This window comes from Arachis hypogaea, chromosome 11, assembly GCF_003086295.3.
Source record: "Arachis hypogaea cultivar Tifrunner chromosome 11, arahy.Tifrunner.gnm2.J5K5, whole genome shotgun sequence".
NCBI lineage: Eukaryota > Viridiplantae > Streptophyta > Magnoliopsida > Fabales > Fabaceae > Arachis > Arachis hypogaea.
The window spans coordinates 76,804,184-76,876,272 of NC_092046.1; the positions used below are offsets into that span (position 1 = coordinate 76,804,184).

At 36.1% G+C, this 72,089-nt stretch overlaps 2 long non-coding RNA genes across 2 annotated transcripts; both read left to right on the forward strand.

Moving 5' to 3' along the window:
• Nucleotides 1-34,974: 34,974 nt before the first annotated feature.
• LOC140176541 (uncharacterized) lies at nucleotides 34,975-36,458 on the forward strand. The gene is made up of 2 exons (XR_011868156.1): nucleotides 34,975-35,080; nucleotides 36,262-36,458. It is a non-coding gene; the product is annotated as an uncharacterized lncRNA (long non-coding RNA).
• A 1,295-nt stretch (nucleotides 36,459-37,753) lies between these two features.
• Nucleotides 37,754-39,285, forward strand: LOC140176542 (uncharacterized). The gene is made up of 2 exons (XR_011868157.1): nucleotides 37,754-37,906; nucleotides 39,089-39,285. It is a non-coding gene; the product is annotated as an uncharacterized lncRNA (long non-coding RNA).
• The last annotated feature ends 32,804 nt before the right edge of the window (nucleotides 39,286-72,089 follow it).

Below are 72,089 nucleotides of genomic sequence, written 5' to 3' on the forward strand. Positions count from 1 at the left end.
TCTTGGGCTTTCCAGAAATGTATAATAGTTCATACTTTTCTCGAGATTTGATGGTCCAAACTGGCATTCAGACACCCACCAGAGACCCTTTTATGGAGTAAAACGCCAGAACTGGCACCAGAACTGGAGTTAAATGCCCAAACTGGCACCCAAGCTAGCGTTTAACTCCAAGAATGGCCTATGCACGTGAAAGCTTCAATGCTCAGCTCAAGCACACACCAAGTGGGTCCCGGAAGTGGATTTCTGCACTATCTGCACTTAGTTACTTATTTTCTGTAAACCCTAGTAATTAGTTTTGTATAAATAGCACTTTTTACTATCGTATTCATATACTTTTGAGACTTTTGATCCTTTAAGACTTTATCATCTTATTTTACATTTGGAGGCTGGCACACGGCCATGCCTAGACCTCTTTCTCTTATGTATTTTCTACGGTGGAGTTTCTACACCTCATAGATTAAGGTGTGGAGCTCTGCTGTTCTTCATGAATTAATGCAAGTACTATTGTTTCTCTTTCAATTCATGCCTACTTCTTCTCCAAAATATACTCTCATACTTAATTGAGTTAAGTCAGAATGAAGGGGTGACCCGTGACAATCACCCACTATCTTTGTTACTCGCTTAGCCAAGATCCGCGTGCCTGACAACCACAAGCGGTCTACATGATGTTCAACATAGTCATTGGACGATAGCTGGAGTATATTCTCTTGGGTCTCTGATCTACGGACCGAGTCCGGAAGATTAGAACCATCGTGGTATAGGCTAGAACCAATTGGCAGCATTCCTGAGATCCGAAAAGTCTAAACCTTGTCTGTGGTATTCCGAGTAGGATCTGGGAAGGGATGACTGTGACGAGCTTCAAACTCGCGAATATTGGGCGCAGTGACAGTGTGCAAAAGGATAGAAAGATCCTATTCCGACGTTAGTGAGAACCGACAGATGATTAGCTGTGCGGTAGCTGTACCTAGTATTTTTTATCCGAGACGAGAAATCCGACAGTTGATTAGCCGTGCAGAAACCGTACCTAGTATTTTTCATCCGAGAGGATCATACAGCTTGCCATGGAAGGGAGCACGCATGATTGGAAGAAGACAATAGGAAAGCAGAGGTTTAGAAGCAACAAAGCATCTCCAAACGCTTATCTAAAATTTTCACCAATAAATTACATAAGTATCTTATTTTATTTTATGTTTTATTTATCTTTTAATTATCAAAACCTCATAACCATTTGAATCCACCTGACTAAGATTTACAAGATGACCATAGCTTGCTTTAAGCCGACAATCTCCGTGGGATCGACCCTTACTCACGTAAGGTATTACTTGGACGACCCAGTGCACTTGCTGGTTAGTTGTGCGGAGTTGTGAAAAGTGTGATCACAATTTCGTGCACCAGTAATGTGGAATAGTGAGTGAGCACTGATACATGAACTTTTATTGATATAGAATTCCCTCAATTGAATGAATTCTCGTTGCAAGTATAGTTCTACACCAACAAACAATTCTCGCAATAAAAAATTTGTGGTTTTGTCACGAATAACAAACCCCTAATAAGAATTAACCGAAGCATTTGGACTCCGGGTCGTCTCCCTAGGACACAATGAAGTCCTCAATTATTGACTATGAAGGGTAAGGGGAGTTTGGGTTCATAAGAGGGCAAGAAAAGTAAATTAAACAAGTAAGTAAAGAAAGCAAGATAAAGAACTCTTGGCTAAGATTGGGTAACTAAGATCATCATCCTTGTCAACAAACCAAATATTGATAATCATGAGAGGCCAACCTATTAAGTCTACTTCCCAAAAGCTTTAAGTACGTAACATCTACTCCTAAGCTTGAAGTACGTCAAATAGTTTGATCACATCAACCCTTAAGTCCTAACCTACCTACTAATTAACTTAGTAGTGGGTTAGCATCAATGGGTATCAAATTGATCACCAAGGGTTCTCAAATCACCAAATCTATTATACCCAATGACTCAAGTTTACCCAATTCCCTTAGCTTGGACCAAGAGTTGACAAAACTACTCAAAAACTAAGGAGACCATTTCATCAAACACATAGAGTACAATAAAAGTAAACATCATAAATTGCAAGAAATAATAAAATCTACCAACTACTAATTGCAAGAAAAGTAATTTCACAACTCAATTCATCAATAAAAATAACATCAACATCAAATTGCATTAAACGTAAACCAAATCCAACTTGAGTTCATCATCACAAAAGATAGCAAAATGAGAAATTAACATCACAAATAAGAGAATCAAGATGTAGAAATAAGAAATTGTAAAAGAAACAAGATGAGATCAAGTAATTAATCATGGATCTAAGACAATCTAACCTAATCCTAACCTAATTCTAGAGAGAAGAGAGAGCTTCTCTCTCTAGAAAACTAACTAAAGGCTCATGTTGGCTAAACTAATTGCTCCCCCTTTGCTTGGACTTCAATTCTGCATGAAATACACTCAGAAACAAGTTGGATTTGGGCCTGGGCAGCTCAAAAATTGCCCCCAGCATTTTGCCTTTAAGTGGGCCATGTGAGAGTATCGGCGCGTGCGCGTCATGTGTGCGTGCGCGTCGATTGGTAAATTCTTCATCCGCGCGGACGCGTCATGTAAGCGTGCGCGTCTCTATGTAAAACCACTTTTGCTCATGCGCACCTTGTACGCGTGCGCGTCCATTGGTGCATTCCCAATCTTTGTTTCTTCATGCATTCTCCACTTTGCATGCTTTCCTCCTCATTTCTTCCATCCAATACTTGCCTTATGAACCTGAAATCACTCAACAAACACATCAAGGCATCGAATGGAATTAAAGTGAATCAAAATCACCAATTTAAAGGCCTAAAAATCATGTTTTTACACTTAAGAACAATTCAAGGGAGAATTATAAAACTATGCTATTTCATTGAATAAATGTGGGAAAAGGTGGTAAAATCCCCTAAAATAAGAACAAGATAAATCACAAAATCGGGGTTTATCAAATCACTTTCAATCCTGGTAAGAAATCTTCAGTGGGGATATTTTTTTTTCCTCCAACCCCTGGGTATCCTCTTCTTAGGTGTCTCCTCCTGAGTTGATGTTGCACACCCGACACCAAACTTATATTTGATGTCAGGGGAAATTTTCTTACTTTCCACTATAGAAGCTTTGAAGTGTAAATCAACTTTTGTGTCATCAGGTGGTTCTGAAAGGAACTGCATAGTGGAATTAGTCTTCATGCGCTTTTCCTCTTTGTTGGGGTAATGTCAGGCTTTAAAGACATGAAAGACTAAGTGTTCATTATGCACCCTCAGTACTAATTCACCTCTTTCTAAATCAATGAGAGCACGCCCAGTGGATAAGAATGGTCTTCCAAGGATGATGGAGATATTTTCATCTTCCTCCATGTCAAAAATCATAAAATCTGTTGTTAGGAAGAACTTTCCTACCTTGACCAGAACATTCTCTACCACTCAATGTGCCACCTTTACAGATTTATCTGCCAATTGAAGAGCTATTCTTGTGGGCTTCACCTCTTGAATCTGCAGCTTTTTCATCACAGAAAGTGGCATCAGGTTGATGCTCGCTCCTAAATCATACAATGCTCCCTCAAAAGTGTTGTTTCCAATGGCACAAGGGATTTGGAAACTTTTCGGGTTAGGCATCTTAGTCGGCAAATTCCTCTGAATGATGGCACTATACTCTCTGGTTAGTACTACCATTTGGTCTCCCTTGAGAGATCCTTTCTCGGACAACAATTCCCCCATGAAGTTAATATGCATTGGCATTTTTTCAAGAACTTCTATAAAATGAGAGTTAATGTGCAGTATTTTAAATACCTCCAAAAGCTTGAAGCAATGTTCATTCTTGTGTTTTTTTTATGCTTTTGAGGAGGTGGAATCCTTAGGGTAGACTCATGTACGGAAGTCTCCACCTCGATCTGCTCAGTCTTTGTATGCGCTGAGAGAGAGAGAGAGAGAGAGAGAGAGTATGCCCTTCAAGGTCTTCGTCATCCTTTTTATCTTCCTTAGCTGGCTCCTCATCACTGGAGGATGAAACATCCACTTCTTTTCCACTTATCACAGAGATGGCCTTACATTCCTCTCTTGGATTAGGAATTGTATCACTGGGGAGTATATTAGGTGGCCTCTCAACAAGTTGCTTGCTCAACTGTCTCACTTTTACTTTCAAGTTTTGAATTGAAGCTCTAGTTTCCTATATGAAACTATTAGTGTTCTTAGAGAGCTCTGCCAATTGAGCTCCCAAAGCTAAGGTATCCTAGGCCACTAGGGTAGATTCTTTGATTGAAAGGATTAAGTGTTGCTGGTTGAAGGGATTTTTCCGGTTGAACTGGTTGTTGTTGTTGAAGTTGGAATGCCCTTAACCTTGATTTTAGTTCCCCCAGCCAAATTTGGGTGATTTCTCTATCCCAGATTATATGTTTTGGGAAAAAGGTCATTATTAGCTGGTCTTGAAGAATTACCCATGTAATTGACTTGCTCATAAAGGGTTTGCTCATAACCAAAGCTTCCGAATTGAGACGCTCCACCACTCATATCTAAAGAAGGATCTGGGGTAGCAATGGAAGAGACTTGCATACCTCCCAAGTGTTGAGTGATAGCGGCTATTTGTTGAGACATCGCTTTGTTCCAAGCCAAAATAGCATCCAAGGCATCCAATTCCATGACATCTTTCTTTACGGTTCTCTCTAAGAAATATAGGTACTGATTATTGGCAACCATCTCTATCAAATCTAGTGCCTCATCAATGATCTCCATATGCAAAGAACCTCTTGCAGAATTATCCAGACAATACCTCGAAGTCAAAGTGATACCATCATAGAAAATATGTAATTGTACCCAGTCTGCAAACATTTCCTGAGAGCACTTTCTTATTATAGCCTTGTATCTCTCCCGAGCTTCATAGAGAGACTCTCCTTCAAGATGTCTAAATGTCAGTCCTCAACTTAGTCAACCTCTAGGGGGAAAGAATTTAGTTAAAAACTTACTAACTAAATCGGTCTCTAACAACAAAAGGGAAAAACCTGTAAACTTCTGCAAGAACCCCATTGGTCTTGACTATATCACATATCCTCAGGAAATTAGATATGAAAAGATTAGGGTCCTTCTGCAGGCTTCCACTGAACTGACAATTTCGCTAAACCAGAGATATAAGTTGAGGCTTCAACTCAAAGTTGTTTGCATGCACATTCGGGAGTACAATACTTCTCACACAACTCTCGGGATTGGGGTCAGTATAGGACCCCATAGTTTTTCTAACAGGCGGGGCATTATTCGGGTTATTAACCACAAGATTTTTAGTATTCTCAGCCATACTGATTCAGCTTCCTCTTCAGACTCGTCCCCAAAGATCTCATGAACTTCTTGAGCTCTAGCTTGTTTCCTTTCCTTACGAAGAGCCCTTTCAATCTCAGGGTCGTACACAAGAGGCTCTTTATCTCAGTTCCTCTACATAAACAAATAGAACAAGGAAAGTGGGATTCTCCACGTCACAGTGAAGAGAACCCAGTGAGGTACACGAATGTAGAAGAAAAAGAACTAAAATAAATTAACCAAAAGGGTCGAAAAATTAAAAGAAAATAAGGCTAAAAGAAATGAAAATTAAAAGGTAATAAAAATAAACTCAAGCTAAAATAATGTAAAATAAAATAGAATAAAATAACAATGAAACAAAAACTCAAACAAAAACAAAAGGTATAATCTAGGTAACTAATCAACTGGTAGTTATTAGTCATAATTAATCCCCAGCAATGGTGCCAAAAACTTGAGGCGAAATTCAATATCAAAAACTTACCGGCAAGTGCACCAGGTCATACCAAGTAATAGCTCACGGTGAGTGAGTGTCGATCCCACAAGGATTAACGGACTAAGCAAGCAATGGTTGATTAGCTATTCTAGTTAGACAAGTTGATAAGAGTTTTGGTTGTCAAATGGCATAAAAAGCAATAAAGTGAGAAAGCAAATAATGAACGGTTGCGAAAACAATGTGAGAATGGAGTTAAGGCATCAGAGATGCTTAAATGTCTGGATTAATATTCAATGTCAACTACCTTTATCATGCAATGATTATGTTTATAGCAAACCTCAGGTGATTAAATTCCTATTCCTAGGCAATCCAATCTCCTCTAACTTAACCGATTGTTAATTCCTTGATCACTCAATTATATCAAAAGGTTAAGTTCAAATTCTGATTTATAAGCCACACAACCCTAAGAATCCAAAAGCAGAATGCAGTTATATGTCATGTATCACATTAAGTCCAGCTAATTAGAAGTTATGAGAAATTAGTTTCAAGCTGTAATTCTAATGATATAACTTTTTTAAGACTCAAATAGAATTCAAGAAGAATTAAAGTTATTTTCCAATAATCACTAATCTCTATGATGAAGAACGAAACCAATCTATAATAATCAAAGCAATAATCAAGAGTAGAAGAATAAATATTTATTAATCCATTCAAGTAAACAGAGCTCATAACTTTAACAATGGAGGCTTAGTTGCTCACGGTGTAGAAAATCCTAGCACAGAAAAAGTGCAAAGAAGTGTGGAATGAAAATTAGGAGAAGAGAAGTTCCCGTGTGGGTGGATCTCAATCCTATTTATAGTCCTAATCAAAATAGATTTAAAACCTAAATAAAACTCTAAGAGATCTCCTCTAATAATCATGTGATTTTACAAAATAAAATCTCCAAAATCCTTGTTGATTTGTTGCAATGTGTGGTCCCCATTCTCCTTTGTACGCATTCGGCGCCAAACGCTAGGTTCTGGGCCTTTGGCGCCACCCAGGCAGTGAAGTTTGTGTGCAAAATTTGGCCTTGGGCGCTAAACCCCCAACTACTCGTGTTTAGCGCCAGGTCTCTTGAATTGAATAGTGAGTTACGAAGCTTTAGGCGCTAAACGCCGGGTCGTGGCGTTTACCGGGTCGTGGCGTTTAGCACCAGTCATCCAAAGGAGAATTGGCCCAATTAAGCTCTTGTGGTTGTGCATACGCGCAACACATGCATACGCACAATCTCCTTTTTGCTCCAATGATGCGTACGCATGGATGATGTGTACGCACGGTTCTCTTTTTCTTCTTTATGCCCTCTTCCATCAATTCTTTACCAAAATGCTACCTGAACTCAATCAAAAGCCACAAAACTCAAAGTAGCATCCAATGGGGAAAAATCCTCTAACAAATCAACAAAAAACCATGTAAAATCACATAGAAAAGATACAAATGATGCTCATGCATCAATACTTGGTCTACCAAAGTGTAAATGACACAAAATGACACTAACAAGCATCCTCTCAGGACCAATTCAAAATTTCATCACCAATAACACGAAACCAATAGCATAACTCATGAACTCAATAGCAAATCAACCAAAACAGCCTTAACAGTAAATCAACACAATCAAAACTAGCAATAAAACAGAGAATCTTCATACAATCAAACAATTGTCAAATAATCTCAGCAATAATTTCTCAGCAAAATAGTCATCAACGCAGCAATCAACATAATTTGACAATTTCAAACACTACAACATTTCAAAACCTAATGTATTGAATCTAACCTAGCTTAATTAACCTATATCCAGTAAGATTAATCCGCTAAACTGAACTAATTTTAAAATTGATCAAAATTAAAATTAAAATTCTAATCAAACCTAAACTAAATTAAACTAAACTTAAAGGAATTAGAAAAGAGTTGTTCAAGAACCTATAATGAAGAACAGAGCAAGAAATAAAGGAAGAGGTGGATGTTACAGTAGTGGTCGCCAAAGTTGCATCGAAGCTTGCTGGCATGAAGGGAACTACTGCAGCTTTAGTTTTGTGTCAATGAGACAGAGAGAGCAAGAGGCAACGATTAAGCCTGAGAGGGAAAAGAAAAGAAGAAAAAAAAGGGGCTTGTGGTGGCGGCAAATGGTGGTGACGGCGACACTGAAAAGAGAGAGAGAGAGAGAGAGAGAGAGAGAGAGAGAGAGAGAGGGAGGGGAATAAAGAGAAAAAGGAAGGGTTGGTGGTGCGTTACCAGTGACTGAAAGGGGTTGCTGACGGTGGTAGTCTTGCGGTGGCAGCAGATAGTGGTGACGGAGAGAGAGAGAGAGAGAGAGAGAGAGAGAGAGAGAAAAGAGAGAGAGAGAGAGAGAGAGAGAGAGAAAGAAAGAAAGAGAGAGAAAGAGAGAGGGATGGTGGTGATGATTTCGAATGAGGGGGAAGAGAGTTCGTGATTTGAATTTATGCCCCTTTACCATCGGAAAATTTCGATGGCAATCCATTGCGGGACACCAAAATGGAGCGTTTCACTAATTGGAGTTACTGTCAAAAAAATCCGACGGTAAACCCGCCAATAAAGGACATGCCAAATTAATCTATTTTCACTCCAGATATTTCCGTCGGAACTATCATTAGAAAACAGAATCTGACGATAATTACTTAACCTTACAAATTCAACGTCGTTACCGCCAGTAAATCCACCGCTACTCTATGACGCTAAATCCAACGATAAATCCGACAGTATTCAGCATTTTTCTTGTAGTGAGTGATCTGCCGAAGGGTTCATTCCCTCTCTTGTGAACAAGGTTCACTTATTTATATCCTAAATTCTAGAATTCAAATTTAAAACTAACCCTAATCTTATCCTTTGGAAAGATAAGATAGCTAACTATTTACTCTCAAATTCAAATTAAAATAATAATTCAAATCTAATTCTAGAAATAAATCCTAACAACCAAATCTCTATATTTCTAGAAGGAATTAATGATAATTAATCTCTTGAATCTTCAATCTTTAGATGTAATTAAGGATTCTAATGATTTGATAATTGAATTTAGGTCTTGTCAAGTGTTGAAAAATTGAGTTTGGGAGTTGAGTAATGTTGATACACTGGGCTTGTGATCTTCAATTTTGGGCATAAGCCCAATTGCCCATTCCATGGGGTTTGGACGCCGGGATTGTGGGCTTCAATTGGAGAGATGCCGAACTTACAACGTGACAGCCGAGCTTGTGTTGCATGGAGGTAGGCTATTTGGGTAAGTGAGCTAAATAAAATGAAAGGTAGGCTATTTAGGTAAGTGAGCTAAATAAAATGATAGCCTCAATCATACAAGTGCATTCATACACAAAATAATGAACATAAAGAATCAAACAAATCAAAGATTACAATCATAGAAAGAGAATAATGCACACAAGAATGGAAATACGTGGTTATATGATGTATGATAAACTCATATTTTATGATATATTTTGTGCTTAGTTTGAGTGATTTATTCAATCCTTCACCCACTTATTCATATTAATTGCATGGTTTTACTTTCCCTTCCTTAATATGTGATGTATGTGAAAAACATGTTTCCTATGCTTTAAAATTAATTATTTTAATTACCTTTATTTCCATTCGATGTCGTGATTAGTGTGTTGAGTAGTTTCAGAGCTTCCAACCATAATGAGTCTAGATTTAGAACGCCAACCACTAAACATCCTCCTCTTTCGCTTAATTCCACAAAGCGCCCTAAGTTGGCCATCCGTTTCAAGCAAACCATACTCAAGTGGGATAAAGCTGAGAGTTAGAAGTTTTACCCACTCAAGCGAAGGATCAGATGGCAACCTAGGTGGAGGGGTTCCCAAAGATCTTGATAAAGCATGCTCTACTCCCGTCCATCCTCTTCTAGAGGCTTCCACCACTTGGCAAGGTTTTTCAAGTTTCTCCTCTTGCCAAGCTTCCTCAAGTTCACATTCTTCTTCACCAATTTCTTCTATCTCTTCCCCATCACTCTCATCATGGATAGGAGGTCTACTGAAGTCTAACTCATCATCAAGTCTAAGCATTTTGGGGAAGGACTCTTCAAACTCGGAAGGGTCATATGTTGATGCGGAATCATCATAGATAGGAGGGCTTGTTGCTTGGAAAACTTCTTCCAGTTCTTCACTCACAATAGGTCTTGGAGGTTGCACATCCTCCTCAACCTTGCTTTCTAGTCCACTGGGAGAAGGTTCAACAATATCGTCAAAGGGATTGATCAATGTGGGCAAAAAATCATTAGTGATGGAATCCACTTCTTGATCAACTTCCTTCAATTCTCCGTTCACTTTTGCAACTTTACTCTCTTTTTTAACATCTCTTCCATACTTTGTAGAGGAGGGCTTTTCAGCTTGAGATTCCTTTATGTGCTCAACATATCCTAAACATCCACCCACTACTTCCTCTTGTTTGCTAATCTCTACCTTCTCCTCTTGTCGCACTTCTTACTTCAACTCTTCTTCCTCACCATGGATCTCCGAGTTTACTCACTCACTAGGCTCCTTGATCGTTTCTCCACATTCAACAATGGGGGTACTTAAGGTACATGAGCTTAGGTGGGATGTTAGGTGAATCACGGCTTCTACTATGCCAGCTATCTTTGCTTTTAGCTCCTTAAATTTAGTTTCATCCTCCTCTTGTCGCCTTAAGATACGAGATTCAAGGTCTCTCAGTTCTAACATGAAGGCTTCATCAAGAGGTGGTGATAGAAGAGAGGGTTCATTGTTTGAGGGAGATTTGATGTTGGAAGGTGGTTCATATTGGTGGAATTCTTGAGGTGGTGTATGTGGAATTTGTGGTTCTTGGAAGTATTGGTATTGGGATGGTGGTTGTTCTAGATGTGGTTCATACGGTGGTTGATATGGTAGGTATGGGTTGTAGTCATATGGAGGTGAATGATGGTGTGAGGCATGTGAGTATGGTGTATGGCTATATTGAGGAGTGGGATCATATGCATATGATGATTGTGGTTGACAACCACAATGAAGATCATCGCACACATTGGAATGATACACATTAGGATCAGGATTATATCCATAAGAGTTCGTAGGAGGTTGTTGCCATGAAGGTTGTTCATAAGCTTGGGGTTCCTCCCATCCTTGATTTCCAAATCCTTGATGTATATCCTCATTGGAGCTTCCATTTCCTACAACATAGTTTGAACTACACTCATAGCCAAAAGGATGAGAATTCATAGTGAAAGAGAAAATAAAAACAAATATTAATAAGAAACAAAGAAAATAAAATCCTAAACTAGCAAAAACTAGCAAACAAACCAAAATTCAAGCTATTCACAATATATACAATAGCCAATAACATAGCACCATTGCTTCCCCGCCAACGGCGCCATTTTGATGCATGAACTTTTGTTGATATAGAATTCCCTCAATTGAATGAATTCTCGTTGCAAGTATAGTTCTACACCAACAAACAATTCTTGCAATCAAAAATTTGTGGTTTTTTCACGAATAACAAACCCTCTAATAAGAATTAACCGAAGTATTTAGACTCTGGGTCGTCTCCCTAGGACGCAATGAATTGCTCAATTATTGGCTATGAAGGGGTAAGGGGAGTTTTGGTTCAGAAGAGGGTAAGAAAAGTAAATTAAACAAGTAAGTAAAGAAAGCAAGATAAAGAACTCTTGGCTAAGACTTAGGTAACTGAGATCACCATCCTTGTCAACAAACCAAATATTAATAATCATGAGAGGCCAACCTATTAAGTCTACTTCCCAAAAGCTTTAAGACGTAACATCTACTCCTAAGCTTGAAGTACGTCAAATAGGTTTGATCACATCAACCCTTAAGTCCTAACCTACCTACTAATTAACTTAGTAGTGGGTTAGCGTCAATGGGTATCAAATTGATCACCAAGGGTTCTCAAATCACCAAATCCATTATACCCAATGACTCAAGTTTACCCAATTCCCTTAGCATAGATCAAGAGTTGACAAAACTACTCAAAAACTAAGGAGAACATTTCATCAAACACATAGAGTGCAATAAAAGTAAACATCATAAATTGCAAGAAATAATAAAATCTACCAACTACTAATTGCAAGAAAAGTAATTTCACAACTCAATTCATCAATAAAAAGAACATCAACATCAAATTGCATTAAATGTAAACTAAATCCAACATGAGTTCATCATCCCAAAAGAGAGCAAAATGAGAAATTAACATCACAAATAAGAGAATCAAGATGTAGAAATGAGAAATTATAAAAGAAACAAGATGAGATCAAGTAATTAATCATGGATCTAAGACAATCTAACCTAATCCTAACCAAATTCTAGAGAGAAGAGGGAGCTTCTCTCTCTAGAAAACTAACTAAAGGCTCATGTTGGCTAAGCTAATTGCTCCCCCTTTGCTTGGACTTCAATTCTGCATGAAATACACTTAGAAACAAGTTGGATTTGGGCCTGGGCAGCTCAAAAATTACCCCCAGCATTTTGCCTTTAAGTGGGTCATGTGAGAGTATCGGCGCGTGTGCGTCATGTGCGTGTGCGCGTCGATTGGTAAATTCTTCATCCGCGCGGACGCGTCATGTATGCGTGCGCGTCTCTATGTAAAATCACTTTTGCACGTGCGCGCCTTGTACCCGTGCGCGCCCATTGGTGCATTCTCAATCTTTGTTTCTTCATGCATTCTCCACTTTGCATGCTTTCCTCCTTATTTCTTCCATCCAATACTTGCCTTATGAACCTGAAATCACTGAACAAACACATCAAGGCATCGAATGGAATTAAAGTGAATCAAAATCACCAATTTAAGGGCCTAAAAAGCATGTTTTTACACTTAAGCACAATTCAAGGGAGAATTATAAAACCATGCTATTTCATTGAATAAATGTGGGAAAAGGTGGTAAAATCCCCTAAAATAAGAACAAGATAAATCACAAAATCGGGGTTTATCAAATCACTTTCAATCCTGGTAAGAAATCTTCAGTGGGGATATTTTTTTTCCTCCAACCCCTGGGTATCCTCTTCTTAGGTGTCTCCTCCTGAGTTGATGTTGCACACCCGACACCAAACTTATATTTAATGTCAGGGGAAATTTTCTTACTTTCCACTATAGAAGCTTTGAAGTGTAAATCAACTTTTGTGTCATCAGGTGGTTCTGAAAGGAACTGCATAGTGGAATTAGTCTTCATGCGCTTTTCCTCTTTGTTGGGGTAATGTCAGGCTTTAAAGACATGAAAGACTAAGTGCTCATTATGCACCCTCAGTACTAATTCACGTCTTTCTAAATCAATGAGAGCACGCCCAGTGGATAAGAATGGTCTTCCAAGGATGATGGAGATATTTTCATCTTCCTCCATGTCAAAAATCATAAAATCTGTTGTTAGGAAGAACTTTCCTACCTTGACCAGAACATTCTCTACCACTCAATGTGCCACCTTTACAGATTTATCTGCCAATTGAAGAGCTATTCTTGTGGGCTTCACCTCTTGAATCTGCAGCTTTTTCATCACAGAAAGTGGCATCAGGTTGATGCTCGCTCCTAAATCATACAATGCTCCCTCAAAAGTGTTGTTTCCAATGGCACAAAGGATTTGGAAACTTTTCGGGTTAGGCATCTTAGTCGGCAAATTCCTCTGAATGATGGCACTATACTCTCTGGTTAGTACTACCATTTGGTCTCCCTTGAGAGATCCTTTCTCGGACAACAATTCCCCCATGAAGTTAATATGCATTGGCGTTTTTTCAAGAACTTCTATAAAATGAGAGTTAATGTGCAGTGTTTTAAATACCTCCAAAAGCTTGAAGCAATGTTCATTCTTGTGTTTTTTTTATGCTTTTGAGGAGGTGGAATCCTTAGGGTAGACTCATGTACGGAAGTCTCCACCTCGGTCTGCTCAGTCTTTGTATGCGCTGAGAGAGAGAGAGAGAGAGTATGCCCTTCAAGGTCTTCGTCATCCTTTTTATCTTCCTTAGCTGGCTCCTCATCACTGGAGGATGAAACATCCACTTCTTTTCCACTTATCACAGAGATGGGCTTACATTCCTCTCTTGGATTAGGAATTGTATCACTGGGGAGTATATTAGGTGACCTCTCAACAAGTTGCTTGTTCAACTGTCTCACTTTTACTTTCAAGTTTTGAATTGAAGCTCTAGTTTCCTATATGAAACTATTAGTGTTCTTAGAGAGCTCTGCCAATTGAGCTCCCAAAGCTAAGGTATCCTAGGCCACTAGGGTAGATTCTTTGATTGAAAGGATTAAGTGTTGCTGGTTGAAGGGATTTTTCCGGTTGAACTGGTTGTTGTTGTTGAAGTTGGAATGCCCTTAACCTTGATTTTAGTTCCCCCAGCCAAATTTGGGTGATTTCTCTATCCCAGATTATATGTTTTGGGAAAAAGGTCATTATTAGCTGGTCTTGAAGAATTACCCATGTAATTGACTTGCTCATAAAGGGTTTGCTCATAACCAAAGCTTCCGAATTGAGACGCTCCACCACTCATATCTAAAGAAGGATCTGGGGTAGCAATGGAAGAGACTTGCATACCTCCTAAGTGTTGAGTGATAGCGGCTATTTGTTGAGACATCGCTTTGTTCCAAGCCAAAATAGCATCCAAGGCATCCAATTCCATGACATCTTTCTTTACGGTTCTCTCTAAGAAATATAGGTACTGATTATTGGCAACCATCTCTATCAAATCTAGTGCCTCATCAATGATCTCCATATGCAAAGAACCTCTTGCAGAATTATCCAGAGAATGCCTCGAAGTCAAAGTGATACCATCATAGAAAATCTGTAATTGTACCCAGTCTGCAAACATTTCCTGAGAGCACTTTCTTATTATAGCCTTGTATCTCTCCCGAGCTTCATAGAGAGACTCTCCTTCAAGCTGTCTAAATGTCAGTCCTCAGCTTAGTCAACCTCTAGGGGAAAAGAATTTAGTTAAAAACTTACTAACTAAATCGGTCTCTAACAACAAAAGGGAAAAACCTGTAAACTTCTGCAAGAACCCCATTGGTCTTGACTATATCACATATCCTCAGGAAATTAGATATGAAAAGATTAGGATCCTCCTGCAGGCTTCCACTGAACTGACAATTTTGCTAAACCAGAGATATAAGTTGAGGCTTCAACTCAAAGTTGTTTGCATGCACATTCGGGAGTACAATACTTCTCACACAACTCTCGGGATTGGGGTCAGTATAGGACCCCATAGTTTTTCTAACAGGCGGGGCATTGTTCGGGTTATTAACCACAAGATTTTTAGTATTCTCAGCCATACTGATTCAGCTTCCTCTTCAGACTCGTCCCCAAAGATCTCATGAACTTCTTGAGCTCTAGCTTGTTTTCTTTCCTTACGAAGAGCCCTTTCAATCTCAGGGTCGTACACAAGAGGCTCTTTATTCCAGTTCCTCTACATAAACAAATAGAACAAGGAAAGTGGGATTCTCCACGTCACAGTGAAGAGAACCCAGTGAGGTACACGAAAGTAGAAGAAAAAGAACTAAAATAAATTAACCAAAAGGGTCGAAAAATTAAAAGAAAATAAGGCTAAAAGAAATGAAAATTAAAAGGTAATAAAAATAAACTCAAGCTAAAATAATGTAAAATAAAATAGAATAAAATAACAATGAAACAAAAACTCAAACAAAAACAAAAGGTATAATCTAGGTAACTAATCAACTGGTAGTTATTAGTCACAATTAATCCCCAGCAATGGTGCCAAAAACTTGAGGCGAAATTCAATATCAAAAACTTACCGGCAAGTGCACCAGGTCGTACCAAGTAATAGCTCACGGTGAGTGAGTGTCGATCCCACGAGGATTAACGGACTAAGCAAGCAATGGTTGATTAGCTATTCTAGTTAGACAAGTTGATAAGAGTTTTGGTTGTCAAATGGCATAAAAAGCAATAAAATGAGAAAGCAAATAATGAACGGTTGCGAAAACAATGTGAGAATGGAGTTAAGGCATCAGAGATGCTTAAATGTCTGGATTAATATTCAATGTCAACTACCTTTATCATGCAATGATTATGTTTATAGCAAACCTCAGGTGATTAAATTCCTATTCCTAGGCAATCCAATCTCCTCTAACTTAACCGATTGTTAATTCCTTGATCACTCAATTATATCAAAAGGTTAAGTTCAAATTCTGATTTATAAGCCACACAACCCTAAGAATCCAAAAGCAGAATGCAGTTATATGTCATGTATCACATTAAGTCCAGCTAATTAGAAGTTATGAGAAATTAGTTTCAAGCTGTAATTCTAATGATATAACTTTTTTAAGACTCAAATAGAATTCAAGTAGAATTAAAGTTATTTTCCAATAATCACTAATCTCTATGATGAAGAACGAAACCAATCTATAATAATCAAAGCAATAATCAAGAGTAGAAGAATAAATATTTATTAATCCATTCAAGTAAACAGAGCTCATAACTTTAATAATGGAGGCTTAGTTGCTCACGGTGTAGAAAATCCTAGCACAGAAAAAGTGCAAAGAAGTGTGGAATGAAAATTAGGAGAAGAGAAGTTCCCGTGTGGGTAGATCTCAATCCTATTTATAGTCCTAATCAAAATAGATTTAAAACCTAAATAAAACTCTAAGAGATCTCCTCTAATAATCATGTGATTTTACAAAATAAAATATCCAAAATCCTTGTTGATTTGTTGCAATGTGTGGTCCCCATTCTCCTTTGTACGCATTCGGCGCCAAACGCTAGGTTCTGGGCCTTTGGCGCCACCCAGGCAGTGAAGTTTGTGTGCAAAATTTGACCTTGGGCGCTAAACTCCCAACTACTGGTGTTTAGCACCAGGTCTCTTGAATTGAATAGTGAGTTACGAAGCTTTAGGCGCTAAACGCCGGGTCGTGGCGTTTAGCACCAGTCATCCAAAGGAGAATTGGCCCAATTAAGCTCTTGTGGTTGTGCATACGTGCAACACATGCATACGCACAATCTCCCTTTTTGCTCCAATGATGCGTACGCATGGATGATGTGTATGCATGGTTCTCTTTTTATTCTTTATGCCCTCTTCCATCAATTCTTTACCAAAATGCTACCTGAACTCAATCAAAAGCCACAAAACTTAAAGTAGCATCCAATGGGGAATAATCCTCTAACAAATCAACAAAAAACCATGTAAAATCACATAGAAAAGATACAAATGATGCTCATGCATCAATACTTGGTCTACCAAAGTGTAAATGACACAAAATGACACTAACAAGCATCCTCTCAGGACCAATTCAAAATTTCATCACCAATAACACCAAACCAACAGCATAACTCATGAACTCAATAGCAAATCAACCAAAACAGCCTTAACAGTAAATCAACACAATCAAAACTAGCAATAAAACAGAGAATCTTCATACAATCAAACAATTGTCAAATAATCTCAGCAATAATTTCTCAGCAAAATAGCCATCAACGCAGCAATCAACATAATTTGACAATTTCAAACACTACAGCATTTCAAAACCTAATGTATTGAATCTAACCTAGCTTAATTAACCTATATCCAGTAAGATTAATCCGCTAAACTGAACTAATTTTAAAATTGATCAAAATTAAAATTAAAATTCTAATCAAACCTAAACTAAATTAAACTAAACTTAAAGGAGTTAGAAAAGAGTTGTTCAAGAACCTATAATGAAGAACAGAGCAAGAAATAAAGGAAGAGGTGGATGTTACAGTAGTGGTCGCCAAAGTTGCATCGAAGCTTGCTGGCATGAAGGGAACTACTGCAGCTTTAGTTTTGTGTCAATCAGACAGAGAGAGCAAGAAGCAACGATTAAGCCTGAGAGGGAAAAGAAAAGAAGAAAAAGAAGGGGCTTGTGGTGGCGGCAAATGGTGGTGACGGTGACACTGAAAAGAGAGAGAGAGAGAAAGAGAGAGAGAGAGAGAGAGGGAGGGGAATAAAGAGAAAAAGGAAGGGTTGGTGGTGGGTTACCAGTGACTGAAAGGGGTTGCTGACAGTGGTAGTCTCGCGGTGGCAGCAGATAGTGGTGACGGAGAGAGAGAGAGAGAGAGAGAGAGAGAGAGAGAGAGAGAGAGAGAGAGAGAGAGAGAGAGAGAGAGAGAGAAAGAAAGAAAGAGAGAGAAAGAGAGAGGGATGGTGATGATGATTTCGAATGAGGGGGAAGAGGGTTCGTGATTTGAATTTATGCCCCTTTACCATCGAAAAATTTCGATGGCAATCCATTGCGGGACACCAAAATGGAGCGTTTCACTAATTGGAGTTACTGTCAAAAAAATCCGACGGTAAACCCGCCAATAAAGGACATGCCAAATTAATCTATTTTCACTCCAGATATTACCGTCAGAACTATCATTAGAAAACAGAATCTGACGATAATTACTTAACCTTACAAATTCAACGTCGTTACCGCCAGTAAATCCACCGCTACTCTATGACGCTAAATCCAACGATAAATCCGACAGTACTCAGCATTTTTCTTGTAGTGAGTGATCTGCCGAAGGGTTCATTCCCTCTCTTGTGAACAAGGTTCACTTATTTATATCCTAAATTCTAGAATTCAAATTTAAAACTAACCCTAATCTTATCCTTTGGAAAGATAAGATAGCTAACTATTTACTCTCAAATTCAAATTAAAATAATAATTCAAATCTAATTCTAGAAATAAATCCTAACAACTAAATCTCTATATTTCTAGAAGGAATTAATGATAATTAATCTCTTGAATCTTCAATCTTTAGATGTAATTAAGGATTCTAATGATTTGATAATTGAATTTAGGTCTTGTCAAGTGTTGAAAAATTGAGTTTGGGAGTTGAGTAATGTTGATACACTGGGCTTGTGATCTTCAATTTTGGGCATAAGCCCAATTGCCCATTCCATGGGGTTTGGACGCCGGGATTGTGGGCTTCAATTGGAGAGATGCCGAACTTACAACGTGACACGCCGAGCTTGTGTTGCATGGAGGTATGGATGTCGGGATTGCTCACATGGCCGCCGGGTGTGTCTGCATCATTGAGGGGGGATGCTGGGCATCCATGCTTGAAGGCTTGGGTGTCCATTACTCTTCCTTATGGGCCCGGTTGAACAGGTTTTGTGTTTTCTTGCTAAAATGCCATAATTCTTGTTTATTTTGAGTCAAAAACACTTGAAAACTTAATAATACTAACACAACTTCAAATATTTGATTAATTATGAAAGTTTACTAGAAAACATAAGAAATTTGGTTAAAAATCTAAGAAAACCTAAGAAATCCTAGGAAAACAGATGAAAAAGGGCCCTAAAATGCTTAAGATGATGTGTCATCACCACTAAATTAGCCACTTGTTAGAATACATGTTAAAGTAGAAAATAAACATTGAAAATAAGTTAAACAATACATATTTTATACACAAATACACGCTACAATAAAAACACTGAATACTGTCAGATTTACCAGTGGAATAACAAAAATAATCCGCTGGTAAATATATTACCGTTGGATTTACCGTCAAAAACAATCCAACGGTGTAACCCTCGCTAGTAACCAATTACCGTTGGATTTCTTAATCCGATGGTTCTGCGACAAATTCTTTGCCCAAAATCTATTTGGTTATCGGCAAAAAATTTCTGCCAATAATTTTGGTGCCACACTATATTGTTTCACGCCTACTTATAGCCGGATGTTTTCCCCGGTAAATTCGATGATAAATTTAATTTTTTTTAAATACAATTAGTAGTCAAATTCAATTATTTAATTTTTTTTAACACAATTAGTAGTCAAATTCAAAATAATAGAAACCAAATAAGATTTTATTAAATATGAAGTATACGTATAGAATAAAAGGTAAAATAAATAAAATATAATCAAATAGTCTAAAACAAAACCCTACTCACTATGGATCTTGATAGTTGTCGTCATCGTCATCCCCCTGGTCCTGCTGAGGCAACGGACGAGGCGGTGATGTCGGTGCCCTTCTAGTAACACAGCTGCCACTAGCGCGTATTTGCTCTTGGTACACCGCTATCTGTTGCTGCATCCGCTGAATCCACTCCAGCTCCTGCCTAACCTCTAGCCTGAGGAAATTTGTGTCTGACATGCATGCGAAGATCTCATTATACCACTCTTCAGACTGCTACAACTACTGAGCCTATTGGCGAGATTTTGCACTGCTCCCTCAAATTGACACTATCCTTGGCATCGATAGGGCTGGTGGCAGAGGCGGATGAAGCCCTCGATGTGGAGGTATAGAGATTGTTGGCAAAGAACAATCCCAACTCATAGACGTGATTCTTATACGGCTTAGATACAGTTTCACATCAAACCGTATCAGGATCGACAACTGAATCAGTAGAGTTGTTGTCGTCCTCTCTAGTATGCTAAGATTTCTGGGTTGTAGCCTCCAATCTCTGCATGTAGAACTCCTGTGTAACACATGTTATGATTAGGATGATAGTTAATTGAAAATTTTATATCACATGGTGTTTACTCACATAATGATTCGCATATGGCTGATCGGCAAATCTCTCCTTGTTGTTCTCCTTCAAAGTGTGAGTTTACTTAAAGGTCTCCGCCATCATTGCATCACGATCCAACGACTTAGACTACACATATTGAAATAATATGTTAAATCAATTAATAATGACATTGAATGTCAAAGACAAAACAAACTTAAAAACAAAATGAAATAAGTTACATATTAGCCTAGCCTTTCTCTTCATGAAAGTTACTAACCCACCGGTATACTTCGACAACCTGACTAATATCTTGTTAGTTCTGCTTGGGAAACGATGATTCCTGAACTCCTCATCAGTCTCCCAATAGACATATAGTGCCTTCTTACTATCTGAGCGGAGCCAAATAATGAGGTGGTTATGCCTCTCACATACATCCTGCATCATCTGCTGAAGCTGCTAGCCATCTGATGGTCAAAGATCTTCCTTATCATGGCATCGTGAGTCTTCTCTCATATAAATATTGATGAATAGATTTTTGTGTGGTTTAGAATTTCACAAATGAATTCTCGTTGCAAGTATAGTTTCTAAACCAACAAATAATCCTTTCATGCAAAAAATTGTTTGTCACAAGTAACAAACCCCAATAAAAATAATAACCGAAGTATTCAAACCTCGGGTCGTCTCTCAAGGAATTACAGGGAAGTATACTTATAATTGGTTATGGGATTTTATCTTTTTGGGTTTTGAAATAAGGAACAAGTAATGTAAATAACAAGAAAATAAAATAATAATTAAGAAAAGTCTTAGCAAGGATTGATAATTGGAATTCCTATCTGCATTATCAATGTCAACTGTGATGGTAATTGCCTTTTGCTATCACTTAGTTAACCTCTAATAATTGAAGGTAAGTCAAGTGAGAAAATTAACATGAACCCTCAAGTCCTAGTCAACTTCTAAGGAAAGACTAGAGTTAGTGGAATTTAAGTCAACTAGAAACTTTTAATTGTCAATCAACAAGAGACTTTGACAATTCAAGAGTCTCTAATTACTCAATCTTAGCTAAGACCATAAAAAGCTAGTTTAAAATCCAACCAAGCATTTCATCAAACACTTGATGGGCGCAAAGTAAAAGCATAGAAAAACAATAGAGAATGTAAAATCTAAAACCAACAATTGCAAGCATCAATGGTAACAAATAAAGGAAGAAGCAATAAACATGAAATACCTCAAATTACATTAAAAGGGAAATCAAATCTAACATGAGAATCCATAAACTAAAATAGCAACATAAAGAGATCAACAAGAGAAATAGATAAACTAAAGTACTAGAACAAATAAAAGTAGAAGAGAAACTAAATTGTAATAAGATAAAATTCAGAATTTGAGAAGAACTAAACCTAAAAATCCTAAAACCTAGAGAGAGGAGAGAGTCTCGCTCTTTAGAAAACTACATCTAAAACCTAAAATTATGTAAATGAAAGTTGTATCAATGATTCCTCCACTCTGCAGCCTCTAATCTATGTTTTCGAACTTGGAACTGGGCCAAAAACAGTCCAAAAATCACCCCAGCATTTTCTGATACGTGCAGCACGTGGCTCTGTCACGCGTACGCGTCGCTGAACTTTCGCAAGGTCACGCGTATGCGTGACCCACCTGTGCACGTCACCTAACTGCATGGAAACTATGTCAAATTGCATATTATTTTGAAGTTCCAGATGTCAGCTTTCCAACACAACTGGAACTACCTCATTCGGACCTCTGTAGCTCAAGTTATGGTCGATTTAGTACGAAGAGGTCAAGGTTGACAGCTTAGCGATTTCTTCAATTTCTTGTATTCCTTCCACTTTTGCATGCTTCCTTTCCATCCTCTAAGTCATTCCTGCCCTATAAACCCTAAAATCACTTAACACACATATCAAGGCATCGAATGGTAATAAGAGAGGATTAAAATTAGCAAATTTAAGGCCAAAGAAGCATGTTTTCAATCATAGCACAAAATTAAGAAGGAAAATGTAAAACATGTGAATTCAATGAATAATTGTGAGAATAATGGATAAAATCCACTAAATTAAGCACAAGATAAACCGTAAAATAGCGGTTTATCAAATATCTTCTGCACAAAGAAACATTTGGCACTAGTTAATCAAAATTAAATACATAATTAAACAAAATATAAGATATAAACTAGCTAAGGTTTGAATATGTTAAGTTTTTACCGCCCACTTCTGAAATCATCGCACTCTAGTGTCAGCAGGGATCTTCTTGTAGCTCAGCCATAGGTGATCATCCATCAGTTTAATGATACTGGTATAATCCTATGTACATGCATTGTTATTTAGCGCAAACCTAACAATGAAAAATTTAAGATTAGCAAACACATATGTTGAATAAGAATATATAAATAGATTGCATTTAAAAGACATTAAAATAGTACTCACGCTATCAAACTATCAGGCCAAATCATCATCCGTACGACGGGCAGTGGTGGAGGGACATCTGGCTGGGATCCTGATATAAGAATTATTGTCGGTCAAGAAATTTCTCTCAATAGAAAAGGAATTTCTTCGTTGTAAGCATAGTTCCAAACCAACTAATAATTCTCAATCAAATTTTAAATATTTTGGTTGTCACAAGTACAAACCCCAATAAGAATTAACAAAAGTATTCAAACCTCGGGTCGTCTCACAAGGAATTGCAATGAAGTGATCAATTATTGGCTATGAAAGGGAAAGGGGGTTTGATTTGCAATTTGACAAGAAAATATAAAAACAAGAAAGTAAATAACAAGAACTAATAAAGAAAGGGAAAGAACTCTTGGCTAGGCATAGGAATTGAGATCACCCATCCTTGTCTACAAACCATGTATTGACAATTATGAGGGGACCAACCCATTTAGTCTACTTCTATGCTTGAAGTACGTACAATATCTACCTCAAGGCTTGAAGTACGTCAAATAGGCTTGATCAACATCACTCCATAAGTCAAACCTAGCTACTAATTGACTTAGTAGTAGGCTAGTGTCAGTGGTTATCAAATTGACCACTAAGGGTTCTTAAATCACCAAATCAATGAGACCCAATGACTCAAGGCCACCCAATTCCCTTAGCCTAGGCCAAGAGTAAAGAAAACTACTCTAAAACTAGAGAAAGCATTTTAACAAAAACCTAGTGTGCAATAAAGGTAGACATCACAAAATACAAGAATTAATGAAATCCAAAACTAACATAAACAAGAAATCAACAATAGCAATTAAGATGAACATAAAGAGACATGGAAATATAAAATTGCATTAAAAGAAAATTGAAATCAACAAGAGTTCATCAAACATACAAGAGAGCAAAATAAAGGAAATGACAGGTAAAACTAAGAAGAATAAAGATGTAACAACAAGAAATTAAAAGGGAAAACTAAATCAAAACAAGAATTAAAAGTTGGATCTAAGAGAATTTGACCTAAAATACCCTAAATTCTAGAGAGAAGGGAGAGCTTCTCTCTCTAGAATTGTAACTACAACATGATGAAAACTACACTATGATTGCTCCCCCCCCCCCAACAATCCCTTGCCATCCTTGGGTTCAAAAACATCAGAAATGAGTTGTATTTGGGCCTCATTGAGCTCAGAAATCGCCCCCAGCGTTTTGCCTTTAAGTGAGTCACGTGACCAACATCACGCGTGCACGTGGATGACGCGTGCGCGTTGCTTGATGATTCTCTGGTCACGCGTGCGCGTGGGTGACGCGTGCGCATCGCTAGCGAATCTTCTTCTCACGCGTACGCGTGGGTAACGCGTGCGCATGGCTTTCAGTTCAGCAAATCCTCATTTCTTCATGAATTCTCCATTTTTGCATGCTTTTTCTTCATTCCTTCAACCCAATATTTGCCTTCTAATCCTGAAATCACTTAACAAATATATCAAGGCATCGAATGGAATTAAAGTGAATTAAAATTAGCAATTTAAAGGCTTAAAAAGCATGTTTTTACTCTTAAGCTCAAATTAGGAGAAATTCACACACCATGCTATTTCATTGAATAAATATGAGAAAAGATGATAAAATCTCCTAAATTCAACACAAGATAAACCACAAAATTGGGGTTTATCAAACCTCCCCACACTTAAAACAAGCATGTCCTCATGCTAAACCAAGAAAGACAAGAAAAGGGGTATGAACATTTATTCAATGCAAATAAACTATATGCATGCAACTAAATGCAAAATGATTCTATCTACTTGGTTAAAAGTAAATCAATCTCCAAGAGCATATGAACAAGTAGGGCTAAGATCATATGACGATTCATGAATCTCACCAATTCAAATATCAAAATGAAGTTCAAACAGACTTGCAAGAAGAAAGCTCATGAAAGATGGGAGTAAGGAATTGAGCATCGAACCCTCATCGGAAGTGTATCCGCTCTAGTCGCTCAAGTGTATAGGGTTGATTCACTCAATTCTCTTCTAATCATACTTTCCAAGATTTGTTTTTCATCTAACAATCAACAATTATTCAATGCATGTATATATTTATCATGAGGACTTATTCATAGGTTGTAGTGGGGCTAGGATAAAGGTAAGGATGCATATGGTCAAGTGAGCTTGAAATTTGAGTCTTTGATTAACCTAAGCTCTCACCAAATATATATAACAACCTATACAATTCTAATACAATACCTAGCTACCCATAATTCCCACTTTTTTTCTCACATACTCATGCATTCTCTTTAATTCACATTCCATATGCATTGTTATTATTACTTTGCTTTGGGGCATTTTTTCCCCTTTTTATTGCTTTTGTTTGTCTTTTTTTTCTTTTATATATTATTGTCTTTTTATTTTCCTTTTTTTTTTATCATTTTTTTCACTAAAGTATATACAAACGTATCAATGCATATGGTTTTACATATTTAATGCATAAGTATGTACCCAATCCCATGATTTTCAACCAAAATATAAAAACACACTTTTACCTCAACCAATGTTCCCAAGTTTCCCATACCCAAATGATACATATCCTCACTAGCTAGATCCAAATTAAGGGACATTTATTATTTTTCACTTAGGGGTAGTGATGTGCTAAAATTAAGAACAAAAGGGATTAAATAGGCTCTAAAATTGGCTAATAATGGTTTATGAAAGGTAGGCTATTTGGGTAAGTAAGCTAAATAAAATGATAGCCTCAATCATACAAGTGCATTCATACACAAAATAATGAACATAAAGAATCAAACAAATCAAAGATTACAATCATAGAAAGAGAATAATGCACACAAGAATGGAAATAAGTGGTTATATGATGTATGATAAACCCATATTTTATGATATATTTTGTGCTTAGTTTGAGTGATTTATTCAATCCTTCACCCACTTATTCATATTAATTGCATGGTTTTACTTTCCCTTCCTTAATATGTGATGTATGTGAAAAACATTTTTCCTATGCTTTAAAATTAATTATTTTAATTACCTTTATTTCCATTCGATGTCGTAATTAGTGTGTTGAGTAGTTTCAGATCTTCTAAGGCAGGAATGACTTAAAGGATGGAAAGGAAACATACAAAAATGGAAGGAAAGCACAAAACGGAGTTTTTAGAGAAACTGGCATCCACGCGATCGCATGGGCGACGCGGACGCATGCCAAGCGCGAAGAAGCAGCGACGCGGCCGCATGACTGACGCGACCGCGCGCCTTAAGCAGAACACATATGACGCAGTCGCATGACTGACGCGACCGCGTGACAGAGGCCACGCACCAGAAATTGCAGAAAACGCTCCCAGCGAATTTTGAAGCCCTTTTTAGCCCAAATCCAATTCCAGAAGGCATAGACCAGAGGTTATGAAGTGAGGAAATACATCTGTTCAAGGAGAGTCTCCACTTTAGTTAGTTTTCATGATTTAGATTTAGTTGAGAGAGAGGTTCTCTCCTCTCTCTTCTCACTTTAGGATTAGGATTTAGAATTAGGATTTTATTCGCTTTCAGGATTATCTCTTTATCAGGTTCAATACTCCTTTTTATTTACTTTTGCAATTTAATCTATGAATTCTTCCATGTTACAGATTACTCTTTTGAATTAATGTTATTTGAGGTATTTCAGTTTATTATTGCTTTTCTTTTATTTACATTATTGTTATTCCCATCTGAAGGCATTTTTATTCCAGTAGATTTACTTTTCTCCCTTTTGGTCTTGGTTAAGAAATCAGTAACTCAGGAGTTATCAAACTCAAACATGATTGATAATTGTTATCTTTGTTAATTAAATTGAACTTCAATAATCCCAATCTTTTCTTAGGAAATAATTAGGATTCGAAGATCAAACCAATTAATCCCTTGACCTTCCTTTATCTTAGTAAAGGTTAACAAAGTGGAATTAAGATTCAATTCCCATCATCATTGATAAGGATAGCTAGGATAGGACCTCTAATTTATCATACCTTGCCAAAAGTTTATTTACAGTCATTTATTTATTTTACTTGCCATTTAAATTACTTGTTCTTCATTTACTTTAATTGCTAGTTAAACTATTCACTCCTCATTCTCAAAACCCCAATTTACAATCTCCATAACCAATAATAAGAACATACTTCCCTGCAGTTCCTTGAGAAGACGACCCGAGGTTTAAATACTCGGTTATCAATTTTAAAGGGGTTTGTTACTTGTGACAACCAAAACGTTTGCACGAAGGGATTTCTGTTGGTTTAGAATCTATATCTACAACGCGACTATTTTTATAAAATTCTTTACCACCATAAAATCCCAACGTCAAAATGGCGTCGTTGCTGGGGAACTGCAATCGTGTGCCTTATTATTGGTTATTGTAAATATTTTTTTTTACTTGTTTATTTGTCTTTATTTTCCCCCTCTTTATTTCTTTTTAGATACTATGAATTCTCACCCCTTCCGCTTTGAGTTTGGTTCTAATGTTATTGAAAGGAATGGAAGTTATAACAGGAACATGCATCAAGGTTAGAGTAACCAAAGATGGATGGAGCCAAGAGGATCTGATCAACCCTTTAGGCAACAACACCCTCCAAGATATCATGGACAAAGACCATTCTACATTGCATACCAAGCAAATAGACATGGTGGACAACCTTGTAATTACCAAAAAGCCCCACCCTGTGCTTATAGGCCATCCTCTCAACGTAACTTTGAACCACCACACTCACAAGCTTTTTTTCACCATTCACCACCGTATGATCCTCATTTACCCCAGTTCCAATCCAATCACCCCCAAACACCACCACTTCCCCCTATGCCATATCCAAATCTATCACCCCGAGAATCAGAGGTTCGCCTCAAGGAAACAGTAAATCGACTTCAAACAACCCTTCATCAACTGGAGCAAGCAGTAAGTCAATTATCTTCTAGACATTCGAACATTCAAGGACCTCCCACAGCCCCATGTAGACAATCTAACGAAGAGCGTAGTATGAAGGAGATACTAGGAACTCCAGTAGACAAGACAGAGCATGGTTTCGTACTGGAACAAGTAGAGGAAGCTGTTATTATTGAAGAAGAAGAGTTGGTTGAAGACTTAGGAGACGATGAACCTCCATGGGAATCCAAAGTTGTGGAGCATTCTGTCCAGGATGTTATAATTGATGCTAAGGAGGATTGTGCGCAATCCCCAGAGCAAGTCTTTCATGAAGAACTAGACAGAATAGCCCAAGAAGCAAATTTCCTTGACGATGATAGTCACAAGTCAAGTTCTCCTAGTAATGAACTTGCATCCGCAAGTGAATTCTCTGAGATCGAAGAATCTTTCCCAAGTGAATACGAAGATGATACGGAGGTAGATTTCTCTCAACCTCCAGTCTATGACTTAAGTGATGAGGAAGACATAGATGGCTTTGATCAGGACATGGATATATTTGAAGAATCTTGCAAGGAAGTGGAGAATTTCACAGAAGAGCACAAGGGAGTAGAACTCACAGAACCACTAGAACCACCTATCCCAAGGCCATTACCACCCAATACAAGTTTTAAGTGGGTACAATCCTTAACCTTTAACTGTATCTTTCCACTTGAATATGGTTTGCTTGAAACAGATGGCCAGCTTAGAGCTCTCTGCAGCTTTAAGAGTAAAAGGGAAATGGCTCGTACTCAGAGCTGGTGCACAAGGTTTAATAAGGTTCCACGCTTCAACTCGAAGTGCACAGATTGGCACCATGATCAATCGGATGGATCTCGGAAAATGTTTGGTTATCCTGGTGAGAATCTAATTTCTAAACCGCCCAGATGGAAAAGTATAGATCAAGACGAAGGCAGATTTAAAAGCAAAGCTTGGGATCCTGGAATCTATGCTGACATTCGTCACCCCGGGAGCCTGCGAATCTATTTGAAGCTGTTCAAGAGCTTTACATGCCTAATTTGGGACCCCAGAGGCTATTGGCATTCCAAGCATTGGTGGAGATTTATGGATGAATTTAAGCATAAGCCGCCATAACAGGAAGCTCATCCAATGTCCAACTTAAGGACTTTAACTAAAAGTGCTAGGTGGGAGACAACCCACCATGGTATGATCGTCCCTTTTTCAATTTTTATTTAGTTTTATTTGTTTTCAAGTTTTATTTTATTGAACCTGGAGTTTTGCATCTCATTCATATTAATCATTGCATTCTGCATACTGCATAATTGCATACCTGCATAAAAAAAGGGTGCGCGACGCGACCGCATCATTCATGTGATCGCGTCAAGTTACGAAAAACACTTCCCACGCAACCGCGTCATTCACGCGGCCGCGTGACCTGGAGATCGGCGTAAAGATCCAACGTCCAGAAAGTTAGGCTAGAATTGTGCGGCCATTGTGCGTTTAGCACAAAATGCCCATGCGATCACGTCACTTGCACAACCTCAATCCCACGCGACAGCGTGAGCGACGCGATCGCGTTGCATAGGATTGCACAACACCCCAAAAAGAGACAGAGAGTTGCGCTGAAACGACGCTGGATTCGTGCGTTTAGCACAATTTCCAGCGACGCGATCGCATGCCCCAGGCGATCGCGTCATTCACTCTTTTCCCATTCCGTGCGATCGCGTGCCCCACGCGATCGCGTCAACCACCATTTCAGCCCAACCACGTGACCGCGTTCCCCACACGATTGCGTGGATTCAAATTTATAACTCCCAGTCACGCGAACCCTATCAGTCACCACCACACCAGCCACCACCACCACCACACCACCCAGCCACCACCACACCACCACCACGCCACCGCCAGACGCCGTCGACCACCCAGACCCCGCCGCCACCTACCCCCCTTCCTCCTTCCCCCTTCTCTCTTCTTCTTTCTTCTTCTTCCCCTCTAACTGCCACTGCCCACGCCGCGCAACCACCACCCACCGCCGCCGCCCCGTCACCACTACCCAGCACCAACCACAGCCCCCCTTCCTTCCCCTATTACCCCCTACACCCATTACCCCTACCTTTCCCTCCCTTCCTCCGAACAGCAGCCACCGCCGCCGCGCCACCCTCTTCCGCCGTGCCGGACGCCACCGCCGTCATCCCCAGCCACCTCTCTGCCCCACTCTCTTTCTTACGCCTACCAGGTTCTGACAAACACAACCCTTCTATCCTTCGTAGTTAATTCATATTTTTCTGTTTATGCTCGTCATTAGGCTAGTTAGATATGCATGTTGTAGTGGATTTTAGGTTGTTAGGTAGCCTAGGATGTGGTTAGTGGATTTAGGTCTGTTTAATTACGCTGTTCGTGTTTCTTGTTTCATTATTTTCACAATTCTGCTGTTGCTGTGATGTTAGTTTTGTTCATATGCTGTAATTTCTTGTTTCATGCTGCTCTTTACTCTGATTTTTCATGTTCTTATTCCTTATATGTAATTGCAGCTGTATTTCTGATTCATATGAACTATTCTGTTGTTGTTTATTTTCCGGGACAATCCAATTTTAGCCGGAATGCTGCCCAAATTTCTATAAAATGTTTCCATTCATGTCTTGATTTTGGCATTTTCAACTGTGCTTTCCTTAGATTTAACCAAAACAATTCATGAATGCCAGGGCAAGCTTTCTTATTCTTTTTGATTTCCTGGTTCATAATTTGCATTTTTGATGTTTGATTCCAATTTTTGCTATTTCTATATCTATTTGAATCATCATCAACCTGTTTTCCTTATTTGGATATGAGTTACTTATAGCTTCTAACTGTGAATACGTGTTACTTGAAATATTTTCATTATGCCACTTACTTTAACCCACTTTTTACTAACTCACTAATGTTAACTTCCTAAACTCTTTTTCAATTCTAACCAACCTAACCTTTCAAAACTTTTCTTCTGATTTTCTTTCACTTTCTTTTAACATTCTAACCATGGCATGATGTCAATTTTTCTATTTAACATGATTTCTAATACATTTTGGATTGTTAATTTTACTTTTCAGACTTTTAACTCCTATACAATCCTTAATGCACATTTACTTAACTCATTTTCCTTATCCTTTTGCTCCTTTGCCACTTTGTGTTTCTTTTGATTATTTGCCTATTTGTTTTCTTGTTTTTACTATATCCTGGTTTTCTATTTTTCAGGATGTCTGCCAGCCAGAGAAAAGGAAAAGAAAAGGCTACTACTGGCAAACGAAAAAGAGGAGAATCCTCCATGTCCATTATGGATATTATGCATGATGACTCCTTACGGGAGAAAAATTTTACCCCGCATGAGAAGGTCGACCAGCTAATACCTGCCACTGATCCAATAAAGTTTGCAAAACGATACTGTGAGCTGAAGTATCCGGTGTTTGCAAACTCCAGGAACCTATACCTGGAGAGAACTTTGAAGATCCCAGAAGAACTCCAGCAATACACCTCTGACCAAATCAAACAAAGAGGCTGGTTCTTCCTGGAGATAAACCTGACTGAGGTCAATGCATCTTGGGTTAGAGAATTCTACTGCAATTACTTCAAAACCTCCCTAGATGTAGTGAACCTTAGAGGAAAGCAGATTCTGGTCACTGAAGAGGCCATTGAAGATGTTCTGAAGCTTCTGCCTAAAACTGATCAACTGGATGGTTATCAGAAAGCTGAGGAAGATATGCGCTTCATGACGTTTGATTGGGATGCAGTCAAGGCCCGGATAGCCCTTGACCCGACCGTTCCTTGGATTATGGGTCAGAACACCACCATGCCAAAGGGAATCAAGCGGATTTACCTGAATGACGAGGCTCGGCTATGGCATCAGATACTTATTAACTTCATTATGCCGAGTACTCACGAGACTGAGATACCAGCCGCTATGATCACCCTCCTATGGTGTGTGATGGAGGGTAAGGACCTGTACCTGCCACGCTTTATCTGGTACCACATGGCCAGGGTCCACGTCCGAGGTACTCTTCCCTTTCCCTATTTGATTACACAGCTAGGCCGTCGAGCTGACGTGCCTTGGGAGGATGCTGATGAGAAGCCACCTACTACAGAATGCAAGAAGATTATCCCTCACAGCAGGAACTTTCTGGTTTTGGGCTACAGACGTCTACTCCTCACTGCTACTGCTGACACAGCCACACCATCTGCCGACCCCTCTTCTTCCACAGCAACCCCTGCCACCACCACTGCACCTCCACCTGCCCCAGAGCCCATCTATCATCTAGTGCACCGCCTGTTTCGATGGCTTGACCAGATGGAGAGTCGCAACAAGTGACGCTATAAGCACCTGAAGCTGTTGATACGATCTGGCGATATCCCCTCCGAGCCTGACACACCATCCGAGGCATCTGAGGAGGAGGCGGATGCTCACGAGGCAGAGACCTATCCACTGAGCGAGGCAGAGCAGGCAGGCACCCAGCAGGCAGCATCACATCAGGAGGCTCCGCCTCAGATTCAGGCTGTAGACCCAGAGATCCCCATTCAGTCAGCACCTCCTCTGCAGCAGGCTGATCCTCCGACCACCACCACAAAGACCCCAGCTACCCACCCTTCCAGTGATGACACCCCTTCACACCCTGCTTGAGTGAGCATCGGGGACGATGCTACATTTTAAGTGTGGGGAGGTCGCCATCTCTGGCGTTCTTTTTTTTTGGTGAACTACTACATACTCTTTTATTTATTTTGCTACTTTTCTGTATTTTTCTCTTTATTTTTATTTTTATTTTCTCAGCACTTATATATATTGCTATTTTTATGTATTTATTCTATGTTGCATTTTTAGTTCATATTTTAGCCATTTAGTTTAGTAGCAATTCTAACTTATTAGTTATAGAAATTGTGGATTAATTAGTATAGTTTACCCATTTTTAGCATAAGATAGCTTAGTTTAAATTGAAAATATAAAAAAGGAAGTAAACTAGGACTTGAACATAATAGAAACAATCCACACACCTTGTATATATAGCATTACATGTTAGTTAGTTAACAACATTTCATCAAGGAGAAACACTAGAACTTTAAAGCCATCTTAAGTTTTACATTGAGAATAATGGGAATTTTTAACTAAACCTGCATGACATACATAAGTGATAAATGATTTTTGAGCTAGAGAATACACAGCCTGTGAGTTTTGAGCTTAATTGTATGGTTACATTCAAACCATAATATTTTATTCCTGTGTGTTCCACCCTTCTTTTTTATTCTGATGTTCTTTACTTTGTTTTAATCTATATGTCCGATTATAGAATAGAAATACATACCAAGAGAGTGATTGAGGCCATTATTTGATTTTAGCTCACTTATCCCAAAATAACCTACCTTTCACATCACCCTTGTTAGCCCCCTTGAGCCTTTAAATCCCTTTTTTCTATAAACCACATTACTAGCCTTAAGCAGAAAAACAAAATAAAAATCCCAAGTTGAATCCTTGGTTAGCTTAAGATAGAAATTGTGTATGATTTACATATGGGATACCTATTGAGAACATGGATGATAAAAACAAAAAGGTAGAAAAGTTGAAAAGAATAAAATAATTCAAATAAAAATTTTGGGACGCATGCTCATGTGAAATCAAAATAATTGAATTACCATGTGTATTAAAAAAAAGTATTATTTTTCAATAGTTGAATAAAGGGGACACAAAAGGATTCACCAAACGTGAAATAAAGCAATGCACATGGGATAAAAATAATAAATATTGAAACATGAGCATGTGACATCAAAAGTGGAAAAATATGAGAAAATAGGTAAAGAAGCTTTGCTTTACAAAGTATGTGTGTTAGGTGAGATCTTAGACTAATTAAGGATTCACTTATTAGCTCACTTAGCCTTATACATATATCCTTACCTTTACCTTGGCCCCATTACAACCTTAACTAAAGACCTCATGATTTTTGGTATGTCTATATTCTATAATTGTTGATTGGTTAGATGAAAAACAAAGTTATAGAAAGTAAGGATAAAAATAAGAATAGAGTGATTAACCCAATAAACACTGAGTGACTAGAGAGTAAACATAAAATCCAGTGAGGGTTCAATAGCTCATTAACATATATCTCTGTTGAAATTATTAATTGTCTTGTAAGTTTATAAAATATTTTTCTCTCCCATTTCAATTGTAAAGGCACTTTATCAATTATCTAAGGTTTGGCTATATATATATATATATATATGACTCCTTGAGAATGTGAATTAGTTCAACTACATGCAAGCTTTATATACAAGTGAATAAAAAATTAGAATTGCATGATGCATGATGCATTTAGGTAGTTGCATTTAGATTAGATTGCATTGCATGACATTCCACCACTTCAACCTAACATTACTCTTGAACTTAGCATGAGGACATGCTATTGTTTAGGTGTGGGGAGGTTGATAAACCTATATTTTATGATATATTTTGTGCTTAGTTTGAGTGATTTATTCAATCCTTCACCCACTTATTCATATTAATTGCATGGTTTTACTTTCCCTTCCTTATTATGTGATGTATGTGAAAAACATGTTTCCTATACTTTAAAATTAATTATTTTAATTACCTTTATTTCCATTCGATGCCGTGATTAGTGTGTTGAGTAGTTTCAGATCTTCTAAGGCAGGAATGACTTAAAGGATGGAAAGGAAACATACAAAAATGGAAGGAAAACACAAAACGGAGTTTTTAGAGAAACTGGCATCCACGCGATCGCATGGGCGACGCGGACGCATGCCAAGCGCGAAGAAGCAACGACGCGGCCACATGACTGACGCGACCGCACGCCTTAAGCAGAACACATATGACGCGGTCGCATGACTGACGCGACCGCGTGACAAGGAAAACTCCGAATGATATAACAACCCGAATTTTTTAAAATTAAATTTTATGTTTTAAATTTAAAAATAAAATTTAATTTAATTATGACTTATTCTATTATTTTGAATTATCTATCAAAAACTATATTGATAGTTACAGTTTAAATTGATTTTTATAAATTTTTATTATTATTATTATTATTATTATTATTAGGAAAGTTTCCAACGAAATCATTTGATAATAAAAGGAAAAGAAACATGGCTTAATGTACATGTATATATGTATAACGATGACACATGTTCTCTTTCATTTAATTAAACCATGACACCTAATCTTATTACTAAGCAAATCCCCTTTTCTAATTATAAAGCACCATCAGCCATCTCATTAGCTAAACTTATTACTCAATGAATAATTTCCTTGTTCCTTTCTTCACCGAACTCAGAAGAAAGAAAATAAGAAAAGCAGAGACCGAATGTTGCACGAAGGAATTGTAACCCCACTCAAATTTTCGATTTCGATTTCTTGCGATCCGTAACTCCAATAAAAAATCTAATCCGATAAAAATGTTAGTATCCTCTTTCTCTACACGTTGACGTCACTTTTGATCCGGTAGAAGTTGATGGTGACGTAGCTCCTCTTCTCCTTAAGTTCGGCTAACTGGAGTTTTAGGAAGCACAGACGATTTCTGATGCTTTTTCCTTCAGCAGCTCGATCAGAAAGCTTCTTCGGAGCTTCTGTTGTTTTGATTTCGTACGGAGGTATGGAATTTTATTTTGAAATTAACTGTTTTAAACTTTGAATGCCATGGAAGTCTAGTGGGTATTTGTAGATAATTTAAGATTGTTTGGAATGACTGAATTTGATGAATATGTATTTGATTTCTTGATTGAAAAGAGGTTGAAAATAGTTCAGCTGGGACTCGAAAAGGGTGGCTAAGCCCGAGTTTTAGGGGAAGTGCTGCCAAAATTTTATAAAATCTGAGGTTTTATTTGAAAAGTTATTTTAAAAGATTTGGTTTTGAAAAATTAAATTATTTAAAATATATTTAGTTAAGAAAAGATTTATTCTATTTTAAAGTTTGATTTATTAAGAAAAATATAATGTTTTAAACCCAATCTTTTAAGGAGAGATTTTGTTTTAAGTAAAGATTTGAGCTCGGTTTATTAAGAAAAGGAATCTCTGCCATAGGAGAGCAAAGAACAAGGATTTAAAGAATATATTAATTAATGAAGTGTCTGCCACAGGAGAGCAGATGTGACATTGTTTGGGTCTTAGTGCCAAATGTAAAGTGGAGACGCTCACACACTGAGAACTGTTTTCCAGATGTACGCTTATTGATTTGGAAAGTCACACTGATGTGGCCTAGCCGTACGACTTAAAGTCACACTGATGCGGCCTGGCCGTACGACTTATAAGCACACTGATGCATCTGGAAAACTATATCTGGGACTTGTTCCCGGGTAATGTCGGGAGCGGGTAGGCAACCGACACATGAGCTCATGGCCTGCGTTAGGGATAGACATGCATCATGTTGTTTGCACATTTACATTTGATTGCGCTTGCTTGTTTTATTACTTTGTGATTGTATTGTTTGTCTTGTTGTGACTTGCTTGTGCATTGAATTGAATCTCTTGCTTGCACTATTTGTTTGTGAGTGTATTAAATTGATTACGAGTTGACTTTTGACTGAGGATTAACTATGTGCCTGAGAGACAGAAAATGTGACTAGTTTTATATTTAAGTTTTGTTTTGAGTTTAGAAATTTAAAGAAAAGTAATTATTTATCTAAAGTAGAAATAAAATTATTTCCAAAGGGTTAACAAAATAGTTTTACTAAGTAAGTTAATTATTTGCATTAAATTCATTACTTTTACGGCATTCCCATTCCCTACTGAGAACGTGTGGTTTGTTCTCACCCCAAAATCTTCCACCCTTTCAGTGACACAGGTTCGAAGATTCAGTTAGAAGATGCAGACGACTAGTAGATTAACTTGTGATTCCTGTTATTTTTATAGAGTTCCCTCGCCCTTGTTGCTTTAAGTTTTATTTTATCCAGAGCGATAGGTATTGTATTTGAGTTTTATATTGAATTCATTTGTATAGCATTTACTATTATTAATAATTGTGTGATTTTAATTACTACAAATAATTTTCTGGTATTTTCTTATAAACTGAAACACGATATCAACCTAAAGGCTCAATATTAAATAGTAAATAAGGAGAACAAGTTAGTAACTGCTTACTTTTGGTACGATCATGACGTGCTAAAGGTTAGGGTGTTACATTATGGTATCAGAGCAGTTCGTTCCTATTAGAGCCTTAGGAATGGACTGATTATGCTTCACTGCATACTCTGAGTGTCTGTCATGTAATAGGACTTGTCCTAATGACAAGAGTTTGAGTTTTGAGATGCATGACTGTCTGTGATTAATGCTGTTAGCTTATCATTGCATACCTCATGGTAATAAGTCTGGCCAACTTAATGCTAATGATTTATGTATATGAGAGTACTAACGGGTTATCATAGACGCAATAGAAGTAATAAGTAACGTAAATTGCGTGGTTTGGGAACGTTAGAAGTTAAGTTTAGGGGTTAGCTCCGTTTCAACGCATAATCCTTATTCGTGCTAATGTGAATCTCTTCCTTGGTTGTTTGCCGTAAGACTTTTTGTTTCAAACTTCTTTCATCAGATATGGTTTCTTTCACATTTGCAAACTAAACATGCCACACCTCTCTATTTCTTTTCTTTGATATTTTTGAAAATTGAGTTGATATGAATCTTTTCCATCTTATATCAATTTTCGAGGACGAAAATTTTTGTAAGGTGGGTAGAATATAACAATCCAAATTTTTAAAATTAAATTTTATGTTTTGAATTTAAGAATAAAATTTAATTTAATTATGACTTATTCTATTATTTTGAATTATCTATCAGAAACTATATTGATAGTTACAGTTTAAATTAATTTTTATAAATTTTTATAAATTTTTATTATTATTATTATTATTATTATTATTATTATTATTATTATTAGGAAAGTTTCCAACGAAATCATTTGATAATAAAAGGAAAAGAAACATGGCTTAATGTACATGTATATATGTATAACGATGACACATGTTCTCTTTCATTTAATTAAACCATGACACCTAATCTTATTACTAAGCAAATCCCCTTTTCTAATTATAAAGCACCATCAGCCACCTCATTAGCTAAACTTATTACTCAATGAATAATTTCCTTGTTCCTTTCTTCACCGAACTCAGAAGAAAGAAAATAAGAAAAGCAGAGACCGAATGTTGCATGAAGGAACTGTAACCCCACTCAAATTTTCGATTTCGATTTCTTGCGATCTGTAACTCTAATAAAAAATTTAATCTGATAAAAATGTTTGTATCCTTTTTCTCTACACGTTGACGTTACTTTTGATCCGGTAGAAGTTGATGGTGACGTAGCTCCTCTTCTCCTTGAGTTCGGCTAACTGGAGTTTTAGGAAGCACAGACGATTTCTGATGCTTTTTCCTTCAGCAGTTCGATCAGAAAGCTTCTTCGGAGCTTCTGTTGTTTTGATTTCGTACGGAGGTATGGGATTTTATTTTGAAATTAACTGTTTTAAACTATGAATACCATGGAAGTCTAGTGGGTATTTGTAAATAATTTAAGATTGTTTGGAATGACTGAATTTGATGAATATGTATTTGATTTCTTGATTGAAAAGAGGTTGAAAATAGTTCAGCTGGGACTCGAAAAGGGTGGCTAAGCCCGAGTTTTAGGGGAAGTGCTGCCAAAATTTTATAAAATCTGAGGTTTTATTTGAAAAGTTATTTTAAAAGATTTGGTTTTGAAAAATTAAATTATTTAAAATATATTTAGTTAAGAAAAGATTTATTCTATTTTAAAGTTTGATTTATTAAGAAAAATATAATGTTTTAAACCCAATCTTTTAAGGAGAGATTTTGTTTTAAGTAAAGATTTGAGCTCGGTTTATTAAGAAAAGGAATCTCTGCCATAGGAGAGCAGAGAACAAGGATTTAAAGAATATATTAATTAATGAAGTGTCTGCCACAGGAGAGCAGATGTGACATTGTTTGGGCCTTAGTGCCAAATGTAAAGTGGGGACGCCCACACACTGAGAACTGTTTTCCAGATGTACGCTTATTGATTTGGAAAGTCACACTGATGCGGCCTAGCCGTACGACTTAAAGTCACACTGATGCGGCCTGGCCGTACGACTTATAAGCACACTGATGCATCTGGAAAACCATATCTGGGACTTGTGCCCGGGTAATGTCGGGAGCGGGTAGGCAACCGACACATGAGCTCATGGCCTGCGTTAGGGATAGACATGCATCATGTTGTTTGCACATTTACATTTGATTGCGCTTGCTTGTTTTATTACTTTGTGATTGTATTGTTTGTCTTGTTGTGACTTGCTTGTGCATTGAATTGAATCTCTTGCTTGCACTATTTGTTTGTGAGTGTATTAAAGTGATTACGAGTTTACTTTTGACTGAGGATTAACTATGTGCCTGAGAGACAGAAAATGTGACTAGTTTTATATTTAAGTTTTGTTTTGAGTTTAGAAATTTAAAGAAAAGTAATTATTTATCTAAAGTAGAAATAAAAGTATTTCCAAAGGGTTAACAAAATAGTTTTACTAAGTAAGTTAATTATTTGCATTAAATTCATTACTTTTACGGCATTCCCATTCCCTACTGAGAACGTGTGGTTTGTTCTCACCCCCAAAATCTTCCACCCTTTCAGTGACACAGGTTCGAAGATTCAGTTAGAAGATGCAGACGACTAGTAGATTAACTTGTGATTCCTGTTATTTTTATAGAGTTCCCTCGCCCTTGTTGCTTTAAGTTTTATTTTATCCAGAGGGATAGGTATTGTATTTGAGTTTTATATTGAATTCATTTGTATAGCATTTACTATTATTAATAATTGTGTGATTTTAATTACTACAAATAATTTTCTGGTATTTTCTTATAAACTGAAACGCAATATCGACCTAAAGGCTCAATATTAAATAGTAAATAAGGAGAACAGGTTAGTAACTCCTTACTTTTGGTACGATCATGACGTGCTAAAGGTTAGGGTGTTACAAATGACGCGACCGCGTGACAGAGGCCACGCACCAGAAATTACTGAAAACGCTCCCAGCGAATTCTGAAGCCCTTTTTAGCCCAAATCCAAGTCCAGAAGGCATAGACCAGAGGTTATGAAGTGAGGGAATGCATCTGTTCAAGGAGAGTCTCCACTTTAGTTAGTTTTCATGATTTAGATTTAGTTGAGAGAGAGGTTCTCTCCTCTTTCTTCTCTCTTTAGAATTAGGATTTAGAATTAGGATTTTATTCGCTTTCAGGATTATCTCTTTATCAGGTTCAATACTCCTTTTTATTTACTTTTGCAATTTAATCTATGAATTCTTCCATGTTACAGATTACTCTTTTGAATTAATGTTATTTGAGGTATTTCAGTTTATTATTGCTTTTCTTTTTTTTACATTATTGTTATTCCCATCTGAAGGCATTTTTATTCCAGTAGATTTACTTTTCTCCCTTTTGGTCTTGGTTAAGAAATCAGTAACTCAGGAGTTATCAAACTCAAACATGATTGATAATTGTTATCTTTGTTAATTAAATTGAACTTCAATAATCCCAATCTTTTCTTAGGAAATAATTAGGATTCGAAGATCAAACCAATTAATCCCTTGACCTTCCTTTATCTTAGTAAAGGTTAACAAAGTGGAATTAAGATTCAATTCTCATCATCATTGATAAGGATAGCTAGGATAGGACCTCTAATTTATCATACCTTGCCAAAAGTTTATTTACAGTCATTTATTTATTTTACTTGCCATTTAAATTACTTGTTCTTCATTTACTTTAATTGCTAATTAAACTATTCACTCCTCATTCTCAAAACCCCAATTTACAATCTCCATAACCAATAATAAGAACATACTTCCCTGCAGTTCCTTGAGAAGACGACCCGAGGTTTAAATACTCGGTTATCAATTTTAAAGGGGTTTGTTACTTGTGACAACCAAAACGTTTGCACGAAGGGATTTCTGTTGGTTTAGAATCTATATCTACAACGCGACTATTTTTATAAAATTCTTTACCACCATAAAATCCCAACGTCAATATAACCATGAAATTTAGGCTCAAAACTCACATGCTTATGTGTTCTTAACTCAAAAATCATGTTCTAAAATAAATTCTTCAAGCAAGTTCACATAAAAAAAATTTTTAATTGGTAAGGTGCCCTAAAAATAGTTTTTTGGAAGAGAAATCATCACCCTAACCAAGTAGTCCTAACATAAAAAAATGGTAAAATATGTACAAATTCTAACTAACAAGCAACCTATCATGCAATACAACAATTAACTAACAAAGAAAATTAAGAATTAGTGTTGAAAATGGAAGTGGTTACCTACGGAGGTTAGTTGGACGACCTCCCCACACTTAGAAATTTGCACCGTCCTCGGTGCATGCAAAGAAGAGAAAGGTGGATGGGTTGCTACAACTGATGAGTTTCTTCAAAAGGTCGTGCGGAGGAACTTGTTTGTTGCCCTAATAAGCTTTTCCTTTCCCTCTCGATGGCCAGCCTAAAAAGAGAGAAAAAGAAAGAAGTTAAGCCTACAACAAAGATGTCAAAGCAAATAGAACATAGGCGGATGCTAATGCCAAATAAGAGTAAGGTTCTCCACTTGCATGGTAGCTACAACATGTGAGTGAGAAAGCAATGTAAGCAAAGGGAATATCACTAACACTGGATGCGAGAGTAAAGTCAAAGCATGAAGAGCACTCGGAAGCATCAAGTTCAAGCAAGAATTGACACAAACAAGATTAGTGATAAGCATGAGAGCATTTGGTCCCATCCTAACTCAATGATATTGAGGTACAAAAATAAAGAATAATGAGTTAGGAAGGACTAAAGTACTAGTCTGTGTGTGGAATAAATATTACAATTAATGCTAAACAAGTCACGAAGCACCATAACAATGCAAGAAATTCTCAATATTTGAGTATGAGAATTCAACACCAATGTTAAAATAAGAAACTTAGAAAAGAAAATAAGAACAAGTTATAAAAACAAAATTAAAATGCAATAAATGAAAGCATGCAAATGCAATAAATAAAAGAAGATGAAAATAAGAAAAATAAGAAATGAAATTTTGAAGAGAGGGAGAAGAAGCAAGTACGAAAGGAAGAAGAGAGAAGAAGAAATGAGAGAAGAAAGAAGAAGGAAAGAAGAAGGAGAGAAGAAGGAAAGAAGAAGAAAGAAGAAAGAAGAAGAAAAGAAGAGAAGAAGGGAAAAGAAAACAGGGCAAAAACAGGGGAAACAAGGCGCGGAGGTGACACGCACGCTTCATCCACGCGTACGCGTGGGAAGCAAGGAAAGTCATCTCACGCGTGCGCGTCGTCTACGCCTGCGCGTGGAAAGCAGAAAACAGAGGGGACGCGTACGCGTCAGCTACGCATACGCATGAGGCTAAAGTGTGCTTTTCGCACAAAACACACACAACTCCAGCGCAACTCTTTGGTTTTTGTACTGGGAGTTGCAAAATCAGCATACGACGCGTGCGCGTCGGCCACGCTCACGCGTGGCGCGCACCCTTTTTTTTAATATATATATATATATATATATATATATATATATATATATATATATATATATATATATATATATATATATATATATATATATATATATAGAAGAAGGAATAGAAACAGAGCACTCTCTTAACCTATATGCATTCTAAATCAACCAAAATTCAAATTTAACAAAAATCTTTTTGGTCTTTGAAAAATTTTCAAGTACAATACAAACACAACTTACACTTCAAGCAAAACACAATTCAACAACAACTACTCTACAACTTAAGGCATAAATCTAATCAAACAAACTAGCAACCAAAACACTAAAATAAGAATATGCAAAGAAGAAAACTACTTACTACCTAACAATGGCAACTCAATTCATTCATTGATTATATATATAAGAGAATGGAAAGAGTTTACCATGGTGGGGTGTCTCCCACCTAGCACTTTTATTTATTGTCCTTAAGTTGGACAATTGGGAAGCTCCTTATCAAGGTGGTTTGTGCTTGAATTCATCTTGAAACTTCCACCAATGCTTGGTCTTCAAGTAAGCTCCAAACTTCAAAATCAATGGCACCAAGCTTTGATGAAGTTCCACACAAGCTAAGGGCTCCCAAAGTTGATCTTCATATATTCCCAGATCCCAAATCTTATTTCTATGCCTATCTTCAAGTTAATCAACACAATTTCAATTGGGTGAGAAACACATAGAATTCTCCTTGGGGTACCAATTTCTCCTCCTAAACCCATACAAATTAGCATTCCTCCAACCATGGTACCTATGCCTTGAGGGTTCAACCTTAATGAGCCTAACATCAAATTGACAACCACTAACACAACTTCCTCTTACTCTTCAATCCACAAAGAGCTCTAAGTTGACCATCCATTTCAATCAAACCATATTCAAGTGAGAAAGTAAACTTTAGGGATAGGAATTTACCCACTTGAATGTTGTGTTGGATGGTAACTTAGGAAGGAGTGGTCCCAATGATCTTGCAAGTTCCACTCCCTTGTGCTCTTCCTTGACTACCTCTACCTCTTGACAAGCTTTTTCAATTTCAATTCCTTGCTCACCAACTTCTTCTATACACCTCTCATTGCTCAAACCATGTGTCGGAAGTTGTGCACGGTCCTCCTTGTCAGCAATTTCATAACACAATGAGGGAGGTTCATCAATTCCAAAAGACACATTGGTTGGTGTGGAATCATCTTCAATGATGGAGTTTGCTTCTTGCTCAACCTCCTCCTCTTGGTAGCTTTCTTCCAATTCAATCTCTTCTTCATTGCTTGCCAAGGGTATGGAAAGTGAGGTATCTTCTTCTTTAATCTCTATGTCAAGCCCAATGGGAGAGGATTCAATTGTATATAGAAACTCATCAATGATTGAATCCATCTCATGATCAACCTCTTCAAAGTCTTCAACCATGATATGCCTTGGAGGTTCTACACCCTCCTCAATATCAATATCAAGCTTCTTGGAAGAGGGCTCTCTAATACTACATTCCCATGGACTTCCAACATCTCCTAGGTCTTCAACCACTTCTTTCAGCTCAATTGTCTCTACTCCCTCCCCTTGTTGCGATTCTTGCCTCAACTCCTCTTCTTCACCTTGAAGCTCCAAATTTACTCCCTCACTATGCTCCTTGATTGCCTATCTACATTCAACAATGGGAGTGCCTTGATCGTATAGGCTTAGGCGGGAGGAGACCATGTTGCTAACGGCTTCCGCCACGATAGCAATCACGGCTTCTAGCTTCTTGAACTCTTTTTGCGTCTCCTCTTGCCTTTGGATGTAAGAACTAATATCTCTTTGTTGTTCTATCATGAAGGCATGGAGAGATTCATCTATGGGAGGTGGTGTGGGAAGAGAGGATTCATTGTTTGGGAAAAAGGGCTCATAATTGGAAGGTGGTCTATCTTGGTAAGGGTATGAAGATGGTGTATATGGAGGTGGTTCTTAGGAGTAGTTGTGTTGAAATTGTGGTGGCTCTATATATGGTTCATACGGCTCATAGGGTGGTTGGTATGGTGGGTAAGGATTAGGGTCATATGGAGGTATTTGGTAGTATGGGGCTTGTGAGTATGGTAGTTCAAAATTATGTTGAGGAGGTGGTTAATAGGCATATGGTGGTGGTTGTTGACAACCACAATGAGGGTCACCACATCCATTAGATTGATATGCATTAGGAGTGGAATTATACCTAAAAGAGATCGGCGAAGGTTGTTGCTACGAAGAGTGATTAATTCCTTGAGGCTCCTCCCATCTTTGATTGTTCCATCCTTGATGCATGTTGTCATGTAGTTCTCATTTCCTAAAACATAATTTGAGCCAAACTCACAGCCAAAGGGATGAGAATTCATAGTAGCAAATAAAAACAAAAGCTAACAAAAATAAGCAATAAAGTCCTAAACCTAACAAAAACTAACCAACAAGAAAAACACAAACATATTCACATATTCACAATAGCCAATAATATAACACCATTGCAATTCCCCAGCAACGGTGCCAAAAATTTGATATAAGAATTATTGTCGGTCAAGAAATTTCTCTCAATAAAAAAGGAATTTCTTCGTTGTAAGCATAGTTCCAAACCAACTAATAATTCTCAATCAAATTTTAAATATTTTGGTTGTCACAAATACAAACCCCAATAAGAATTAACCGAAGTATTCAAACCTCGGGTCGTCTCACAAGGAATTGCAATGAAGTGATCAATTATTGGCTATGAAGGGGCAAGGGGGTTTGATTTGCAATTTGACAAGAAAATATAAAATCAAGAAAGTAAATGACAAGAACTAATAAAGAAAGGGAAAGGACTCTTGACTAGGCATAGGAATTGAGATCACCCATCCTTGTCTACAAATCATGTATTGACAATTATGAGGGACCAACCCATTTAGTATACTTCTATGCTTGAAATACGTACAATATCTACCTCAAGGCTTGAAGTACGTCAAATAGGCTTGATCAACATCAATCCATAAGTCCTAACCTAGCTACTAATTGACTTAGTAGTAGGCTAGTGTCAATGGTTATCAAATTGACCACTAAGGGTTCTCAAATCACCAAATCAATGAGACCCAATGACTCAAGGTCACCTAATTTCCTTAGCATAGGCCAAGAGTAAAGAAAACTACTCTAAAACTAGAGAAAGCATTTTAACAAACACCTAGTGTGCAATAAAAGTAAACATCACAAAATGCAAGAATTAATGGAACCCATAACTAACACAAACAAGAAATCAACAATAGCAACTAAGATGAACATAAAGAGACAAGGAAATATAAAATTACATTGAAAGAAAATTGAAATCAACAAGAGTTCATCAAACATAAAAGAGAGCAAAATAAAGGGAATGACAAGTAAAACTAAGAAGAATAAAGATGTAACAACAAAAAATTAAAAGGAAAAACTAAATCAAAACAAGAATTAAAAGTTGGATCTAAGAGAATTTGACCTAAACTACCCTAAATTCTAAAGAAAAGGGAGAGATTCTCTCTCTAGAATTCTAACTATAACATGATGAAAACTACACTATAATTGCTCCCCTCCCCCACAATCCCTTGCCATCCTTGGATTCAAAAGCATCAGAAATAAGTTGGATTTGGGCCTCCTTGAGCTCATAAATCGCCCCCAGTGTTTTGCCTTTAAGTGAGTCACGTGACCAACATCACGTGTGCGCGTGAATGACGCGTGCGCGGCGCTAGATGATTCTCTGGTCACGCGTGCGCGTCACTGGCGAATCTCCTTCTCACGCATACGCATGGGTGACGCGTGCACGTGGCTTTCAGTTCAGCAAATCCCCATTTCTTCATGAATTCTCCATTTTTGCATGCTTTTTCTTCATTCCTTCAACTCAATATTTGCCTTCTAATCATGAAATCACTTAACAAACATATCAAGACATCGAATGGAATTAAAATGAATTAAAATTAGCAATTGAAAGGCTTAAAAAGCATATTTTTACTCTTAAGCTCAAATTAGGAGAAATTCACAAAACATGCTATTTCATTGAATAAATGTGAGAAAAGATGATAAAATCCCCTAAATTTAACACAAGATAAACCACAAAATTGGGGTTTTATCAGATCCGTGAGAGGATTCTGGCATTGCAGTATCCATCGCTGGAGGTGGCATCATCGTCGAAGTAGTGGACTGCTGAGCGGATGGAGGTGGTGGAGGAGTCCACTCTGGTGAAGCAGCCGGACAATTTCTTGGTGGTGGGGATGGCACAGCAGAATGAGCTACGTAGTTGGGGTTAGGGACGATGATGAACGGTTGATCCTATGTACCCATTTTCTGTGACGTCCCAGGGGTAGTCAGAGTAAAGGACAATAACTAAAAAGTTCTAGGGGTAGCAATAGACACCCTCTCTCTCTACTCCAACCACGAGGCCAATTTGTGACACTTGTCATTATGTCTTGAAAGAGCATACTAATTAACACTAGCCAAAAAAAATATAATAGCAAAAATATGTGCCCAAAATCATAAACACAAAAGAATTTTCACAACAAAAGACTTTTAGGATTAGCCCCAAATAATGCAACAACTAAGTAGGACTGTAGGAACAAAACTCGATAAAATTCAAAGACACTTCAAAAATCAGTGGCCCCAACCCAAATCACAACCTACAACTTAAATCCTACAATAAAAACACCTCAAGATAAAATCCTAATGCTTGCAGATATGAAGAGTTTTCTAAATCTAAACCACCTCTAACAAGGTTAAATGGAGTTCATATTCAAAAAGTAAAGTAGGAAGAGTTTTCTAAATCAAAACTATTTATAACAATGTGATGCCAGGGCATTTTGGCCAGTTTCACTGACCTTTTCTTTACTGTTTTAGGATAGTTTCATGCATTTTCTTAGTAAATAAGCAAGTTTTGGGTAGAAATACACTTACATCTTGATTCAAGCAAACATTGTGAACTTTACATGATTTCATGAGAATTATGCATGAATTGAATGACAAATTGGATAATGCATGATCTCATGACTTGGAATAGAGCTTTGATGCACTTTATTTGCTTGATTTCAGGACAAAGGAAGCAAGGAAGAGCCACGTTAGTCTAATTAACGTGACCACTAACGTGGAATGGGCATAAGCTTGTGGCGTTAATGAGAAAAGTGATCGCCAATAACGCCTTCGAAAGCCATCATAGCCCACGTTAGTTGCCACGTTAGTTACATTAACGTGGGAGCTAACGTGGAAAGAAAAGAGGAGCTCCAACGTTAGTGGTAAAAGTGAACACCACTAACGTTCCAAAAGACCATACATAAGCCACGTTAAGAGCCACGTTAATCTAATTAACGTGAACTCTAACGTGGGAGGAGGAAAAAATTGCCAACGTTAGTGACACTCACCTTTGTTACTAATGTTGGACTAGGCCAACATTGCCCACGTTAGTGGTCACGTTAAGACAACTAACGTGAAGGGTAACATGGAGCAAGGAGTGATAGGCCAACGTTAGTGACACTCACCTTTGTCACTAACGTTGGAGATGGCAATTACTACCACGTTAGTGGCCACGTTAATCTAATTAACGTGAACTCTAACGTGGGAAGGAGGGGCGTTTGGAGCGTTAGTGACAAAGGTAAGTGTCACTAACGCTCTCGAAGCTTAGGCATGCCCACGTTAAGGGTCACGTTAGTTATACTAACGTGAACTCTAACGCGGGGAAAAGAGGTAATTAGCAATGTTATTGGAAAAGGTGAATGCCAATAACGTTTGCGAAGGACCAAGAGGCAACGTTAGTGGTCACGTTAGTGCCACTAACGTTGAAGTTAACATGGATCGTTTTTGGTTTGGAACGTTAGTGAAAAAGGTGATCGTCACTAACGTTCTCGAACCCACATTTTCACTTAACGTTAACACCACTAACGTCCTAACTAACGTCCATGCCTAACTCACACTTTTTCTGCAAGCAAAGCTGAGCCCACTGAAGATTGTAACTCCTTCAACTCAAGATCGAAGGCCCATATCCAAGACTTGAAGAGCCAACTAGAAAATCAGAAGAGTAGTATATATAGGAGTAGTTTTGAACTAGTAGGGGCTTTAGGGGCATTTTGGGAGAACTACACTCTGTATATTTTACTTTCTCTGTAATTTCTAGTTAATTGGACAATGCATTCTTCTTTATCTTCTATTTCCAGAGCTATGAACAACTAAACCCCTTTTTCATTGGGTTAAGGAGCTTTGTTGTAATTTGATGGATCAATAATAGTTTTCATTATTCTTTTTCTTTCTTTTCTCTTGATTTTACTAGAAAGCTTTCAATATTCATCCAATTGGGTAGTTGTCTTAGGAATGAAGAGATCATGCTAGAAATGCTTTCTCATGTTGGACCAAATTGGGGTTTGGATGGATATAGTGACATATAATCCTACCAACACTTTGATTTGGGAATACATGTGGTATAATCAGTGACCATACTTCATTTCTTCTCATGAGCAATTATACCAAGGAATTGGCTATTGATCAAGATTTGAGAGATTGAATTACCAAAGAATTGGAATCCAATCACTTAAGATTGCCAAGGAGATCAATGAATGCATTGATTGAGGAAGAGATGAGAATGAACTTGATCCGAAGAATACAACATCTCCTGAGCCCAATGAATCCCCCATTTCTGATCTTACCGATTCTCTTTACTTTCTGCCATTTACTTTTATGTTCATTTCTCCAACCCCCGTTTAAGATTCTGCAATTTACTTTTCGTCATCTACATTCTGCCATTTACTTCTAGCAATTACATTTTCTGTTATTTACTTTCCTGCCATTTACTTTTTTGCAAATCTCAACTCAATTTCTGCTTAGCTCAACTAGAACATTCCTCTGATTAAAGTTGCTTGACCAATCAATCCCTGTGGGATTCGATCTCATTCTATTGTGAGTTTTTACTTGATGACAATTCGTTATACTTGCCGAAGGGAAATTTGTTAAGAGACAAGTTTCCGTGCATCAAGTTTATAGCGCCGTTGCCGGGATTAATTTTGTATCAACAATGATTAAATTGGTGGATAACTAGATTGAGTATTTTTCTTTGTTTGATTTAATTTCATTTGAGTGATTTACTTTCAGTTTTAGTTATTTCCTTCCCTTTACCCCTTACCCGTTTGTGGTGTTATCTTCATTTTTTTTCAATTCAGTTCACTAACCTACTAACTGTTTGATATATTGCATCACTCACACTAACAGCATTCCTAACAAGAGCAATTTCTCCATTCAATTTCTTTCTTGCTTTTTGCCTTGTTGGTTGTATGACAGGTAGAAGAAATGGGGCTTCAACTTCCTTTGATTCTGAACCTGAGAGGACCTTCCTTAGATTAAGAAGGGAAGCAAGAGAAAAGGGAGTCATTGGTGCTGAGGAGGAGGAAGAGTATTTTGAACTAGACATGGAGGAGAATATGGAGAACCACCATGAAGAAGAGGCTCACAACCATGGCAGAGAAGGTCCAGTGAATCATGCTGGCCAAGAGAGAAGAGTTCTAGGCTCTTATATCAATCCAAACCCAGAAAATTGCAGAAGTAGCATCCAAAAGCCAACCATACATGCCAATAACTTTGAACTAAAGTCACAGCTCATCACCCTTGTTCAGAACAATTGTTCATTCGGAGGAAGTGTCCAAGAAGACCCCAATCAACATCTCACCACCTTCCTAAGGATATGTGATACTGTGAAGTCGAATGGTGTTCATCCTGACACCTATAGATTACTTTTGTTCCCCTTTTCACTCAAGGACAAAGCATCTAAATGGCTGGAATCTTTCCCGAAGGAGAGTTTAACAACCTGGGAAGATGTGGTGAACAAATTCTTGGCGAGATTCTACCCTCCTCAGAGAATTAACAGGTTGAGAGCTGAAGTACAAACCTTCAGGCAACAAGATGGTGAAACTCTCTATGAAGCATAGGAGAGGTTTAAGGACTTGACAAGAAGGTGCCCACCAGACATGTTTAATGAATGGGTGCAGTTACATATTTTCTATGAGGGTCTTTCTTATGAATCAAAGAAGGTAGTAGACCACTCATCCGGGGGATCTCTGAGTAAGAAGAAGACCATTGAAGAAGCCATAGATGTCATTGAGACTGTAGCTGAGAATGATTACTTCTATGCTTCTGAAAGGGGCAATACTAGAGGAGTGATGGAGATGAACAACGTGGATGCACTGCTGGCTCAAAACAAGATGATCACCAAGCAGCTGGCTGACTTTACCAAGAAGATGGAAAGAAACCAGGTGGCAGCAGTCACCACCTCATCAGCAGCTCAAGAAGGAGTGAATACAGAGGATGAGAGTGATCAGGAACAAGCCAACTACATTGGGAACTCACCTAGGTAGACCCATGATCCATACTCCAAAACTTATAATCCTGGTTGGAGGAACCACCCGAACTTTGGGTGGGGAAAAGATCAGAGACGTCACAACCCCAACAGCATTGCAGCTCACCAACATTCCATACAGAGATCATATCAGCACCCACCTAACAATACCTCTCAACATCCATATCAAAACCAAAATGGCCCTTCTCATCCCTCCAATCTCAACTCACCATCATTCGAAGATAGACTCTCAAGGATTGAGACTCTACTTGAACGTATATGCAAAGAAGTTCAAGACAGTAAAATATTCTGAGAGAAAGTGCGATCCAATATGCAGAATCAAGATGCTGCCATCAAGAAACTTGAGACACAAATTGGCTACCTATTTAAGCAAGTTCCCAGCCATAACCTATGCAACAACAGTGATTCAAACCCAAGGGAGGAGTGTCAGGCTATCACCCTCAGAAGTGGGAAGAAATTGAAGGAGACTTCCAAGAAACCACAAGAGAAGGACTCAAATGAAAAGGAAGAGGAACAAGATGAAGTCCAAGTTCCCACATCCAATTCACATCAAAAAGGAGAAGTGCTGAAGCCATATGTTCCAAAAGTTCCATACCCTCAGCAATTGAAAAAGAAGGGGGATGACAGCCAATTCTCAAGATTTTTAGAAATCTTCAAGAAACTATAGATTAACATACCCTTTGCTGAAGCAATAGATCAAATGCCGCTATGCCAAGTTCTTGAAGGAATTGATGACCAAGAAGAGAAGCTGGAAGAACAATGAGACTGTGATACTAACCGAAGAATGTAGTGCCATCATTCAGCACAAACTACCCCAGAAATTGAAGGATCCTAGGAGCTTCCAGATTCCTTGTATTATAGGGAAAATCACAGTGAAAAAGGCCCTATGTGATTTAGGAGCCAGCATAAATCTGATGTCCGTAGCTATGATGAGAAAAATGAGGATTGAGGAGGCCAAACCAACAAAAATGGCCTTACAACTGGCAGACCGATCATTCAAGTTTCCTCACAGCATAGTAGAAGACTTGCTAGTGAAGGTAGGAGACTTTATCTTCCCAGCAGACTTTGTAGTGTTCAATATGAAGGAAGGAGTCAAGGCTTCTATCATCCTGAGAAGACCATTCTTAGCCACTGTTGGAGCTATCATTGATGTCCAAAAAGGTGAACTTACCCTGAGACTACACAATGAGAAGATGATATTCAATGTGTTCAAGGCCATGAGTTACCCACAAGAACTATTGGGAGAATGTATGAGGGTGGATTCATTGGAAGATGCAGTACAAGAGACTTTTGAAGAAGAAGAACTTTAGGGGTTAACAGAAGAGGAATCAGCATTAAGCAAAGAGGCTGCAACAGCGGAGGTTCATGTTCAGGGCACACTAGAAGAGGAGAATGAAATAAAAGAAGCACCCAAACTTGAACTCAAAGCACTGTCGCCCATTCTCAAATATGCATATTTAGGAGAGAATGAAAGTTACCCAGTGATCATAAACTCAGCCCTCAGCCAAGAACAAGAGGAGGAACTACTCCAAGTATTACAAAAGCATAAGGATGTCATTGGATGGACCCTCGCTGACCTGAAGAGAATCAGTTTGGCCATATGCATGCATAAGATACTGTTGGAAGATGATGCCAAACCCTCCATCCAACCCCAAAGGAGGCTAAATCCAGTCATGAAAGAAGTGGTACAAAAGGAAGTCATGAAGTTGTGGCAAGGAGGGGTAATCTACCCAATTTCGGATAGCCCATGGGTCAGCCCCGTCCAAGTGGTCCCCAAGAAAGGGGGAATCACTGTAGTCCCCAATGAGAAGAACGAACTCATCTCTACAAGAACCGTCACAGGATGGAGGATGTGCATAGACTATAGAAAACTCAATGAAGCTACAAGAAAAGATCATTTTCCCCTTCTATTCATGGATCAGATGCTGGAAAGACTTGTAGGACACGCATATTATTGTTTTCTCAATAGTTATTCAGGATAAAATTAAATAGTGGTTGATCCAAGAGACCAAGAAAAAACCTCATTCACTTGTCCATATGGAGTGTTTGCCTACAGGTGCATGCCATTTGGGCTATGTAATGCACCTGCAACTTTCCAACGCTGCATGCTTTCTATCTTCTCAAATATGATAGAGAAATTCATTGAAGTCTTTATGGATGACTTTTCAGTATTCGGGGATTCCTTTCCTAATTGCCTAAATCACCTTGCCTTGGTATTAAAAAGATGTCAAGAGACCAATCTGGTTTTGAACTGGGAAAAATGTCACTTTATGGTGACAGGAGGAATAGTCCTTGGCCATAAGGTTTCTAACCAAGGCATTGAGGTAGACGGAGCTAAGGTGGAACACATTGAAAAATTACCCCCACCAAGTGATGTCAAGGCAATTAGAAGCTTTTTAGGGCATGCTGGCTTTTACAGAAGGTTTATTAAAGATTTTTCAAAGATAGCCAAGCCCTTAAGCAATCTCCTTGTATCTGATACACCATTTATCTTTGATGAAAAGTACATGCTAGCATTCAAAAACTTGAAAAAGAGGCTGTCCTCCGCCCCTATCATTTCCCCACCTGATTGGAACTTACCATTTGAATTGATGTGTGATGCATCTGATTTTGCAGTTGGGGTAGTGTTAGGACAGAGGAAAGATAATTTGGTCCATGTGATATACTATACCAGCAAAGTCCTCAATGACACTCAAAGAAACTATACCACTACTGAAAAGGAGTTGCTGGCAATAGTTTTTGCATTTGACAAGTTTAGATCATACCTCATTGGTGCCAAAGTAATTGTTTTCACAGATCACACAGCACTTAAATATTTGTTTGCCAAGCAGGAATCAAAACCAAGACTGATAAGATGGATCTTGTTGTTGCAGGAATTCAATATTGAGATTAGAGACAAGAAAGGAGTAGAGAACAAGGTAGCAGATCACCTATCCAGAATCCCTCATGATAAAGGTGGAACACATGATACAAGTGTAAATGAGTTCTTCCCAGATGAGCAGTTAATGACGGTTCACAAAGCACCCTGGTTTGCAGACATTGCCAATTTTAAGGCAACTGGGGCTTTGCCGCCAGAGATCAACAAATATCAAAAAAGAAAACTCATCAATGACGCTAAATATTTTGTCTGGGATGAGCCATATCTCTTCAAGAAGTGTTCAGATGGAATCTTGAGAAGATGTGTTTCAGAAGAAGAGGGACGAGAGGTCCTATGGAACTGCCATGGCTCATGCTATGGAGGCCACTTTGGAGGGGAAAGAACTGCAGCCAAGGTGTTACAAAGTGGATTCTTTTGGCCCACCCTTTTCAAGGATGCCAAAGAAGTAGTAAAGAACTGCAATGACTGCCAAAGATCTGGAAACCTACCTAAAAGAAATGAGATGCCACAGAATTTCATCTTAGAGCTGGAACTGTTTGATGTGTGGGGAATCAATTTCATGGGACCATTCCCAACCTCATATTCAAACAAGTATATCTTGGTAGTAGTGGATTACGTTTCCAAGTGGGTAGAGGCTATTGCAACCCCAAAAAATGATAACAAGGTGGTCATGAACTTCTTCAGAAAGAATATCTTTAGCCAGTTCGGAGTCCCACGAGCCCTCATCAGTGATGGAGAGAGCCATTTTTGTAACAGACCACTAGAAGCTCTTCTCCTACGATATGGGGTAAAACACAAGGTTGCCATGCCCTACCATCCCCAAACAAGTGAGCAAACCGAGATATCTAACAGAGAATTAAAAAGGATTCTAGAGAAGACTGTAGGAGCATCAAGAAAGGACTGGTCGAAGAAGCTAGATGATGCTCTTTAGGCATACAGCATTTAAAACACCAATTGGGATGTCCCCGTATCAACTGGTGTATGGAAAGGCCTGTCATTTACCATTGGAGCTGGAACACAAAGCCCTCTGGGCTCTCAAGCTACTATATTTTGATAGCATTACTGCTGGTGAAAAAAGGGTCTTGCAGCTGCAGAAATGGAGGAGTTTAGATCTCCAGCCTATGAAAATGCCAAGATCTATAAAGAAAAGGCGAAGAGAAGACACGACCTCAATCTGACACCCAGGAGCTTCGAAAAAGGACAGCAGGTGCTCCTCTACAACTCCAAATTGAGACTTTTCCCTGGGAAACTCAAATCAAGGTGGTCAGGACCCTTTCTTGTCACAAAGGTCTCGCCATATGGACACATAGAAATCATGGAGGAAAGTTCAAAGAGGACTTTCACTGTGAACGGATAAAGGCTCAAACACTACATGGGCAACATGGGAGAAAACCCCAAAATGAAATATCATCTCAACTAATGGAGAAATCATCGAGCTAGCGACGCTTAAAGAGCGCTTCATTGGGAGGCAACCCAACCTAAGGTAGTTTCATTTTCATGATCATTTCAATAAAAGTTACAAGTAGTTTTCCCTGTATTGTGAGGAGCTAAGTTTGGTGTTGCACACCAAAACAATCCAAGAGTGAATGTGTAATTCTAAGTTTGGTGTCCCACCAAAGATTTCAGTTAGAATCACACTACACCTCTTCAATGGCAAGTTGCTAGCCCCAACCAATCAGGGAAACCACTTAACAATAGTTTAGTTTCTAGTTCATAGTCGTTTTATTAATAAAAGCACATGAGTTTCTCTGCATGTATTCAATCTGTTGCATTAGGCAAGGAACTATGTTTGGTGTTCACACACCAAATTAAGTTCAGAAATTCACAAGCATACATGCATGTTAACTATTTCTCAAGTGCTTTGGGAACAAACAACTTCCAATAACTTTGCAGGAATTCAATCAATCCTCTGGAAAATAGTGCACCATCATCCAAGGAGGCGAAGAAGGATGCAAAAGCTATGGATGATGACAACAAAGGGATAGCTAGAAGTCACCACCAAAAGGTTGTATTGTTACTTGATTCCATATGCTTGGAAATGCTCAAATTGGAAGTCTGAATATGCCCCTGATTAATAGTTACTCTTTAGTTTAAGTCATTAGAATTTAATGTTTGTTTTTTTTTCTTTGCTTCTGACACATGTGTGCTGGTCCAAGTTACCTGTTTTTATTTTCATCCTACTTACTTGTATGCTTGCCCTTTGAATTCAATAAAAGAGAATGTTATGAAAGAAACTAGAGTAGGGTTCATATGGTGAAATAAGTCCTCAAGGTTTGTGGTGGGATAATAGATTAGCTAAGTTGGATTACCTATAAGGTATGAGGGCACTCATGTGTATTGAATTACATGCTTGAAACACATCCTATGAGACTAGCCAAACAACAAGATCCTAATAAGAAAAAGAGAAAGAACAATAAGAGTTTGAAAAAGAAAGAAAAATAATAAGAAATAAGGCTAGGCACCAAGGGTTTGAATACTGAGGCATATGTCTATGGTGCTCCTGTGCAAAGGATATGCTTGGATGACTAAACTCTCAGTGGTGCCTTATCACTTGGTAACTTGGGTTAACTAACCCGGGATTATCAGTTGAAAGTCCACTATCAAGAGCAACTTTTGCTACAGAACATTTAGTAACCCAAAGAGGTGCTGGACACCAAGGCCTCAAAGAAAGAAAATAACAAACCATGTGCCTGTGGTGTGCATGTATGGGGGATAGAGACTTGAGGGAGTAAGTCCTTAGGGGTGTTTCAACACCTAGCACCTTGAACCAACTAGTTCGGGAGTGTTGGCTGAAAGCTTACGTTAAAGAGTTGCCCCTTCACAGAGCACTTAGCCTAAGGATGCAATAAACCCTGAGAAAAAAAGGGAGGATCAAAGAATAAGGATCTCATAGGATGCAATCAAGCAAGTATTCAAGAGCATGATAAGGACCTGGAAACCAGTAAAGGAATGAACCTAAATTGCTATGCATGAAACCCCATAAACCAAGAGCTTTACTTCTATAATAAGAACTTGTTTCTCTCGTTCTTTCATTTATCATTCTGATGTTTCAGTACTTGCTTAGGGACAAGCAAGCTTTAAGTTTAGCGTTGTGATGCCAGGGCATTTTGGCCAGTTTCACTGACCTTTTCTTTACTGTTTTCGGGTAGTTTCATGCATTTTCTTAGTAAATAAGCAAGTTTTGAGTAGAAATACACTTACATCTTGATTCAAGCAAACATTGTGAACTTTACATGATTTCATGAGAATTATGCATGAATTGAATGACAAATTGGATAATGCATGATCTCATGACTTGGAATAGAGCTTTGATGCACTTTATTTGCTTGATTTCAGGACAAAGGAAGCAAGGAAGAGCCACGTTAGTAGCCACGTTAGTCTAATTAACGTGACCACTAACGTGGAATGGCCATAAGCTTGTGGCGTTAATGAGAAAAGTGATCGCCAATAACGCCTTTGAAAGCCATCATAGCCCACGTTAATTGCCACGTTAGTTACATTAACGTGGGAGCTAACGTGGAAAGAAAAGAGGAGCTCCAACGTTAGTGGTAAAAGTGAACACCACTAACGTTCCAAAAGGCCATACATAAGCCACGTTAAAAGCCACGTTAATCTAATTAACGTGAACTCTAACGTGGGAGGAGGAAGAAATTGCCAATGTTAGTGACACTCATCTTTGTCACTAACGTTAGACTAGGCCAACATTGCCCACGTTAGTGGTCACGTTAAGACCACTAACGTGAAGGGTAACGTGGAGCAAGGAGTGATAGGCCAACGTTAGTGACACTCACCTTTGTCACTAACGTTGGAGATGGCAATTACCACTACGTTAGTGGCCACGTTAATCTAATTAACGTGAACTCTAACGTGGGAAGGAGGGGTGTTTGGAGCATTAGTGACAAAGGTAAGTGTCACTAACTCTCTCGAAGCTTAGGCATGCCCACGTTAAGGGTCACGTTAGTTATACTAACGTGAACTCTAACGCGGGGAAAAGAGGTAATTAGCAACATTATTGGAAAAGGTGAATGCCAATAATGTTTGTGAAGGACCAAGAGGCAACATTAGTGGTCACGTTAGTGCCACTAACGTTGAAGTTAACATGGATCGTTTTTGGTTTGGAACGTTAGTGAAAAAGGTGATTGTCACTAACGTTCTCGACACATTTTCAGTTAACATTAACACCACTAACGTCCTAACTAACGTCCATGGCTAACTCACACTTTTTCTGCAAGCAAAGCTGAGCCCACTGAAGATTGTAACTGCTTCAACTCAAGATCGAAGGCCCATATCCAAGACTTGAAGAGCCAACTAGAAGATCAAAAGAGTAGTATATATAGGAGTAGTTTTGAACTAGTAGGGGCTTTAGGGGCATTTTGGGAGAACTACACTCTGTATATTTTACTTTCTCTGTAATTTCTAGTTAATTGGATAATGCATTCTTCTTTATCTTCTTCCATTTCCAGAGCTATGAACAACTAAACCCCTTTTTCATTGGGTTAGGGAGATCTGTTGTAATTTGATGGATCAATAATAGTTTTCATTATTCTTCTTCTTTATTTTCTCTTGATTTTACTAGAAGGCTTTCAATCTTCATCCAATTGGGTAGTTGTCTTGGAAAAGAAGCTATTCATACTTGGATCTCTTCAGAACCTTGGAAGAGGAATGAAGAGATCATGCTAGAAATGCTTTCTCATGTTGGACCAAATTGGGGTTTGGATGGATATAGTGACATATAATCCTACCAATACTTTGATTTGGGAATACATGTGGTATAATCAGTGACCATACTTCATCTCTTCTCATGAGCAATTAGACCAAGGAATTGGCTATTGATCAAGATTTGAGAGATTGAATTACCAAGGAATTGGAATCCAATCACTTGAGATTGCCAAGGAGATCAATGAATGTATTGATTGAGGAAGAGATGAGAATGAACTTGATCCGGAGAATACAACATCTCCTGAGCCCAATGAATCCCCATTTCTGATCTTACCCATTCTCTTTACTTTCTGCCATTTACTTTTATGCTCATTTCTCCAACCCCCGTTTAAGATTCTACAATTTACTTTCTGTCATCTACATTCTGCCATTTACTTCCAGCAATTACATTTTCTGTTATTTACTTTCCCGCCATTTACTTTTTTGCAAATCTCAACTCAATTTCTGCTTAGCTCAACTAGAACATTCCTCTGATTAAAGTTGCTTGACCAATCAATCCCTGTGGGATTCGACCTCACTCTATTGTGAGTTTTTACTTGACGACAATTCGGTATACTTGTCGAAGGAAAATTTGTTGAGAGACAAGTTTCCGTGCATCACAAAGTTAGTTGAAATTAGTTCAGATTTAAAAACTACTTAAAATACTAGAAGTCAAGTAGAAAGAGCTACATTATGAAACATATCAAAACTAATTACAAATTTGATTCTAATTAGGCTTCTTATCTTTAGTAGTTTAAATCAAATTTGAACTAATATATGAACTTCACATCTGATTTAAAATTTTCAATGTCTTTCATTTTTGCTGTGCTATGTCTGCAAAGAAAGAGATTTTAACAATTTATAGATAAAACAAATTAAATTTAGATTTTTTGTCATATCTTTTGTTTTTGTATTTCATGATTATTATTCATTCATTGTCAAAAAGCCTTTTGTTTTTAATTTTGTCATTCAATTATATTTAAATTTTTTAAAAATTTTGACAAAGTTTCATATATAATTAGAAGCCTCCTCCAAATTTAATATTTATTTTTTTTTTACAAACCAAACAAGGGTTTTAAAGAAAATTCGGCAAAATTTTTCTTAATTCAAATACCTCAACTAAAAAATTTTATCAAATTTTCACATAGGAAATAGTTGGAAGCATTAATTCAAACAAGCACACATTTAAGCAAACATCAATTCTTAGCCGTTCTAGTGCGCAATTCCTTATTACTCCACAATTTTTCAGCAAACAAGAGTTTCGAGAAGGTGCCACTAGGCAACTTTCTCTCACTTCTATCCTAAAACTCTATGCTAGGAAAAATAAGCTCGACATAAAACTTAAATAATTCATTATATTCAGAGATAGAGAACTAACGTGAGCACTGGATGAACAATCCATGAAATATAACTACAGAAACTACGAAAAAAGTAAACTCCAATGGATCTTAAAGAAAATAACAATACTAATAAAAAAAGACAACTTATTAAATTCATTAGGTAAAACTAATTCAAAAAGTCATTTAACTTGAGTAATCTAATGAACATAATTGGTAAAAAAATATTACTTTAAACTACAAAATTTAATTTACCTAAAATAATCTAATTGCTAAACAAAGTTAACTCTGACAACCTAAATTATTTGACTTAACCTTAATAAATCTAAATAAAAGAACGAATTTTAAACACAAATTTTCAAAAAATTACAAATTTTTAACTTAAATTTTAAAACCAAATATCCTAACCAGTAAATTACAAAAAATTTAAAATAAAAATTTTTAAAAAAAAATTTACATTTTAAAATAAAAATTAAATACAAAATTAATAATATATATATTATATAATTGAAGAAAATTAAAAGAAACACTAAATTTAAAAATTGACAAATTGAATAATGGGGAGGATTCACACTCACCTGGAAAAGGAACCCGAGGCAGCAACAGGAAGGCTAACAGGGACCCGCAAAATCCATACAGAAATGGTAACCCATCCTCACGAATAAATGGGATGGGACGGGATTGAGGTACCTGTTTCAGAGGATCCGCAAAATTCTCAAAAAAGAAAATTTACTTAAATTTATATATAAGTTATGTAAGTAACTCTAATTCATTTTATTTTAATTTATATGTTAAAAATTTTATGTATATATTATTATGTTAAATTTGTGTTTGAATTGTGTTTAATTTGATATCTTTGGTTGAATTATATAAGATTTTATTATGGTTGTATTAATTTTTTTAAAAAAATTAAAACTTAATAATATACAATTATCTATAGATACCCGCGGAGAGAAATAAATCGATACCCGTAGAAGGATGGGGCGGGGACGGGGGCATTTTACTAAACTGGGACGGGGTCGAAGGAGGGGTCCCCACCCATGGTGACCCATTGTTATCCCTAGCAGCGACGATGACCCATGAGGAAGCAGCGACGATGATGGAACCCGAGACAGCGACGACAACCCACGGAACCCAGCAGCAACAGAAACCCATGAGGCAGCAGTGACAGCGAAGCCTGGATCTCTGGTGAGAAAGGGAGAGGAAAGGGAGAATCAAGGTGAGAGAGAATGAGAGAGGAGAGGGCGAAATTGTAGAAGTGAGGGGAAAGAATTTTTAAATTAGAATTTTATTCAATTTTTCCGTCAGTTTTACTAGCAGATAAATCTGACGGTAATGTGCTAGTAGTTGTTCAAAACGCCATGTTTCATTAATTCACATTACCATAAAAATTTTTTACGGTAAATTTCTCAATAAAATTGGCGCTTAGAAAATAAATTTTCTCGTCCCTTTTGGGGATAAAATAAACTCCGTTGGCAAGTTTTTATGGGGATAAATTTACACTTGTAACTGTCGAAAAATATGCTACTAAATCTGCCAATAACGACCCTTGCTAAATTCACCAATAAATTCGACGATGTTCAACATTTTTTTCTGTAATGACATGATAAACAATTTAATGGCTGGTTTTTTTTCTCCGCATAGTATTTTTGAATGTTTTTTAATATTAGTATATTACTGTTCATTTTTTTTTTAGATTAGGTGAGTTGGGTGAATTACATAGATTGATGATTTTTAATTTCGAAATCAAATCAATCCATGATTTCAACCCAACCCATAATTTTCTAGTTGGATTGGCTTAAAATCCATGAAATTATCCCAAAATAATGACATTCCTAGATTATATAATGGTTAGAAACAAAGAGAATAATCTAAAAAAAGTATTTGTGTATTATTTAGTGTGTTGAGAGTGATACAATATATAAGGATATATATAGGTGCTAGAAGAATCAAAGTAATAAAAGTGTAATATCCTATAATAAATATACAGATATGGTAAATAAATATAATTAATGCTAACTGATCTTAATTGATCCTGATTATACTCTAACAATAACAACTCCATATTCACGTTATTTAAAAAAGAGTGAATATCCAACCCAGTTCTTAACTATTATCTCGAAGGACAAAGTATTTCCTGATAACAAAAAAGAGCCCAATTCGGTCCCGATCCCTTAACGCAATAGGACAACACAATTTTTCCGTCATTTATGCCATTAACTCGTAATGAAAATTGCTTAAGTGGCACGTTTGGGTGATAAGTTGGTAAGTTAAGTGTAATGTAGTCACTGCCAAATTGGTTAGGGGCCTATTTGTCCCTATTCACTCTAACAAAACGACATTGTTTTAACGTCAAATTGGCTAGGAACTTATTTGTTAAGGACCTATTTATCCTAAAAGGATTTTGTATATAATTTTTTTTTCATATTAATTTTTTATTGTTATGATATTTATTATATTAATTTTTAATAAATTATTCAAATTTAAAAGATCATTTATTATGAAATCAAATAAATAATTTTCAATGTAATTTTTAAAAATATAAATAAAAATTTTACAATTAAAAGCCAAAAATATTAATGAAAATTAAAGGACAATTTTGAAAACTAGTAAAGACATTATTTGACATATATAATAAAAATTATAATATTCATACTAGACTTTGAACATTATATATAATCATTTAGATTGAAACATCCGTATATATATATACTAGCAGAAGACCCGTGCAACGCATGGGTTGAAAATTTCTGTTCCTTCTTTTGGATTTGTTTTTTCAGTGTTCTTGGATTGTCACTTTTTACGTTAATAAAAAGTACTTTTGTTATTCGATTTTTAACTAAATGTAACAAATTTATTTACTCTATAACCACTCAATACATAAGTATTTTTTCTAACTCTTCATTGTTTGTATAAGTATCATTGCTTTTCAAAACATTAATTTTGATGAACACATCTTAGAATTGGCTATAGAAATTCTCTTTCAAAACATTGTATCTTATTCAACTTCATAAATTATGGAACAACAAATACAACTTAAAAATATAAACAACATAATTAAGAAGATAAATAGAGAGATTGATACACTGACACGATGAAGGAAGGAGGAGAGAGAAGGAGGAGAGACAGAGAGTGAGAAACTTAGAAGGGAGAGAGAAGGAGCAACGCAGAAACAGAGAGAATAGAATAACCTATACCTTTAACAATCTACTTCTTCATTATTTTATTTCAAAATAACGTGAGGGCGACACTTGGCTTAATGAGCCACGGCAATTATACAAGTAGTAGATATAAGACCAAAGGAAAAGGACAAAATATTTACCTTAATTCTTTGGGAGAACTACTTCTCCCAAACCACCTGTTAGAAATACATGCATCAATTTCGCAAGTAATATACTAAAAATTCTTAATTAGAACACAAACTCCACTATTTACTAATAAAGTTACAACTGAAATTGTAGGTTACTCAAATAAAAGGAAACATTTGAATTTAGAACTTCAGCAAGTAAAATATTAACAGAATGTCTAAGTCCAACCAACTCACAACAACCCAATTCAAGAAAACTACAACACCATATCTTTAACACAAAGAAACTAAATCACACATTGTAACTAAACATTCTAGGCAAATCACATTAGCAACAACTGAATCTGATCCTAAATATTCATAGATGATGATGCCTCCTCATTATCATTCCAAGTTTCATCTATACGCCTAGAAAAGGTATCTTCAAGTTTTTGCTTTGTAGATCTTGGTACATCACGGTATGGGGATGCCAATCTCTTGTTGCAAACAATTTCATTCACCACACGAACAGATTTGTGCTAAGAAATTAGACAACAAAAATGAAATTTGTTAAATTTACTGAAATTTAATTAAAGACGAAATACTTAAGCAATAAAAAACCAGTTCTACAAAAACACGATATCAAGGAAAAATGGTCGGAAATACAACATAGAGATGAAAACTTACAGCAGGTAATACTGAACCAGAAATATGTGAAACATGGTCTTCAATAGAAGCCACATTTGAGGCCGAAACAATAGCACACTAATTATACATGTTTTGATAGAGAAGACAATATCATTGTTACGCATAATACTAAAAAAGTGAACAAACACTTATTAAAAAATATCTTGGAAGTCAATAGAGAAAACTAAACTAACCGCATTCAAAGCACGATTCTCAACACGTTCAATCAGCTTTAACATAAACTCATGTGTAGAAACTTTAAAAATATTATACGCAGGGCATATTGTGTCACTCTCAACGGGCTGAGGATCAACCATGAATACCAATTTTTTTTTCTATCAATTTGTACAAAAAATCGGATGCATCCAAGTGAAATTCTTCATTCTGACAATAGAAGAATAGAGAAGTCAGTATCTGAATATACAGAGAAAAAAAAGAATAGAATATCAAACCCAAAAAATCAAAGACACAGAAAGAGAACAAATTAAAGAGTAGTAACAATACACATGACGTATCTTAAAGACACAAATTAAGGAAATCATCAATTGATATCACATCAGAGAGAATTTTACAGAATTTTTTACTTTTAATCACAACATTTTTTTTACATTAAATGAATAAAGATATATCATTTAACAGGTAAAAATATAAGAGATAAGGAGTTCCAGTCTAGAGAACATGGTGAAAAAAAAAAGCAGAACATCAACATTATTAATTTATTGAATTAAATCTCCAATAAAAAATACAACATCAATAATTCAAATATTAGAAACTAACTTAGCATCATAAATGAAATTAAAATAAATGTCTTATTTTCTAATAAAGTTAAGAATGTGACCTGCAAGACATAAAAGTTTTTAAAAATAAAAATACCACTAACAAAAAAAAATACACACACACACAACCAACTCCTAAATACATTACCAATTCCAAGAGAAACAACTCACTCATCAGTTTTAGATTACAAACAGTAAACAACTAAATGTTAAACATATCCAACTAAAATTCAAGTGGAGTATAATAACACAGATAAGAATAAACTCCTCACTAATTTTATTTCAATATTAGTTGGAAAAAATACAGATTCTCAATATTACTTATAGCACCATATGAAATAAAAGAGTTGTTATCAAAACCCATATCTGAATAGTTCACAATTTTTAGATAAATTATACGCATCAATGTAACAAATAGATAATAAATTAATCTCGTTCAGAAGTAACTCGTGAAGAAGTTAACCAAGATAAAGGAGTCATCATCTCTTAAAACCTCAGAACATTTTTTCCCCATTAAGTGTTGCACATCTCCATCATGGAGAATTAATGCATTGCAACCACCAGCGTGATTAACATAAACTTTTACTTTGTATTTACAATAATAAAATAACAGTAAAGATATTTTAAAATAATCCAAAAGTCCTAAACTAACCCAAAAATCTACTAATTAAAAAATATATAAATAAAAATGAACATAGTTCAAAAGATAACCTCAAAACTCCATCAGAACAATGTGTCAAGCAAAGGTGACAAAAGAGCTTAGATTGGTCAGCATCTATTTTTTCACCACACAAACAAACTGAGTACCACCAATTCCTATCATTAGAGATAGATGTAATTGTACCAGCCAACAGAACACAAGGATCCTATAATTTGTTGAATTTTATGATCCAAAAGAAACGAAAGAAACATGAGAAAATTAATTAAATTGAATCCAAACAGCATGCTTAATATCATTTATATTTATACAAAATCAATCTAAACTATTTTGTATCGGCTTTGTAAGGTTATACGCAGCACCCAAAGCCTCCATATCAACTTCAATAGATTCCATGTTGTCAGAAGTAACTGAGATTCTACTACCAAGAGATGATATTTCATCATGAGGCTGCGAATTTTGAATGACATCCTCATAAATCGGTGAAAATACAGTTGGAGGGAGAAGTCTCTACACAAAATGTTAATTGATCAAGATAGAAATAAAAAAGGAAAAACAAAAAAAGCATGGTAACTATATGTCTTTGAAAGAACAAAAGATCAATTCACGGTACACAAAGTCCAAAGTAAAGTATGGAATGGAACTACTAACACTGGAAACAGGATCTGTCTTAAATTTGTTAACAATCACATGATCATCAGAACAGTTGACTACTTTAAATGTCCCAACATTTGGTCTATTTCCAACTTTTTTCCGATCTACTTTAAACATAACTTTCTTTCCAATTACATCATTAAAGAATGGTGGATAAGGGGTTGCATACACAACCTACAATTAACCAGAAAAGTATAAAATAAAAATGAAGTCAACCAAAATAAATGAATGTCACTCAAAAGACCAAATATCATTAATAAATGAAAAAGTATAAAATATGTGTTTTGGTATTATGAAATATATATCTATACCGAGTGCTCAGCATCAAGATCCCGAAGAACCTCAATGAGCTTTTTTCCTGAATAAGAGCGCTGCAGGACGGTCATACAAAACAAATCTAGCACTTCCAGTAGCATCCTCAACATCTACTAAAACCTTGTACCTAAATTAAGACATAAAATAATTATAAGATATTTTAACAATGAACTAATTTCACATATAAATTATATAACATATGATATTTCTTAGAAGTAAATCGGACATACTTCTTTACAGCATTCTTTATTTTCCTTCCACATTCGGAACAACTGAAATGACTTCTAAAAAGCTCCAAAAGATAACCACAGACACATGAGTAGTACCACCAATCAAAATTGTTGCATATACTTTTAATCTTAGCAACAACATTGAAGAAACCATCCTATATCACAAATATTGAATTAGAAATAATTACAATGATGAGAAACACAAAAACAAAATTTCAAAGAAAGACAACTATAATAAGCAAAGTTACACATAGTTTACAATCCTAAAAATGACAAATTAAGTTCTACTAACTGCATCATTTTCTCTTAATTCCTTAATACTCCTATTCATAGAGAGATTGACAAAATCAACATCGACATCAGCAACAATAAATCCATTACCAAGGGTGATAGAGTCAATGAAATATGACTCTGAAGGATCCAATCTACATATTTTATAGTCACAAAAAAAGTTACTAAATACCAACATTAATGTCAATATACACAAAATACATAACACCAATTAGAAGAAAAAATTGATGCTCACCTAGTAATAAAACATACAGCCTCTGGAATATCAGGATTGATCATGATTTTGGTACAATCTATTACATTCTGAACTACAACCTTCCCTATTATTGGTAAAATAAAAATAATAAAATCAATATATTATTTTTCTGTGAAAAAAATAACATCAAAATAAACTTTATCATCCGAAAATAATTCTAATTGAAGTCATAAAATCAAATATTATTATCAATAGTATATTAATAAGGGCATAAACCTCTCTAACAATTCTTTTTTGACTGAGTTTATACTAAAAATATCATATTTATCACATGCTCGAGAGCTTCTAATCTTTTCATTATCTTTATTTTTAATTTTGGGACTATTCATTTATAATTAGATTGACATTAATTAAAACATTAACTTTATTCACACATTATAATAACCTACTAATTTTTTATAAAACTTATGTAAATCAGGTGTAACTTAAATATTTGAAGCCATATGTTTAGTGCTGAAATTCTTTACGAAACAATGAATTCTAAAAGAAAATTCAGAATACCTTCATAAATCTTGACCTTGACAGATTGGAGTAAAATGATTGGCAGTTGCGAGACAGCATTCATAAGAGCCAACCGCATCTTTGTTAAAAAATCTCCAAATAAATTACAGGTGAGATAAGAGCTACAATATGACATGTTCAACATAAGTACTAACTAATTTGTTTATTAGTAGACTCCATGAATACGGACATATAAAGAATGAAAAAATCCAAATCAGATACTAAAAATCGCAATAAACAATAAACAATCAAATAAAATGCTAACCCATTTGAATACAACTAGATGAGAACTAATTTAAACTTTTTCCCATCGTCAAGTTCAACATCAGAATAGTCACGAACACTTATCAGGAAACCCATGACATCTGATCACATCAAACAGAAAGAGATTAACATACAATGATGATTTATAACATACATATCCATTTTATTTGTGATTAGAGTACATTTAAGATAGTAAATCATAATTATACTGATCAAGTAGACTGAATCTTGTCCCATCTGAACAACACTTTCAACAGTCTCTAATGAATATGAAGTCTCTGGAAACTCAACATCAAAAATTGGAATAACCTTCGTGTCAAACCGAAAAAGCAACTTATATCGATGCTTTACAATTTTTGCTGCACCAATATTTGGAACTACCGTGAATCGAGATATAGAATATAGCTCTCCTTCTTTGAGAATTTCTCAGAATTGATTAATGACCTCCTTCTTCAAAGTACGCTGTATCTTGTTCAACTTCATAAATCACATGACAGCAAACACAATTTATAAATATAAACAACAAAATTAGAAGCATATAGTGTCTTGTTCACATGCAAACACAACACTATCACTATTAATAAGAAAGATTGAAGATCAAAACATGTTAGGAGTTTCAAGTTGAAAATTTACATATGTATTAACCATATAAAAAATGGAATAAACATTAAAATATTCAGAAGACCACAGTAAATATAATTTGTTAAAAATAATAAGTTACTTTCCTAATTTGATTCTATTTAATTTTTAAAAATGCAAATGAGATTAAGTGCAAATTTAATTGAAGGCACAATTCAAGCCACCACCGCCACCATTCATGGATCCTAATGTTGCAAAATTCATAAGAATTTTTTGTAGTAAACCACACAACCCGTGCTCTCTGTTTCACTTTATTGGGTAAGTGATATATTTTTATGAATTATTGTATTTTATATATATGGGATAACTGTCCAAGAGGTTGGAAAATTAAACTGCATCTAGAATTGCTTCCTCCAGTGTCTTTTAAAGTGTACATAAACCAACCATTGATGTAATCATATTAAAAATTTAATTGAGAATAAATTATTATTTTTGTCTCTTAAATAGTTTAATTCTTTTGATAAAATAGATTTTAAAAGAATAATATATTAGTTTTCTAATTAAAATTGTAATAAATTATTATTTTTCTCTTAAATAGTTTAATTCTTTTGATAAAATTGCTTTTTAAAAAAATGGTATATTAGTTTTTTTAATTTAAATTGTACCGGTTTACAAAAAAATGCACTATCTTCTAATAACTAACAAATAATTTATATATTTATTCCAATCTTTCTTAAAAACATTATTCGAAATTTGATCATTAAATTTTTTTATTATTTTTTTAATTGATCGCCATTGGCAAAAGAAAAAAAATGGTTAGCATAAAATTACTAATTATAAAAGATAAAAAACTTTATTTTTAAATAAATTTACAAAAAATCGCTTCAAAATATGAGTGAATTTCTTTTTTCTAACCATGAAAACAAATCTGTTCTTCTCACACTAATTTAGAAATAATGTAACACAATCCAATTTCTAAGAAAAATTGTTTAACTTCATAAATTATGTGGCACAAAATACAATATAAAAGGATAAACTACATAGTCTAGAACATAAAGCTTGGTTAGTAGTTGGAATTTTTATACAACTTGTTGAACTCAACTACTTTTTTAAGAAAGTGCACACAAATTGATTAAGTTAAAATCACAATTGTTTAATTATTTTGAAAAATTTTTAGGATTTTCTAACTCCAAGTTAAATATCCAAAGTATACACCCAAACTTTTGACAAAAAACAAAAAGGAACATTCAACCCTTTTAATGAGAAAATATAAAAAACTGAAATTTTAGACCATGTTTTTTCACTAAATAGGTAATATCCAATTCAAGTGACTAATTGAAGAAACTAAATTTTCATTAAACTGATTTGAACACACAGACTACACTTTCACGCTATTCGAATTATTTTAGCATTTTTATCCTAGAATAAAATCCACAAACAACACAGGAAAGCTGAGAACAAATAACGAAATAAAAGTTCTGCATCTTTGAACCGAACATAAAAGGTAGAAATAATATACCAAAACTCAGAACAAATTATACAGAAAATTCAGATTTTATTATGGATAAACTTTTACTTGAGAAACTATAAAGCATGTCATTGCACTAAATGAGTATGTCATTTCCAAAAATCAGTAAATGAGAACTACCACAGCATGTGAGATAAGAAACTAAATAAAGATACGTAAATACCAAATATAAAATTGAGGGAGAATCAGAAATTAAGCAAATAATGAGACTAAGTAGTATTAGTATTGAAGTATAGGAGAAATTTACTAGGTAAAATCTGATAAAATTATAGATATTTTTCAGGCATGGTGCCACCAAATTGTGGTTAGATGCGAAAAAAGATGGTGGATTAATCTATGATTTACTATTATCTGTATTACTTGGAGAATCAGGAACCAAAAACTCTGAAGATAAACAAATACAGGATAATGAAGTTTGGGAAGAAATCATTACCATTGGAAGGAATGGAAGAGGTGCAAACAGCCAAGTGTAGGAGCCTAGAAAATTGTAAAGAAAAGCCAGAAGATGGAAGATGGGGTCAAGGGAGAAAAGGAAATAAAATTTATTGGTGTTATATGCAGAATTCATCAATGATAAAAATGTAACATGAGTGGGAGATCTTCTTATTCTGTACCGTATAATTCCATGTTTTTCTAAATTATAGATTTTATAAAATAAATATTCAAAATTGTATATGATGCATCAACAAAAAAAAATAATATAACATAAAATGGATTGAATATTTATAATTTCAGATAAATTTTATGTGACTAATAAAAATCATAAGTGGACAAAAAAATGTGAAAAGGATTTTAGAGAGAAAATTACACACTTAAAAATAGATGAATAATTAAATTAAATATTTTTTGAATAAATTTATTGTTTAAGATTTAAAAAGAAAAGAATTATCAATTCAATTGTAAACTTAGCAAAGTTATGAAAAAGGAATTTCAAAAAAAATAATGATTATTTGAAAAACATAAAACTATTTTTAATTAAAAAGTAAAAAATATATCTAGAAGATATTTTATTTAATCGGATTGAGTACTATTAATTGTCAAGGAAATGAAAATCCTTCAAGTTTTGTAGCATGGTTTGTGGAGACCATTAGTCCTAACTATTGATTGAGATTTGTAGGCTTAGATGCAGATAGATTTTGCTCTAATCTTGCTTTTACATTTGTAATCAAAGTAGAATTCCTTGAATTAGTTTCCAAAATCTTTGTAACACTTTTTTTAGACGTTTTATAGACAGTTTAGTTCATCCTCTATGGTTGTTAGTTAGTTAGTGTTGAAGCACAAGGATTCCATAATATACAATCCAACTTGTATTCAATAAGCTCTAACAATTTCAACCAAAGTTTTATGAAGATATTTATTTAGAAGTGTCACTCTGTAGTATAGAAAAATTTTTTGACCAAAGTGTATATTTTATGTATTAAGTTTATCTATGAAAATTTTGACTTCATATTTACCCCACAATTAAAAATACCCTTGAGGTCTTAGAAAAAGCTCAAGCAACAAAATAACTTGCTAGATAGAAAAAAGACTGATTTGTTTGCTTCATATAACTATTACTTTTTGACTGACTATATATTCCATCAATAGCTTCCTTTTGATTGATAAAATTGTAAGGATTAAAATCATACATGACCCATTTGCTCAGCTTTATATTACTAAACTTTCTTTCTAACCATTTTAACCACAGACTTGAACCAATCTAGATCATAAATCATGAACGAAATTCGCACAATCAAGCTTGTACTCCGTCATTCGATTCATAAAGCAAAGTTTGCAAAACTCAGCATTTCTATTAAAGTTCTGATTCTACTAATTTTGAAAACTGTTTTCCTTCAAATGAACAACATCTCAAACATTGGCATATTTTAGAGTGACACACAAGTTAAACGAAAATTCAACTCAAGTAAGAACACATTAAATAAGCATTGTCCTATCCAAAGAACAAATTAAAACTAAACCACCATGATTGATTGTCTAATTCTCTTGAATCCATGCCCTTGTAGAATAAAAAAAATAAAGTAGTAAATAGCAAAATTTCAATTATTAACAGATTTCAAAGACCAACACGAGTTAAACAAAGCAAGTGATCAACATATCCATGTCTTTGTATTAAATAACATGTTTGAAAGAATGAAAAATGAAGAAAGTCATAGAAAAATTGTCAAGGATGGAACTATGTACTAATGCGACAGATATACAGCATTAAATTTAGCTTTCAAATTATTCAAGGTAGTAATTTTTTTATTGAAAGAATAATATGTTTTCATTTTTGGTATGTATGTTCTCGTCTAAGTTAAGGGACAAAGAGAATTAGTAAACTAACAATTGTTAAAACACTAACAAACTTTTTAAATTAACAACACCAAGGAAGTAGAAAGAAGTTAGACAGCTGTGATTAAACCAAGGGAAACTGAATCTATTTATAAACACATCCAAGTGGATAAAGTGCAAAAAAGCTATAATAATATCTTAATAAAGTTATATTAGAGTAAAAATTTACATATGCCATAAGATAATGCTTAGTTTTTTATTTTTATTTTTTTTTGTCCCTAAAAAGAGAACACTAAAAAAATGGCATTTAGTAAATGCACAAACATGCCAAGGATTAGTCAAATGACTGTGGCAAAATAAGATCGAAATTTGTTAAACGGCATTTAGTAATAATAATAACGAATGAAATAATAAAAAAGTAACTAATATAAAAGGAGAATATGAAAAGGCAAAGAAAAGATATTTGGTGGTTACAGATTCAATAGAAAGAAAGTGCATTGGATTGGTTTTTATAGAATTTTCTACTTTTTAGTACAGATTTTTTAAATATAAATGCATAAAAATTAATAATTTAAGAGTTAAAATAATAAAAGTTAAGAGATCC